The sequence below is a fragment of the Haliotis asinina genome, chromosome 3 (assembly GCF_037392515.1).
Source record: "Haliotis asinina isolate JCU_RB_2024 chromosome 3, JCU_Hal_asi_v2, whole genome shotgun sequence".
NCBI classification, from domain to species: domain Eukaryota; kingdom Metazoa; phylum Mollusca; class Gastropoda; order Lepetellida; family Haliotidae; genus Haliotis; species Haliotis asinina.
The window spans coordinates 3985685-4057773 of record NC_090282.1 but is presented as its reverse complement, the minus strand read 5'-3'; positions in this window follow the sequence as shown (position 1 = coordinate 4057773).

Here is a 72089-nt window from a genome sequence, read left to right as displayed (position 1 = left end):
ATAGATGGTGAACTACTGCGTGGCTGGAAACTGTCGTTCGTCTAGGTAAAGGCAGGACTTGAAACGGACAATCTGAGTTTGTGCCGTTTTCCACTTGATCCAGTCATCCGAGAAAGATGGATGCAGTTCGTTTGCAAACAACAAACATCATAAGCTATCACGTGTACAAGTATCTCACCTGCCTGTCTGTGTAATTGCATAATGTGACAGGGACATAAAGCAGTGTGTTTTGTTTATGGTGAATAGCTTGATGGGTGTTAAGTTCAAATTGCGTGGGGTCAGTGAGTGAAGTTCTGGACTGCATATTGTCATTAGCAGACAGACAAGCAAACACATAGGCGTCAATAAAAAGATATTGAGTTTTGTCTGTGATAGAGGCTTACTATCACTGTCAACATACTTTTCTATCTTACGCACTGAAACATTTTAGTATTCACATATGTCATATTTGGGATTACACTTTCTTACTAAAGTACAAATTCTAGTTTGTTGAGTCCCATCCGAATCCGAATTCGAATCCGCACCCTTAGAGTCAGGCACCTAATCGCCAGCACACAAAGTCAGCCGCTTAACCCCAAATACAGCACATGTTACATTTGACCACTGTCTAAAACGGCATTGTGTAATGTATATTTCTAGATTTCAATATTGATTTGGAAATCTAGAAAAATAAGACAAGGAAAAATAATAAGTAGCAAAAGACAAAATCAAAATCGTAAAAAGATCTTAACCAAAGTGTTACGAGTATATATTTTCTGTATATTTTGTAATTAATTAAGTGTTTTTGCTCTAGTGTATCGAAGACTTTTCATTGCCTGGTTCATTTGCTGATGCACTGACAGTTCATTGCGTGTGTATATAGAGACGATCTGTTTGATTGGCACTTTAGAAGTATGGTGTGTTATAAGATAGTATGATTCTTTACTGCTGACAAATTCATTTATTGTATACGATGCGGCGTTTCGATGTGGAATCTTGTACCGTTGTCACGCAAGAGTTATGTTAGGATTTAAAATGCATGCTCTCTGCATTTGCGTTCAAACCAGTTAACAAATACATAGATGGTGAACTACTGCGTGGCTGGAAACTGTCGTTCGTCTAGGTAAAGGCAGGACTTGAAACGGACAATCTGAGTTTGTGCCGTTTTCCACTTGATCCAGTCATCCGAGAAAGATGGATGCAGTTCGTTTGCAAACAACAAACATCATAAGCTATCACGTGTACAAGTATCTCACCTGCCTGTCTGTGTAATTGCATAATGTGACAGGGACATAAAGCAGTGTGTTTTGTTTATGGTGAATAGCTTGATGGGTGTTAAGTTCAAATTGCGTGGGGTCAGTGAGTGAAGTTCTGGACTGCATATTGTCATTAGCAGACAGACAAGCAAACACATAGGCGTCAATAAAAAGATATTGAGTTTTGTCTGTGATAGAGGCTTACAATCACTGTCAACATACTTTTCTATCTTACGCACTGAAACATTTTAGTATATGTCATATTTGGGATTACACTTTCTTACTAAAGTACAAATTCTAGTTTGTTGAGTCCCATCCGAATCCGAATTCGAATCCGCACCCTTAGAGTCAGGCACCTAATCGCCAGCACACAAAGTCAGCCGCTTAACCCCAAATACAGCACATGTTACATTTGACCACTGTCTAAAACGGCATTGTGTAATGTATATTTCTAGATTTCAATATTGATTTGGAAATCTAGAAAAATAAGACAAGGAAAAATAATAAGTAGCAAAAGACAAAATCAAAATCGTAAAAAGATCTTAACCAAAGTGTTACGAGTATATATTTTCTGTATATTTTGTAATTAATTAAGTGTTTTTGCTCTAGTGTATCGAAGTCTTTTCATTGCCTGGTTCATTTGCTGATGCACTGACAGTTCATTGCGTGTGTATATAGAGACGATCTGTTTGATTGGCACTTTAGAAGTATGGTGTGTTATAAGATAGTATGATTCTTTACTGCTGACAAATTCATTTATTGTATACGATGCGGCGTTTCGATGTGGAATCTTGTACCGTTGTCACGCAAGAGTTATGTTAGGATTTAAAATGCATGCTCTCTGCATTTGCGTTCAAACCAGTTAACAAATACATAGATGGTGAACTACTGCGTGGCTGGAAACTGTCGTTCGTCTAGGTAAAGGCAGGACTTGAAACGGACAATCTGAGTTTGTGCCGTTTTCCACTTGATCCAGTCATCCGAGAAAGATGGATGCAGTTCGTTTGCAAACAACAAACATCATAAGCTATCACGTGTACAAGTATCTCACCTGCCTGTCTGTGTAATTGCATAATGTGACAGGGACATAAAGCAGTGTGTTTTGTTTATGGTGAATAGCTTGATGGGTGTTAAGTTCAAATTGCGTGGGGTCAGTGAGTGAAGTTCTGGACTGCATATTGTCATTAGCAGACAGACAAGCAAACACATAGGCGTCAATAAAAAGATATTGAGTTTTGTCTGTGATAGAGGCTTACTATCACTGTCAACATACTTTTCTATCTTACGCACTGAAACATTTTAGTATTCACATATGTCATATTTGGGATTACACTTTCTTACTAAAGTACAAATTCTAGTTTGTTGAGTCCCATCCGAATCCGAATTCGAATCCGCACCCTTAGAGTCAGGCACCTAATCGCCAGCACACAAAGTCAGCCGCTTAACCCCAAATACAGCACATGTTACATTTGACCACTGTCTAAAACGGCATTGTGTAATGTATATTTCTAGATTTCAATATTGATTTGGAAATCTAGAAAAATAAGACAAGGAAAAATAATAAGTAGCAAAAGACAAAATCAAAATCGTAAAAAGATCTTAACCAAAGTGTTACGAGTATATATTTTCTGTATATTTTGTAATTAATTAAGTGTTTTTGCTCTAGTGTATCGAAGACTTTTCATTGCCTGGTTCATTTGCTGATGCACTGACAGTTCATTGCGTGTGTATATAGAGACGATCTGTTTGATTGGCACTTTAGAAGTATGGTGTGTTATAAGATAGTATGATTCTTTACTGCTGACAAATTCATTTATTGTATACGATGCGGCGTTTCGATGTGGAATCTTGTACCGTTGTCACGCAAGAGTTATGTTAGGATTTAAAATGCATGCTCTCTGCATTTGCGTTCAAACCAGTTAACAAATACATAGATGGTGAACTACTGCGTGGCTGGAAACTGTCGTTCGTCTAGGTAAAGGCAGGACTTGAAACGGACAATCTGAGTTTGTGCCGTTTTCCACTTGATCCAGTCATCCGAGAAAGATGGATGCAGTTCGTTTGCAAACAACAAACATCATAAGCTATCACGTGTACAAGTATCTCACCTGCCTGTCTGTGTAATTGCATAATGTGACAGGGACATAAAGCAGTGTGTTTTGTTTATGGTGAATAGCTTGATGGGTGTTAAGTTCAAATTGCGTGGGGTCAGTGAGTGAAGTTCTGGACTGCATATTGTCATTAGCAGACAGACAAGCAAACACATAGGCGTCAATAAAAAGATATTGAGTTTTGTCTGTGATAGAGGCTTACTATCACTGTCAACATACTTTTCTATCTTACGCACTGAAACATTTTAGTATATGTCATATTTGGGATTACACTTTCTTACTAAAGTACAAATTCTAGTTTGTTGAGTCCCATCCGAATCCGAATTCGAATCCGCACCCTTAGAGTCAGGCACCTAATCGCCAGCACACAAAGTCAGCCGCTTAACCCCAAATACAGCACATGTTACATTTGACCACTGTCTAAAACGGCATTGTGTAATGTATATTTCTAGATTTCAATATTGATTTGGAAATCTAGAAAAATAAGACAAGGAAAAATAATAAGTAGCAAAAGACAAAATCAAAATCGTAAAAAGATCTTAACCAAAGTGTTACGAGTATATATTTTCTGTATATTTTGTAATTAATTAAGTGTTTTTGCTCTAGTGTATCGAAGTCTTTTCATTGCCTGGTTCATTTGCTGATGCACTGACAGTTCATTGCGTGTGTATATAGAGACGATCTGTTTGATTGGCACTTTAGAAGTATGGTGTGTTATAAGATAGTATGATTCTTTACTGCTGACAAATTCATTTATTGTATACGATGCGGCGTTTCGATGTGGAATCTTGTACCGTTGTCACGCAAGAGTTATGTTAGGATTTAAAATGCATGCTCTCTGCATTTGCGTTCAAACCAGTTAACAAATACATAGATGGTGAACTACTGCGTGGCTGGAAACTGTCGTTCGTCTAGGTAAAGGCAGGACTTGAAACGGACAATCTGAGTTTGTGCCGTTTTCCACTTGATCCAGTCATCCGAGAAAGATGGATGCAGTTCGTTTGCAAACAACAAACATCATAAGCTATCACGTGTACAAGTATCTCACCTGCCTGTCTGTGTAATTGCATAATGTGACAGGGACATAAAGCAGTGTGTTTTGTTTATGGTGAATAGCTTGATGGGTGTTAAGTTCAAATTGCGTGGGGTCAGTGAGTGAAGTTCTGGACTGCATATTGTCATTAGCAGACAGACAAGCAAACACATAGGCGTCAATAAAAAGATATTGAGTTTTGTCTGTGATAGAGGCTTACTATCACTGTCAACATACTTTTCTATCTTACGCACTGAAACATTTTAGTATATGTCATATTTGGGATTACACTTTCTTACTAAAGTACAAATTCTAGTTTGTTGAGTCCCATCCGAATCCGAATTCGAATCCGCACCCTTAGAGTCAGGCACCTAATCGCCAGCACACAAAGTCAGCCGCTTAACCCCAAATACAGCACATGTTACATTTGACCACTGTCTAAAACGGCATTGTGTAATGTATATTTCTAGATTTCAATATTGATTTGGAAATCTAGAAAAATAAGACAAGGAAAAATAATAAGTAGCAAAAGACAAAATCAAAATCGTAAAAAGATCTTAACCAAAGTGTTACGAGTATATATTTTCTGTATATTTTGTAATTAATTAAGTGTTTTTGCTCTAGTGTATCGAAGTCTTTTCATTGCCTGGTTCATTTGCTGATGCACTGACAGTTCATTGCGTGTGTATATAGAGACGATCTGTTTGATTGGCACTTTAGAAGTATGGTGTGTTATAAGATAGTATGATTCTTTACTGCTGACAAATTCATTTATTGTATACGATGCGGCGTTTCGATGTGGAATCTTGTACCGTTGTCACGCAAGAGTTATGTTAGGATTTAAAATGCATGCTCTCTGCATTTGCGTTCAAACCAGTTAACAAATACATAGATGGTGAACTACTGCGTGGCTGGAAACTGTCGTTCGTCTAGGTAAAGGCAGGACTTGAAACGGACAATCTGAGTTTGTGCCGTTTTCCACTTGATCCAGTCATCCGAGAAAGATGGATGCAGTTCGTTTGCAAACAACAAACATCATAAGCTATCACGTGTACAAGTATCTCACCTGCCTGTCTGTGTAATTGCATAATGTGACAGGGACATAAAGCAGTGTGTTTTGTTTATGGTGAATAGCTTGATGGGTGTTAAGTTCAAATTGCGTGGGGTCAGTGAGTGAAGTTCTGGACTGCATATTGTCATTAGCAGACAGACAAGCAAACACATAGGCGTCAATAAAAAGATATTGAGTTTTGTCTGTGATAGAGGCTTACTATCACTGTCAACATACTTTTCTATCTTACGCACTGAAACATTTTAGTATTCACATATGTCATATTTGGGATTACACTTTCTTACTAAAGTACAAATTCTAGTTTGTTGAGTCCCATCCGAATCCGAATTCGAATCCGCACCCTTAGAGTCAGGCACCTAATCGCCAGCACACAAAGTCAGCCGCTTAACCCCAAATACAGCACATGTTACATTTGACCACTGTCTAAAACGGCATTGTGTAATGTATATTTCTAGATTTCAATATTGATTTGGAAATCTAGAAAAATAAGACAAGGAAAAATAATAAGTAGCAAAAGACAAAATCAAAATCGTAAAAAGATCTTAACCAAAGTGTTACGAGTATATATTTTCTGTATATTTTGTAATTAATTAAGTGTTTTTGCTCTAGTGTATCGAAGTCTTTTCATTGCCTGGTTCATTTGCTGATGCACTGACAGTTCATTGCGTGTGTATATAGAGACGATCTGTTTGATTGGCACTTTAGAAGTATGGTGTGTTATAAGATAGTATGATTCTTTACTGCTGACAAATTCATTTATTGTATACGATGCGGCGTTTCGATGTGGAATCTTGTACCGTTGTCACGCAAGAGTTATGTTAGGATTTAAAATGCATGCTCTCTGCATTTGCGTTCAAACCAGTTAACAAATACATAGATGGTGAACTACTGCGTGGCTGGAAACTGTCGTTCGTCTAGGTAAAGGCAGGACTTGAAACGGACAATCTGAGTTTGTGCCGTTTTCCACTTGATCCAGTCATCCGAGAAAGATGGATGCAGTTCGTTTGCAAACAACAAACATCATAAGCTATCACGTGTACAAGTATCTCACCTGCCTGTCTGTGTAATTGCATAATGTGACAGGGACATAAAGCAGTGTGTTTTGTTTATGGTGAATAGCTTGATGGGTGTTAAGTTCAAATTGCGTGGGGTCAGTGAGTGAAGTTCTGGACTGCATATTGTCATTAGCAGACAGACAAGCAAACACATAGGCGTCAATAAAAAGATATTGAGTTTTGTCTGTGATAGAGGCTTACTATCACTGTCAACATACTTTTCTATCTTACGCACTGAAACATTTTAGTATATGTCATATTTGGGATTACACTTTCTTACTAAAGTACAAATTCTAGTTTGTTGAGTCCCATCCGAATCCGAATTCGAATCCGCACCCTTAGAGTCAGGCACCTAATCGCCAGCACACAAAGTCAGCCGCTTAACCCCAAATACAGCACATGTTACATTTGACCACTGTCTAAAACGGCATTGTGTAATGTATATTTCTAGATTTCAATATTGATTTGGAAATCTAGAAAAATAAGACAAGGAAAAATAATAAGTAGCAAAAGACAAAATCAAAATCGTAAAAAGATCTTAACCAAAGTGTTACGAGTATATATTTTCTGTATATTTTGTAATTAATTAAGTGTTTTTGCTCTAGTGTATCGAAGTCTTTTCATTGCCTGGTTCATTTGCTGATGCACTGACAGTTCATTGCGTGTGTATATAGAGACGATCTGTTTGATTGGCACTTTAGAAGTATGGTGTGTTATAAGATAGTATGATTCTTTACTGCTGACAAATTCATTTATTGTATACGATGCGGCGTTTCGATGTGGAATCTTGTACCGTTGTCACGCAAGAGTTATGTTAGGATTTAAAATGCATGCTCTCTGCATTTGCGTTCAAACCAGTTAACAAATACATAGATGGTGAACTACTGCGTGGCTGGAAACTGTCGTTCGTCTAGGTAAAGGCAGGACTTGAAACGGACAATCTGAGTTTGTGCCGTTTTCCACTTGATCCAGTCATCCGAGAAAGATGGATGCAGTTCGTTTGCAAACAACAAACATCATAAGCTATCACGTGTACAAGTATCTCACCTGCCTGTCTGTGTAATTGCATAATGTGACAGGGACATAAAGCAGTGTGTTTTGTTTATGGTGAATAGCTTGATGGGTGTTAAGTTCAAATTGCGTGGGGTCAGTGAGTGAAGTTCTGGACTGCATATTGTCATTAGCAGACAGACAAGCAAACACATAGGCGTCAATAAAAAGATATTGAGTTTTGTCTGTGATAGAGGCTTACTATCACTGTCAACATACTTTTCTATCTTACGCACTGAAACATTTTAGTATATGTCATATTTGGGATTACACTTTCTTACTAAAGTACAAATTCTAGTTTGTTGAGTCCCATCCGAATCCGAATTCGAATCCGCACCCTTAGAGTCAGGCACCTAATCGCCAGCACACAAAGTCAGCCGCTTAACCCCAAATACAGCACATGTTACATTTGACCACTGTCTAAAACGGCATTGTGTAATGTATATTTCTAGATTTCAATATTGATTTGGAAATCTAGAAAAATAAGACAAGGAAAAATAATAAGTAGCAAAAGACAAAATCAAAATCGCAAAAAGATCTTAACCAAAGTGTTACGAGTATATATTTTCTGTATATTTTGTAATTAATTAAGTGTTTTTGCTCTAGTGTATCGAAGTCTTTTCATTGCCTGGTTCATTTGCTGATGCACTGACAGTTCATTGCGTGTGTATATAGAGACGATCTGTTTGATTGGCACTTTAGAAGTATGGTGTGTTATAAGATAGTATGATTCTTTACTGCTGACAAATTCATTTATTGTATACGATGCGGCGTTTCGATGTGGAATCTTGTACCGTTGTCACGCAAGAGTTATGTTAGGATTTAAAATGCATGCTCTCTGCATTTGCGTTCAAACCAGTTAACAAATTCATAGATGGTGAACTACTGCGTGGCTGGAAACTGTCGTTCGTCTAGGTAAAGGCAGGACTTGAAACGGACAATCTGAGTTTGTGCCGTTTTCCACTTGATCCAGTCATCCGAGAAAGATGGATGCAGTTCGTTTGCAAACAACAAACATCATAAGCTATCACGTGTACAAGTATCTCACCTGCCTGTCTGTGTAATTGCATAATGTGACAGGGACATAAAGCAGTGTGTTTTGTTTATGGTGAATAGCTTGATGGGTGTTAAGTTCAAATTGCGTGGGGTCAGTGAGTGAAGTTCTGGACTGCATATTGTCATTAGCAGACAGACAAGCAAACACATAGGCGTCAATAAAAAGATATTGAGTTTCGTCTGTGATAGAGGCTTACTATCACTGTCAACATACTTTTCTATCTTACGCACTGAAACATTTTAGTATATGTCATATTTGGGATTACACTTTCTTACTAAAGTACAAATTCTAGTTTGTTGAGTCCCATCCGAATCCGAATTCGAATCCGCACCCTTAGAGTCAGGCACCTAATCGCCAGCACACAAAGTCAGCCGCTTAACCCCAAATACAGCACATGTTACATTTGACCACTGTCTAAAACGGCATTGTGTAATGTATATTTCTAGATTTCAATATTGATTTGGAAATCTAGAAAAATAAGACAAGGAAAAATAATAAGTAGCAAAAGACAAAATCAAAATCGTAAAAAGATCTCAACCAAAGTGTTACGAGTATATATTTTCTGTATATTTTGTAATTAATTAAGTGTTTTTGCTCTAGTGTATCGAAGTCTTTTCATTGCCTGGTTCATTTGCTGATGCACTGACAGTTCATTGCGTGTGTATATAGAGACGATCTGTTTGATTGGCACTTTAGAAGTATGGTGTGTTATAAGATAGTATGATTCTTTACTGCTGACAAATTCATTTATTGTATACGATGCGGCGTTTCGATGTGGAATCTTGTACCGTTGTCACGCAAGAGTTATGTTAGGATTTAAAATGCATGCTCTCTGCATTTGCGTTCAAACCAGTTAACAAATACATAGATGGTGAACTACTGCGTGGCTGGAAACTGTCGTTCGTCTAGGTAAAGGCAGGACTTGAAACGGACAATCTGAGTTTGTGCCGTTTTCCACTTGATCCAGTCATCCGAGAAAGATGGATGCAGTTCGTTTGCAAACAACAAACATCATAAGCTATCACGTGTACAAGTATCTCACCTGCCTGTCTGTGTAATTGCATAATGTGACAGGGACATAAAGCAGTGTGTTTTGTTTATGGTGAATAGCTTGATGGGTGTTAAGTTCAAATTGCGTGGGGTCAGTGAGTGAAGTTCTGGACTGCATATTGTCATTAGCAGACAGACAAGCAAACACATAGGCGTCAATAAAAAGATATTGAGTTTTGTCTGTGATAGAGGCTTACTATCACTGTCAACATACTTTTCTATCTTACGCACTGAAACATTTTAGTATTCACATATGTCATATTTGGGATTACACTTTCTTACTAAAGTACAAATTCTAGTTTGTTGAGTCCCATCCGAATCCGAATTCGAATCCGCACCCTTAGAGTCAGGCACCTAATCGCCAGCACACAAAGTCAGCCGCTTAACCCCAAATACAGCACATGTTACATTTGACCACTGTCTAAAACGGCATTGTGTAATGTATATTTCTAGATTTCAATATTGATTTGGAAATCTAGAAAAATAAGACAAGGAAAAATAATAAGTAGCAAAAGACAAAATCAAAATCGTAAAAAGATCTTAACCAAAGTGTTACGAGTATATATTTTCTGTATATTTTGTAATTAATTAAGTGTTTTTGCTCTAGTGTATCGAAGTCTTTTCATTGCCTGGTTCATTTGCTGATGCACTGACAGTTCATTGCGTGTGTATATAGAGACGATCTGTTTGATTGGCACTTTAGAAGTATGGTGTGTTATAAGATAGTATGATTCTTTACTGCTGACAAATTCATTTATTGTATACGATGCGGCGTTTCGATGTGGAATCTTGTACCGTTGTCACGCAAGAGTTATGTTAGGATTTAAAATGCATGCTCTCTGCATTTGCGTTCAAACCAGTTAACAAATACATAGATGGTGAACTACTGCGTGGCTGGAAACTGTCGTTCGTCTAGGTAAAGGCAGGACTTGAAACGGACAATCTGAGTTTGTGCCGTTTTCCACTTGATCCAGTCATCCGAGAAAGATGGATGCAGTTCGTTTGCAAACAACAAACATCATAAGCTATCACGTGTACAAGTATCTCACCTGCCTGTCTGTGTAATTGCATAATGTGACAGGGACATAAAGCAGTGTGTTTTGTTTATGGTGAATAGCTTGATGGGTGTTAAGTTCAAATTGCGTGGGGTCAGTGAGTGAAGTTCTGGACTGCATATTGTCATTAGCAGACAGACAAGCAAACACATAGGCGTCAATAAAAAGATATTGAGTTTTGTCTGTGATAGAGGCTTACTATCACTGTCAACATACTTTTCTATCTTACGCACTGAAACATTTTAGTATATGTCATATTTGGGATTACACTTTCTTACTAAAGTACAAATTCTAGTTTGTTGAGTCCCATCCGAATCCGAATTCGAATCCGCACCCTTAGAGTCAGGCACCTAATCGCCAGCACACAAAGTCAGCCGCTTAACCCCAAATACAGCACATGTTACATTTGACCACTGTCTAAAACGGCATTGTGTAATGTATATTTCTAGATTTCAATATTGATTTGGAAATCTAGAAAAATAAGACAAGGAAAAATAATAAGTAGCAAAAGACAAAATCAAAATCGTAAAAAGATCTTAACCAAAGTGTTACGAGTATATATTTTCTGTATATTTTGTAATTAATTAAGTGTTTTTGCTCTAGTGTATCGAAGTCTTTTCATTGCCTGGTTCATTTGCTGATGCACTGACAGTTCATTGCGTGTGTATATAGAGACGATCTGTTTGATTGGCACTTTAGAAGTATGGTGTGTTATAAGATAGTATGATTCTTTACTGCTGACAAATTCATTTATTGTATACGATGCGGCGTTTCGATGTGGAATCTTGTACCGTTGTCACGCAAGAGTTATGTTAGGATTTAAAATGCATGCTCTCTGCATTTGCGTTCAAACCAGTTAACAAATACATAGATGGTGAACTACTGCGTGGCTGGAAACTGTCGTTCGTCTAGGTAAAGGCAGGACTTGAAACGGACAATCTGAGTTTGTGCCGTTTTCCACTTGATCCAGTCATCCGAGAAAGATGGATGCAGTTCGTTTGCAAACAACAAACATCATAAGCTATCACGTGTACAAGTATCTCACCTGCCTGTCTGTGTAATTGCATAATGTGACAGGGACATAAAGCAGTGTGTTTTGTTTATGGTGAATAGCTTGATGGGTGTTAAGTTCAAATTGCGTGGGGTCAGTGAGTGAAGTTCTGGACTGCATATTGTCATTAGCAGACAGACAAGCAAACACATAGGCGTCAATAAAAAGATATTGAGTTTTGTCTGTGATAGAGGCTTACTATCACTGTCAACATACTTTTCTATCTTACGCACTGAAACATTTTAGTACATGTCATATTTGGGATTACACTTTCTTACTAAAGTACAAATTCTAGTTTGTTGAGTCCCATCCGAATCCGAATTCGAATCCGCACCCTTAGAGTCAGGCACCTAATCGCCAGCACACAAAGTCAGCCGCTTAACCCCAAATACAGCACATGTTACATTTGACCACTGTCTAAAACGGCATTGTGTAATGTATATTTCTAGATTTCAATATTGATTTGGAAATCTAGAAAAATAAGACAAGGAAAAATAATAAGTAGCAAAAGACAAAATCAAAATCGCAAAAAGATCTTAACCAAAGTGTTACGAGTATATATTTTCTGTATATTTTGTAATTAATTAAGTGTTTTTGCTCTAGTGTATCGAAGTCTTTTCATTGCCTGGTTCATTTGCTGATGCACTGACAGTTCATTGCGTGTGTATATAGAGACGATCTGTTTGATTGGCACTTTAGAAGTATGGTGTGTTATAAGATAGTATGATTCTTTACTGCTGACAAATTCATTTATTGTATACGATGCGGCGTTTCGATGTGGAATCTTGTACCGTTGTCACGCAAGAGTTATGTTAGGATTTAAAATGCATGCTCTCTGCATTTGCGTTCAAACCAGTTAACAAATTCATAGATGGTGAACTACTGCGTGGCTGGAAACTGTCGTTCGTCTAGGTAAAGGCAGGACTTGAAACGGACAATCTGAGTTTGTGCCGTTTTCCACTTGATCCAGTCATCCGAGAAAGATGGATGCAGTTCGTTTGCAAACAACAAACATCATAAGCTATCACGTGTACAAGTATCTCACCTGCCTGTCTGTGTAATTGCATAATGTGACAGGGACATAAAGCAGTGTGTTTTGTTTATGGTGAATAGCTTGATGGGTGTTAAGTTCAAATTGCGTGGGGTCAGTGAGTGAAGTTCTGGACTGCATATTGTCATTAGCAGACAGACAAGCAAACACATAGGCGTCAATAAAAAGATATTGAGTTTTGTCTGTGATAGAGGCTTACTATCACTGTCAACATACTTTTCTATCTTACGCACTGAAACATTTTAGTATATGTCATATTTGGGATTACACTTTCTTACTAAAGTACAAATTCTAGTTTGTTGAGTCCCATCCGAATCCGAATTCGAATCCGCACCCTTAGAGTCAGGCACCTAATCGCCAGCACACAAAGTCAGCCGCTTAACCCCAAATACAGCACATGTTACATTTGACCACTGTCTAAAACGGCATTGTGTAATGTATATTTCTAGATTTCAATATTGATTTGGAAATCTAGAAAAATAAGACAAGGAAAAATAATAAGTAGCAAAAGACAAAATCAAAATCGCAAAAAGATCTTAACTAAAGTGTTACGAGTATATATTTTCTGTATATTTTGTAATTAATTAAGTGTTTTTGCTCTAGTGTATCGAAGTCTTTTCATTGCCTGGTTCATTTGCTGATGCACTGACAGTTCATTGCGTGTGTATATAGAGACGATCTGTTTGATTGGCACTTTAGAAGTATGGTGTGTTATAAGATAGTATGATTCTTTACTGCTGACAAATTCATTTATTGTATACGATGCGGCGTTTCGATGTGGAATCTTGTACCGTTGTCACGCAAGAGTTATGTTAGGATTTAAAATGCATGCTCTCTGCATTTGCGTTCAAACCAGTTAACAAATTCATAGATGGTGAACTACTGCGTGGCTGGAAACTGTCGTTCGTCTAGGTAAAGGCAGGACTTGAAACGGACAATCTGAGTTTGTGCCGTTTTCCACTTGATCCAGTCATCCGAGAAAGATGGATGCAGTTCGTTTGCAAACAACAAACATCATAAGCTATCACGTGTACAAGTATCTCACCTGCCTGTCTGTGTAATTGCATAATGTGACAGGGACATAAAGCAGTGTGTTTTGTTTATGGTGAATAGCTTGATGGGTGTTAAGTTCAAATTGCGTGGGGTCAGTGAGTGAAGTTCTGGACTGCATATTGTCATTAGCAGACAGACAAGCAAACACATAGGCGTCAATAAAAAGATATTGAGTTTTGTCTGTGATAGAGGCTTACTATCACTGTCAACATACTTTTCTATCTTACGCACTGAAACATTTTAGTATTCACATATGTCATATTTGGGATTACACTTTCTTACTAAAGTACAAATTCTAGTTTGTTGAGTCCCATCCGAATCCGAATTCGAATCCGCATCCTTAGAGTCAGGCACCTAATCGCCAGCACACAAAGTCAGCCGCTTAACCCCAAATACAGCACATGTTACATTTGACCACTGTCTAAAACGGCATTGTGTAATGTATATTTCTAGATTTCAATATTGATTTGGAAATCTAGAAAAATAAGACAAGGAAAAATAATAAGTAGCAAAAGACAAAATCAAAATCGCAAAAAGATCTTAACCAAAGTGTTACGAGTATATATTTTCTGTATATTTTGTAATTAATTAAGTGTTTTTGCTCTAGTGTATCGAAGTCTTTTCATTGCCTGGTTCATTTGCTGATGCACTGACAGTTCATTGCGTGTGTATATAGAGACGATCTGTTTGATTGGCACTTTAGAAGTATGGTGTGTTATAAGATAGTATGATTCTTTACTGCTGACAAATTCATTTATTGTATACGATGCGGCGTTTCGATGTGGAATCTTGTACCGTTGTCACGCAAGAGTTATGTTAGGATTTAAAATGCATGCTCTCTGCATTTGCGTTCAAACCAGTTAACAAATTCATAGATGGTGAACTACTGCGTGGCTGGAAACTGTCGTTCGTCTAGGTAAAGGCAGGACTTGAAACGGACAATCTGAGTTTGTGCCGTTTTCCACTTGATCCAGTCATCCGAGAAAGATGGATGCAGTTCGTTTGCAAACAACAAACATCATAAGCTATCACGTGTACAAGTATCTCACCTGCCTGTCTGTGTAATTGCATAATGTGACAGGGACATAAAGCAGTGTGTTTTGTTTATGGTGAATAGCTTGATGGGTGTTAAGTTCAAATTGCGTGGGGTCAGTGAGTGAAGTTCTGGACTGCATATTGTCATTAGCAGACAGACAAGCAAACACATAGGCGTCAATAAAAAGATATTGAGTTTTGTCTGTGATAGAGGCTTACTATCACTGTCAACATACTTTTCTATCTTACGCACTGAAACATTTTAGTATTCACATATGTCATATTTGGGATTACACTTTCTTACTAAAGTACAAATTCTAGTTTGTTGAGTCCCATCCGAATCCGAATTCGAATCCGCACCCTTAGAGTCAGGCACCTAATCGCCAGCACACAAAGTCAGCCGCTTAACCCCAAATACAGCACATGTTACATTTGACCACTGTCTAAAACGGCATTGTGTAATGTATATTTCTAGATTTCAATATTGATTTGGAAATCTAGAAAAATAAGACAAGGAAAAATAATAAGTAGCAAAAGACAAAATCAAAATCGCAAAAAGATCTTAACCAAAGTGTTACGAGTATATATTTTCTGTATATTTTGTAATTAATTAAGTGTTTTTGCTCTAGTGTATCGAAGTCTTTTCATTGCCTGGTTCATTTGCTGATGCACTGACAGTTCATTGCGTGTGTATATAGAGACGATCTGTTTGATTGGCACTTTAGAAGTATGGTGTGTTATAAGATAGTATGATTCTTTACTGCTGACAAATTCATTTATTGTATACGATGCGGCGTTTCGATGTGGAATCTTGTACCGTTGTCACGCAAGAGTTATGTTAGGATTTAAAATGCATGCTCTCTGCATTTGCGTTCAAACCAGTTAACAAATTCATAGATGGTGAACTACTGCGTGGCTGGAAACTGTCGTTCGTCTAGGTAAAGGCAGGACTTGAAACGGACAATCTGAGTTTGTGCCGTTTTCCACTTGATCCAGTCATCCGAGAAAGATGGATGCAGTTCGTTTGCAAACAACAAACATCATAAGCTATCACGTGTACAAGTATCTCACCTGCCTGTCTGTGTAATTGCATAATGTGACAGGGACATAAAGCAGTGTGTTTTGTTTATGGTGAATAGCTTGATGGGTGTTAAGTTCAAATTGCGTGGGGTCAGTGAGTGAAGTTCTGGACTGCATATTGTCATTAGCAGACAGACAAGCAAACACATAGGCGTCAATAAAAAGATATTGAGTTTTGTCTGTGATAGAGGCTTACTATCACTGTCAACATACTTTTCTATCTTACGCACTGAAACATTTTAGTATTCACATATGTCATATTTGGGATTACACTTTCTTACTAAAGTACAAATTCTAGTTTGTTGAGTCCCATCCGAATCCGAATTCGAATCCGCACCCTTAGAGTCAGGCACCTAATCGCCAGCACACAAAGTCAGCCGCTTAACCCCAAATACAGCACATGTTACATTTGACCACTGTCTAAAACGGCATTGTGTAATGTATATTTCTAGATTTCAATATTGATTTGGAAATCTAGAAAAATAAGACAAGGAAAAATAATAAGTAGCAAAAGACAAAATCAAAATCGTAAAAAGATCTTAACCAAAGTGTTACGAGTATATATTTTCTGTATATTTTGTAATTAATTAAGTGTTTTTGCTCTAGTGTATCGAAGTCTTTTCATTGCCTGGTTCATTTGCTGATGCACTGACAGTTCATTGCGTGTGTATATAGAGACGATCTGTTTGATTGGCACTTTAGAAGTATGGTGTGTTATAAGATAGTATGATTCTTTACTGCTGACAAATTCATTTATTGTATACGATGCGGCGTTTCGATGTGGAATCTTGTACCGTTGTCACGCAAGAGTTATGTTAGGATTTAAAATGCATCCTCTCTGCATTTGCGTTCAAACCAGTTAACAAATACATAGATGGTGAACTACTGCGTGGCTGGAAACTGTCGTTCGTCTAGGTAAAGGAAGGACTTGAAACGGACAATCTGAGTTTGTGCCGTTTTCCACTTGATCCAGTCATCCGAGAAAGATGGATGCAGTTCGTTTGCAAACAACAAACATCATAAGCTATCACGTGTACAAGTATCTCACCTGCCTGTCTGTGTAATTGCATAATGTGACAGGGACATAAAGCAGTGTGTTTTGTTTATGGTGAATAGCTTGATGGGTGTTAAGTTCAAATTGCGTGGGGTCAGTGAGTCAAGTTCTGGACTGCATATTGTCATTAGCAGACAGACAAGCAAACACATAGGCGTCAATAAAAAGATATTGAGTTTTGTCTGTGATAGAGGCTTACTATCACTGTCAACATACTTTTCTATCTTACGCACTGAAACATTTTAGTATTCACATATGTCATATTTGGGATTACACTTTCTTACTAAAGTACAAATTCTAGTTTGTTGAGTCCCATCCGAATCCGAATTCGAATCCGCACCCTTAGAGTCAGGCACCTAATCGCCAGCACACAAAGTCAGCCGCTTAACCCCAAATACAGCACATGTTACATTTGACCACTGTCTAAAACGGCATTGTGTAATGTATATTTCTAGATTTCAATATTGATTTGGAAATCTAGAAAAATAAGACAAGGAAAAATAATAAGTAGCAAAAGACAAAATCAAAATCGTAAAAAGATCTTAACCAAAGTGTTACGAGTATATATTTTCTGTATATTTTGTAATTAATTAAGTGTTTTTGCTCTAGTGTATCGAAGTCTTTTCATTGCCTGGTTCATTTGCTGATGCACTGACAGTTCATTGCGTGTGTATATAGAGACGATCTGTTTGATTGGCACTTTAGAAGTATGGTGTGTTATAAGATAGTATGATTCTTTACTGCTGACAAATTCATTTATTGTATACGATGCGGCGTTTCGATGTGGAATCTTGTACCGTTGTCACGCAAGAGTTATGTTAGGATTTAAAATGCATGCTCTCTGCATTTGCGTTCAAACCAGTTAACAAATACATAGATGGTGAACTACTGCGTGGCTGGAAACTGTCGTTCGTCTAGGTAAAGGCAGGACTTGAAACGGACAATCTGAGTTTGTGCCGTTTTCCACTTGATCCAGTCATCCGAGAAAGATGGATGCAGTTCGTTTGCAAACAACAAACATCATAAGCTATCACGTGTACAAGTATCTCACCTGCCTGTCTGTGTAATTGCATAATGTGACAGGGACATAAAGCAGTGTGTTTTGTTTATGGTGAATAGCTTGATGGGTGTTAAGTTCAAATTGCGTGGGGTCAGTGAGTGAAGTTCTGGACTGCATATTGTCATTAGCAGACAGACAAGCAAACACATAGGCGTCAATAAAAAGATATTGAGTTTTGTCTGTGATAGAGGCTTACTATCACTGTCAACATACTTTTCTATCTTACGCACTGAAACATTTTAGTATTCACATATGTCATATTTGGGATTACACTTTCTTACTAAAGTACAAATTCTAGTTTGTTGAGTCCCATCCGAATCCGAATTCGAATCCGCACCCTTAGAGTCAGGCACCTAATCGCCAGCACACAAAGTCAGCCGCTTAACCCCAAATACAGCACATGTTACATTTGACCACTGTCTAAAACGGCATTGTGTAATGTATATTTCTAGATTTCAATATTGATTTGGAAATCTAGAAAAATAAGACAAGGAAAAATAATAAGTAGCAAAAGACAAAATCAAAATCGCAAAAAGATCTTAACTAAAGTGTTACGAGTATATATTTTCTGTATATTTTGTAATTAATTAAGTGTTTTTGCTCTAGTGTATCGAAGTCTTTTCATTGCCTGGTTCATTTGCTGATGCACTGACAGTTCATTGCGTGTGTATATAGAGACGATCTGTTTGATTGGCACTTTAGAAGTATGGTGTGTTATAAGATAGTATGATTCTTTACTGCTGACAAATTCATTTATTGTATACGATGCGGCGTTTCGATGTGGAATCTTGTACCGTTGTCACGCAAGAGTTATGTTAGGATTTAAAATGCATGCTCTCTGCATTTGCGTTCAAACCAGTTAACAAATTCATAGATGGTGAACTACTGCGTGGCTGGAAACTGTCGTTCGTCTAGGTAAAGGCAGGACTTGAAACGGACAATCTGAGTTTGTGCCGTTTTCCACTTGATCCAGTCATCCGAGAAAGATGGATGCAGTTCGTTTGCAAACAACAAACATCATAAGCTATCACGTGTACAAGTATCTCACCTGCCTGTCTGTGTAATTGCATAATGTGACAGGGACATAAAGCAGTGTGTTTTGTTTATGGTGAATAGCTTGATGGGTGTTAAGTTCAAATTGCGTGGGGTCAGTGAGTCAAGTTCTGGACTGCATATTGTCATTAGCAGACAGACAAGCAAACACATAGGCGTCAATAAAAAGATATTGAGTTTTGTCTGTGATAGAGGCTTACTATCACTGTCAACATACTTTTCTATCTTACGCACTGAAACATTTTAGTATTCACATATGTCATATTTGGGATTACACTTTCTTACTAAAGTACAAATTCTAGTTTGTTGAGTCCCATCCGAATCCGAATTCGAATCCGCACCCTTAGAGTCAGGCACCTAATCGCCAGCACACAAAGTCAGCCGCTTAACCCCAAATACAGCACATGTTACATTTGACCACTGTCTAAAACGGCATTGTGTAATGTATATTTCTAGATTTCAATATTGATTTGGAAATCTAGAAAAATAAGACAAGGAAAAATAATAAGTAGCAAAAGACAAAATCAAAATCGTAAAAAGATCTTAACCAAAGTGTTACGAGTATATATTTTCTGTATATTTTGTAATTAATTAAGTGTTTTTGCTCTAGTGTATCGAAGTCTTTTCATTGCCTGGTTCATTTGCTGATGCACTGACAGTTCATTGCGTGTGTATATAGAGACGATCTGTTTGATTGGCACTTTAGAAGTATGGTGTGTTATAAGATAGTATGATTCTTTACTGCTGACAAATTCATTTATTGTATACGATGCGGCGTTTCGATGTGGAATCTTGTACCGTTGTCACGCAAGAGTTATGTTAGGATTTAAAATGCATGCTCTCTGCATTTGCGTTCAAACCAGTTAACAAATACATAGATGGTGAACTACTGCGTGGCTGGAAACTGTCGTTCGTCTAGGTAAAGGCAGGACTTGAAACGGACAATCTGAGTTTGTGCCGTTTTCCACTTGATCCAGTCATCCGAGAAAGATGGATGCAGTTCGTTTGCAAACAACAAACATCATAAGCTATCACGTGTACAAGTATCTCACCTGCCTGTCTGTGTAATTGCATAATGTGACAGGGACATAAAGCAGTGTGTTTTGTTTATGGTGAATAGCTTGATGGGTGTTAAGTTCAAATTGCGTGGGGTCAGTGAGTGAAGTTCTGGACTGCATATTGTCATTAGCAGACAGACAAGCAAACACATAGGCGTCAATAAAAAGATATTGAGTTTTGTCTGTGATAGAGGCTTACTATCACTGTCAACATACTTTTCTATCTTACGCACTGAAACATTTTAGTATTCACATATGTCATATTTGGGATTACACTTTCTTACTAAAGTACAAATTCTAGTTTGTTGAGTCCCATCCGAATCCGAATTCGAATCCGCACCCTTAGAGTCAGGCACCTAATCGCCAGCACACAAAGTCAGCCGCTTAACCCCAAATACAGCACATGTTACATTTGACCACTGTCTAAAACGGCATTGTGTAATGTATATTTCTAGATTTCAATATTGATTTGGAAATCTAGAAAAATAAGACAAGGAAAAATAATAAGTAGCAAAAGACAAAATCAAAATCGCAAAAAGATCTTAACCAAAGTGTTACGAGTATATATTTTCTGTATATTTTGTAATTAATTAAGTGTTTTTGCTCTAGTGTATCGAAGTCTTTTCATTGCCTGGTTCATTTGCTGATGCACTGACAGTTCATTGCGTGTGTATATAGAGACGATCTGTTTGATTGGCACTTTAGAAGTATGGTGTGTTATAAGATAGTATGATTCTTTACTGCTGACAAATTCATTTATTGTATACGATGCGGCGTTTCGATGTGGAATCTTGTACCGTTGTCACGCAAGAGTTATGTTAGGATTTAAAATGCATGCTCTCTGCATTTGCGTTCAAACCAGTTAACAAATTCATAGATGGTGAACTACTGCGTGGCTGGAAACTGTCGTTCGTCTAGGTAAAGGCAGGACTTGAAACGGACAATCTGAGTTTGTGCCGTTTTCCACTTGATCCAGTCATCCGAGAAAGATGGATGCAGTTCGTTTGCAAACAACAAACATCATAAGCTATCACGTGTACAAGTATCTCACCTGCCTGTCTGTGTAATTGCATAATGTGACAGGGACATAAAGCAGTGTGTTTTGTTTATGGTGAATAGCTTGATGGGTGTTAAGTTCAAATTGCGTGGGGTCAGTGAGTCAAGTTCTGGACTGCATATTGTCATTAGCAGACAGACAAGCAAACACATAGGCGTCAATAAAAAGATATTGAGTTTTGTCTGTGATAGAGGCTTACTATCACTGTCAACATACTTTTCTATCTTACGCACTGAAACATTTTAGTATATGTCATATTTGGGATTACACTTTCTTACTAAAGTACAAATTCTAGTTTGTTGAGTCCCATCCGAATCCGAATTCGAATCCGCACCCTTAGAGTCAGGCACCTAATCGCCAGCACACAAAGTCAGCCGCTTAACCCCAAATACAGCACATGTTACATTTGACCACTGTCTAAAACGGCATTGTGTAATGTATATTTCTAGATTTCAATATTGATTTGGAAATCTAGAAAAATAAGACAAGGAAAAATAATAAGTAGCAAAAGACAAAATCAAAATCGCAAAAAGATCTTAACCAAAGTGTTACGAGTATATATTTTCTGTATATTTTGTAATTAATTAAGTGTTTTTGCTCTAGTGTATCGAAGTCTTTTCATTGCCTGGTTCATTTGCTGATGCACTGACAGTTCATTGCGTGTGTATATAGAGACGATCTGTTTGATTGGCACTTTAGAAGTATGGTGTGTTATAAGATAGTATGATTCTTTACTGCTGACAAATTCATTTATTGTATACGATGCGGCGTTTCGATGTGGAATCTTGTACCGTTGTCACGCAAGAGTTATGTTAGGATTTAAAATGCATGCTCTCTGCATTTGCGTTCAAACCAGTTAACAAATTCATAGATGGTGAACTACTGCGTGGCTGGAAACTGTCGTTCGTCTAGGTAAAGGCAGGACTTGAAACGGACAATCTGAGTTTGTGCCGTTTTCCACTTGATCCAGTCATCCGAGAAAGATGGATGCAGTTCGTTTGCAAACAACAAACATCATAAGCTATCACGTGTACAAGTATCTCACCTGCCTGTCTGTGTAATTGCATAATGTGACAGGGACATAAAGCAGTGTGTTTTGTTTATGGTGAATAGCTTGATGGGTGTTAAGTTCAAATTGCGTGGGGTCAGTGAGTGAAGTTCTGGACTGCATATTGTCATTAGCAGACAGACAAGCAAACACATAGGCGTCAATAAAAAGATATTGAGTTTTGTCTGTGATAGAGGCTTACTATCACTGTCAACATACTTTTCTATCTTACGCACTGAAACATTTTAGTATTCACATATGTCATATTTGGGATTACACTTTCTTACTAAAGTACAAATTCTAGTTTGTTGAGTCCCATCCGAATCCGAATTCGAATCCGCACCCTTAGAGTCAGGCACCTAATCGCCAGCACACAAAGTCAGCCGCTTAACCCCAAATACAGCACATGTTACATTTGACCACTGTCTAAAACGGCATTGTGTAATGTATATTTCTAGATTTCAATATTGATTTGGAAATCTAGAAAAATAAGACAAGGAAAAATAATAAGTAGCAAAAGACAAAATCAAAATCGTAAAAAGATCTTAATCAAAGTGTTACGAGTATATATTTTCTGTATATTTTGTAATTAATTAAGTGTTTTTGCTCTAGTGTATCGAAGTCTTTTCATTGCCTGGTTCATTTGCTGATGCACTGACAGTTCATTGCGTGTGTATATAGAGACGATCTGTTTGATTGGCACTTTAGAAGTATGGTGTGTTATAAGATAGTATGATTCTTTACTGCTGACAAATTCATTTATTGTATACGATGCGGCGTTTCGATGTGGAATCTTGTACCGTTGTCACGCAAGAGTTATGTTAGGATTTAAAATGCATGCTCTCTGCATTTGCGTTCAAACCAGTTAACAAATACATAGATGGTGAACTACTGCGTGGCTGGAAACTGTCGTTCGTCTAGGTAAAGGCAGGACTTGAAACGGACAATCTGAGTTTGTGCCGTTTTCCACTTGATCCAGTCATCCGAGAAAGATGGATGCAGTTCGTTTGCAAACAACAAACATCATAAGCTATCACGTGTACAAGTATCTCACCTGCCTGTCTGTGTAATTGCATAATGTGACAGGGACATAAAGCAGTGTGTTTTGTTTATGGTGAATAGCTTGATGGGTGTTAAGTTCAAATTGCGTGGGGTCAGTGAGTCAAGTTCTGGACTGCATATTGTCATTAGCAGACAGACAAGCAAACACATAGGCGTCAATAAAAAGATATTGAGTTTTGTCTGTGATAGAGGCTTACTATCACTGTCAACATACTTTTCTATCTTACGCACTGAAACATTTTAGTATTCACATATGTCATATTTGGGATTACACTTTCTTACTAAAGTACAAATTCTAGTTTGTTGAGTCCCATCCGAATCCGAATTCGAATCCGCACCCTTAGAGTCAGGCACCTAATCGCCAGCACACAAAGTCAGCCGCTTAACCCCAAATACAGCACATGTTACATTTGACCACTGTCTAAAACGGCATTGTGTAATGTATATTTCTAGATTTCAATATTGATTTGGAAATCTAGAAAAATAAGACAAGGAAAAATAATAAGTAGCAAAAGACAAAATCAAAATCGTAAAAAGATCTTAACCAAAGTGTTACGAGTATATATTTTCTGTATATTTTGTAATTAATTAAGTGTTTTTGCTCTAGTGTATCGAAGTCTTTTCATTGCCTGGTTCATTTGCTGATGCACTGACAGTTCATTGCGTGTGTATATAGAGACGATCTGTTTGATTGGCACTTTAGAAGTATGGTGTGTTATAAGATAGTATGATTCTTTACTGCTGACAAATTCATTTATTGTATACGATGCGGCGTTTCGATGTGGAATCTTGTACCGTTGTCACGCAAGAGTTATGTTAGGATTTAAAATGCATGCTCTCTGCATTTGCGTTCAAACCAGTTAACAAATACATAGATGGTGAACTACTGCGTGGCTGGAAACTGTCGTTCGTCTAGGTAAAGGCAGGACTTGAAACGGACAATCTGAGTTTGTGCCGTTTTCCACTTGATCCAGTCATCCGAGAAAGATGGATGCAGTTCGTTTGCAAACAACAAACATCATAAGCTATCACGTGTACAAGTATCTCACCTGCCTGTCTGTGTAATTGCATAATGTGACAGGGACATAAAGCAGTGTGTTTTGTTTATGGTGAATAGCTTGATGGGTGTTAAGTTCAAATTGCGTGGGGTCAGTGAGTGAAGTTCTGGACTGCATATTGTCATTAGCAGACAGACAAGCAAACACATAGGCGTCAATAAAAAGATATTGAGTTTTGTCTGTGATAGAGGCTTACTATCACTGTCAACATACTTTTCTATCTTACGCACTGAAACATTTTAGTATTCACATATGTCATATTTGGGATTACACTTTCTTACTAAAGTACAAATTCTAGTTTGTTGAGTCCCATCCGAATCCGAATTCGAATCCGCACCCTTAGAGTCAGGCACCTAATCGCCAGCACACAAAGTCAGCCGCTTAACCCCAAATACAGCACATGTTACATTTGACCACTGTCTAAAACGGCATTGTGTAATGTATATTTCTAGATTTCAATATTGATTTGGAAATCTAGAAAAATAAGACAAGGAAAAATAATATGTAGCAAAAGACAAAATCAAAATCGTAAAAAGATCTTAACCAAAGTGTTACGAGTATATATTTTCTGTATATTTTGTAATTAATTAAGTGTTTTTGCTCTAGTGTATCGAAGTCTTTTCATTGCCTGGTTCATTTGCTGATGCACTGACAGTTCATTGCGTGTGTATATAGAGACGATCTGTTTGATTGGCACTTTAGAAGTATGGTGTGTTATAAGATAGTATGATTCTTTACTGCTGACAAATTCATTTATTGTATACGATGCGGCGTTTCGATGTGGAATCTTGTACCGTTGTCACGCAAGAGTTATGTTAGGATTTAAAATGCATGCTCTCTGCATTTGCGTTCAAACCAGTTAACAAATACATAGATGGTGAACTACTGCGTGGCTGGAAACTGTCGTTCGTCTAGGTAAAGGCAGGACTTGAAACGGACAATCTGAGTTTGTGCCGTTTTCCACTTGATCCAGTCATCCGAGAAAGATGGATGCAGTTCGTTTGCAAACAACAAACATCATAAGCTATCACGTGTACAAGTATCTCACCTGCCTGTCTGTGTAATTGCATAATGTGACAGGGACATAAAGCAGTGTGTTTTGTTTATGGTGAATAGCTTGATGGGTGTTAAGTTCAAATTGCGTGGGGTCAGTGAGTGAAGTTCTGGACTGCATATTGTCATTAGCAGACAGACAAGCAAACACATAGGCGTCAATAAAAAGATATTGAGTTTTGTCTGTGATAGAGGCTTACTATCACTGTCAACATACTTTTCTATCTTACGCACTGAAACATTTTAGTATTCACATATGTCATATTTGGGATTACACTTTCTTACTAAAGTACAAATTCTAGTTTGTTGAGTCCCATCCGAATCCGAATTCGAATCCGCACCCTTAGAGTCAGGCACCTAATCGCCAGCACACAAAGTCAGCCGCTTAACCCCAAATACAGCACATGTTACATTTGACCACTGTCTAAAACGGCATTGTGTAATGTATATTTCTAGATTTCAATATTGATTTGGAAATCTAGAAAAATAAGACAAGGAAAAATAATAAGTAGCAAAAGACAAAATCAAAATCGTAAAAAGATCTTAACCAAAGTGTTACGAGTATATATTTTCTGTATATTTTGTAATTAATTAAGTGTTTTTGCTCTAGTGTATCGAAGTCTTTTCATTGCCTGGTTCATTTGCTGATGCACTGACAGTTCATTGCGTGTGTATATAGAGACGATCTGTTTGATTGGCACTTTAGAAGTATGGTGTGTTATAAGATAGTATGATTCTTTACTGCTGACAAATTCATTTATTGTATACGATGCGGCGTTTCGATGTGGAATCTTGTACCGTTGTCACGCAAGAGTTATGTTAGGATTTAAAATGCATGCTCTCTGCATTTGCGTTCAAACCAGTTAACAAATACATAGATGGTGAACTACTGCGTGGCTGGAAACTGTCGTTCGTCTAGGTAAAGGCAGGACTTGAAACGGACAATCTGAGTTTGTGCCGTTTTCCACTTGATCCAGTCATCCGAGAAAGATGGATGCAGTTCGTTTGCAAACAACAAACATCATAAGCTATCACGTGTACAAGTATCTCACCTGCCTGTCTGTGTAATTGCATAATGTGACAGGGACATAAAGCAGTGTGTTTTGTTTATGGTGAATAGCTTGATGGGTGTTAAGTTCAAATTGCGTGGGGTCAGTGAGTGAAGTTCTGGACTGCATATTGTCATTAGCAGACAGACAAGCAAACACATAGGCGTCAATAAAAAGATATTGAGTTTTGTCTGTGATAGAGGCTTACTATCACTGTCAACATACTTTTCTATCTTACGCACTGAAACATTTTAGTATTCACATATGTCATATTTGGGATTACACTTTCTTACTAAAGTACAAATTCTAGTTTGTTGAGTCCCATCCGAATCCGAATTCGAATCCGCATCCTTAGAGTCAGGCACCTAATCGCCAGCACACAAAGTCAGCCGCTTAACCCCAAATACAGCACATGTTACATTTGACCACTGTCTAAAACGGCATTGTGTAATGTATATTTCTAGATTTCAATATTGATTTGGAAATCTAGAAAAATAAGACAAGGAAAAATAATAAGTAGCAAAAGACAAAATCAAAATCGCAAAAAGATCTTAACCAAAGTGTTACGAGTATATATTTTCTGTATATTTTGTAATTAATTAAGTGTTTTTGCTCTAGTGTATCGAAGTCTTTTCATTGCCTGGTTCATTTGCTGATGCACTGACAGTTCATTGCGTGTGTATATAGAGACGATCTGTTTGATTGGCACTTTAGAAGTATGGTGTGTTATAAGATAGTATGATTCTTTACTGCTGACAAATTCATTTATTGTATACGATGCGGCGTTTCGATGTGGAATCTTGTACCGTTGTCACGCAAGAGTTATGTTAGGATTTAAAATGCATCCTCTCTGCATTTGCGTTCAAACCAGTTAACAAATACATAGATGGTGAACTACTGCGTGGCTGGAAACTGTCGTTCGTCTAGGTAAAGGCAGGACTTGAAACGGACAATCTGAGTTTGTGCCGTTTTCCACTTGATCCAGTCATCCGAGAAAGATGGATGCAGTTCGTTTGCAAACAACAAACATCATAAGCTATCACGTGTACAAGTATCTCACCTGCCTGTCTGTGTAATTGCATAATGTGACAGGGACATAAAGCAGTGTGTTTTGTTTATGGTGAATAGCTTGATGGGTGTTAAGTTCAAATTGCGTGGGGTCAGTGAGTGAAGTTCTGGACTGCATATTGTCATTAGCAGACAGACAAGCAAACACATAGGCGTCAATAAAAAGATATTGAGTTTTGTCTGTGATAGAGGCTTACTATCACTGTCAACATACTTTTCTATCTTACGCACTGAAACATTTTAGTATTCACATATGTCATATTTGGGATTACACTTTCTTACTAAAGTACAAATTCTAGTTTGTTGAGTCCCATCCGAATCCGAATTCGAATCCGCACCCTTAGAGTCAGGCACCTAATCGCCAGCACACAAAGTCAGCCGCTTAACCCCAAATACAGCACATGTTACATTTGACCACTGTCTAAAACGGCATTGTGTAATGTATATTTCTAGATTTCAATATTGATTTGGAAATCTAGAAAAATAAGACAAGGAAAAATAATAAGTAGCAAAAGACAAAATCAAAATCGTAAAAAGATCTTAACCAAAGTGTTACGAGTATATATTTTCTGTATATTTTGTAATTAATTAAGTGTTTTTGCTCTAGTGTATCGAAGTCTTTTCATTGCCTGGTTCATTTGCTGATGCACTGACAGTTCATTGCGTGTGTATATAGAGACGATCTGTTTGATTGGCACTTTAGAAGTATGGTGTGTTATAAGATAGTATGATTCTTTACTGCTGACAAATTCATTTATTGTATACGATGCGGCGTTTCGATGTGGAATCTTGTACCGTTGTCACGCAAGAGTTATGTTAGGATTTAAAATGCATCCTCTCTGCATTTGCGTTCAAACCAGTTAACAAATACATAGATGGTGAACTACTGCGTGGCTGGAAACTGTCGTTCGTCTAGGTAAAGGCAGGACTTGAAACGGACAATCTGAGTTTGTGCCGTTTTCCACTTGATCCAGTCATCCGAGAAAGATGGATGCAGTTCGTTTGCAAACAACAAACATCATAAGCTATCACGTGTACAAGTATCTCACCTGCCTGTCTGTGTAATTGCATAATGTGACAGGGACATAAAGCAGTGTGTTTTGTTTATGGTGAATAGCTTGATGGGTGTTAAGTTCAAATTGCGTGGGGTCAGTGAGTGAAGTTCTGGACTGCATATTGTCATTAGCAGACAGACAAGCAAACACATAGGCGTCAATAAAAAGATATTGAGTTTTGTCTGTGATAGAGGCTTACTATCACTGTCAACATACTTTTCTATCTTACGCACTGAAACATTTTAGTATTCACATATGTCATATTTGGGATTACACTTTCTTACTAAAGTACAAATTCTAGTTTGTTGAGTCCCATCCGAATCCGAATTCGAATCCGCATCCTTAGAGTCAGGCACCTAATCGCCAGCACACAAAGTCAGCCGCTTAACCCCAAATACAGCACATGTTACATTTGACCACTGTCTAAAACGGCATTGTGTAATGTATATTTCTAGATTTCAATATTGATTTGGAAATCTAGAAAAATAAGACAAGGAAAAATAATAAGTAGCAAAAGACAAAATCAAAATCGCAAAAAGATCTTAACCAAAGTGTTACGAGTATATATTTTCTGTATATTTTGTAATTAATTAAGTGTTTTTGCTCTAGTGTATCGAAGTCTTTTCATTGCCTGGTTCATTTGCTGATGCACTGACAGTTCATTGCGTGTGTATATAGAGACGATCTGTTTGATTGGCACTTTAGAAGTATGGTGTGTTATAAGATAGTATGATTCTTTACTGCTGACAAATTCATTTATTGTATACGATGCGGCGTTTCGATGTGGAATCTTGTACCGTTGTCACGCAAGAGTTATGTTAGGATTTAAAATGCATCCTCTCTGCATTTGCGTTCAAACCAGTTAACAAATACATAGATGGTGAACTACTGCGTGGCTGGAAACTGTCGTTCGTCTAGGTAAAGGCAGGACTTGAAACGGACAATCTGAGTTTGTGCCGTTTTCCACTTGATCCAGTCATCCGAGAAAGATGGATGCAGTTCGTTTGCAAACAACAAACATCATAAGCTATCACGTGTACAAGTATCTCACCTGCCTGTCTGTGTAATTGCATAATGTGACAGGGACATAAAGCAGTGTGTTTTGTTTATGGTGAATAGCTTGATGGGTGTTAAGTTCAAATTGCGTGGGGTCAGTGAGTGAAGTTCTGGACTGCATATTGTCATTAGCAGACAGACAAGCAAACACATAGGCGTCAATAAAAAGATATTGAGTTTTGTCTGTGATAGAGGCTTACTATCACTGTCAACATACTTTTCTATCTTACGCACTGAAACATTTTAGTATTCACATATGTCATATTTGGGATTACACTTTCTTACTAAAGTACAAATTCTAGTTTGTTGAGTCCCATCCGAATCCGAATTCGAATCCGCACCCTTAGAGTCAGGCACCTAATCGCCAGCACACAAAGTCAGCCGCTTAACCCCAAATACAGCACATGTTACATTTGACCACTGTCTAAAACGGCATTGTGTAATGTATATTTCTAGATTTCAATATTGATTTGGAAATCTAGAAAAATAAGACAAGGAAAAATAATAAGTAGCAAAAGACAAAATCAAAATCGTAAAAAGATCTTAACCAAAGTGTTACGAGTATATATTTTCTGTATATTTTGTAATTAATTAAGTGTTTTTGCTCTAGTGTATCGAAGTCTTTTCATTGCCTGGTTCATTTGCTGATGCACTGACAGTTCATTGCGTGTGTATATAGAGACGATCTGTTTGATTGGCACTTTAGAAGTATGGTGTGTTATAAGATAGTATGATTCTTTACTGCTGACAAATTCATTTATTGTATACGATGCGGCGTTTCGATGTGGAATCTTGTACCGTTGTCACGCAAGAGTTATGTTAGGATTTAAAATGCATCCTCTCTGCATTTGCGTTCAAACCAGTTAACAAATACATAGATGGTGAACTACTGCGTGGCTGGAAACTGTCGTTCGTCTAGGTAAAGGCAGGACTTGAAACGGACAATCTGAGTTTGTGCCGTTTTCCACTTGATCCAGTCATCCGAGAAAGATGGATGCAGTTCGTTTGCAAACAACAAACATCATAAGCTATCACGTGTACAAGTATCTCACCTGCCTGTCTGTGTAATTGCATAATGTGACAGGGACATAAAGCAGTGTGTTTTGTTTATGGTGAATAGCTTGATGGGTGTTAAGTTCAAATTGCGTGGGGTCAGTGAGTGAAGTTCTGGACTGCATATTGTCATTAGCAGACAGACAAGCAAACACATAGGCGTCAATAAAAAGATATTGAGTTTTGTCTGTGATAGAGGCTTACTATCACTGTCAACATACTTTTCTATCTTACGCACTGAAACATTTTAGTATTCACATATGTCATATTTGGGATTACACTTTCTTACTAAAGTACAAATTCTAGTTTGTTGAGTCCCATCCGAATCCGAATTCGAATCCGCACCCTTAGAGTCAGGCACCTAATCGCCAGCACACAAAGTCAGCCGCTTAACCCCAAATACAGCACATGTTACATTTGACCACTGTCTAAAACGGCATTGTGTAATGTATATTTCTAGATTTCAATATTGATTTGGAAATCTAGAAAAATAAGACAAGGAAAAATAATAAGTAGCAAAAGACAAAATCAAAATCGTAAAAAGATCTTAACCAAAGTGTTACGAGTATATATTTTCTGTATATTTTGTAATTAATTAAGTGTTTTTGCTCTAGTGTATCGAAGTCTTTTCATTGCCTGGTTCATTTGCTGATGCACTGACAGTTCATTGCGTGTGTATATAGAGACGATCTGTTTGATTGGCACTTTAGAAGTATGGTGTGTTATAAGATAGTATGATTCTTTACTGCTGACAAATTCATTTATTGTATACGATGCGGCGTTTCGATGTGGAATCTTGTACCGTTGTCACGCAAGAGTTATGTTAGGATTTAAAATGCATCCTCTCTGCATTTGCGTTCAAACCAGTTAACAAATACATAGATGGTGAACTACTGCGTGGCTGGAAACTGTCGTTCGTCTAGGTAAAGGCAGGACTTGAAACGGACAATCTGAGTTTGTGCCGTTTTCCACTTGATCCAGTCATCCGAGAAAGATGGATGCAGTTCGTTTGCAAACAACAAACATCATAAGCTATCACGTGTACAAGTATCTCACCTGCCTGTCTGTGTAATTGCATAATGTGACAGGGACATAAAGCAGTGTGTTTTGTTTATGGTGAATAGCTTGATGGGTGTTAAGTTCAAATTGCGTGGGGTCAGTGAGTGAAGTTCTGGACTGCATATTGTCATTAGCAGACAGACAAGCAAACACATAGGCGTCAATAAAAAGATATTGAGTTTTGTCTGTGATAGAGGCTTACTATCACTGTCAACATACTTTTCTATCTTACGCACTGAAACATTTTAGTATTCACATATGTCATATTTGGGATTACACTTTCTTACTAAAGTACAAATTCTAGTTTGTTGAGTCCCATCCGAATCCGAATTCGAATCCGCACCCTTAGAGTCAGGCACCTAATCGCCAGCACACAAAGTCAGCCGCTTAACCCCAAATACAGCACATGTTACATTTGACCACTGTCTAAAACGGCATTGTGTAATGTATATTTCTAGATTTCAATATTGATTTGGAAATCTAGAAAAATAAGACAAGGAAAAATAATAAGTAGCAAAAGACAAAATCAAAATCGTAAAAAGATCTTAACCAAAGTGTTACGAGTATATATTTTCTGTATATTTTGTAATTAATTAAGTGTTTTTGCTCTAGTGTATCGAAGTCTTTTCATTGCCTGGTTCATTTGCTGATGCACTGACAGTTCATTGCGTGTGTATATAGAGACGATCTGTTTGATTGGCACTTTAGAAGTATGGTGTGTTATAAGATAGTATGATTCTTTACTGCTGACAAATTCATTTATTGTATACGATGCGGCGTTTCGATGTGGAATCTTGTACCGTTGTCACGCAAGAGTTATGTTAGGATTTAAAATGCATCCTCTCTGCATTTGCGTTCAAACCAGTTAACAAATACATAGATGGTGAACTACTGCGTGGCTGGAAACTGTCGTTCGTCTAGGTAAAGGCAGGACTTGAAACGGACAATCTGAGTTTGTGCCGTTTTCCACTTGATCCAGTCATCCGAGAAAGATGGATGCAGTTCGTTTGCAAACAACAAACATCATAAGCTATCACGTGTACAAGTATCTCACCTGCCTGCCTGTGTAATTGCATAATGTGACAGGGACATAAAGCAGTGTGTTTTGTTTATGGTGAATAGCTTGATGGGTGTTAAGTTCAAATTGCGTGGGGTCAGTGAGTGAAGTTCTGGACTGCATATTGTCATTAGCAGACAGACAAGCAAACACATAGGCGTCAATAAAAAGATATTGAGTTTTGTCTGTGATAGAGGCTTACTATCACTGTCAACATACTTTTCTATCTTACGCACTGAAACATTTTAGTATTCACATATGTCATATTTGGGATTACACTTTCTTACTAAAGTACAAATTCTAGTTTGTTGAGTCCCATCCGAATCCGAATTCGAATCCGCACCCTTAGAGTCAGGCACCTAATCGCCAGCACACAAAGTCAGCCGCTTAACCCCAAATACAGCACATGTTACATTTGACCACTGTCTAAAACGGCATTGTGTAATGTATATTTCTAGATTTCAATATTGATTTGGAAATCTAGAAAAATAAGACAAGGAAAAATAATAAGTAGCAAAAGACAAAATCAAAATCGTAAAAAGATCTTAACCAAAGTGTTACGAGTATATATTTTCTGTATATTTTGTAATTAATTAAGTGTTTTTGCTCTAGTGTATCGAAGTCTTTTCATTGCCTGGTTCATTTGCTGATGCACTGACAGTTCATTGCGTGTGTATATAGAGACGATCTGTTTGATTGGCACTTTAGAAGTATGGTGTGTTATAAGATAGTATGATTCTTTACTGCTGACAAATTCATTTATTGTATACGATGCGGCGTTTCGATGTGGAATCTTGTACCGTTGTCACGCAAGAGTTATGTTAGGATTTAAAATGCATCCTCTCTGCATTTGCGTTCAAACCAGTTAACAAATACATAGATGGTGAACTACTGCGTGGCTGGAAACTGTCGTTCGTCTAGGTAAAGGCAGGACTTGAAACGGACAATCTGAGTTTGTGCCGTTTTCCACTTGATCCAGTCATCCGAGAAAGATGGATGCAGTTCGTTTGCAAACAACAAACATCATAAGCTATCACGTGTACAAGTATCTCACCTGCCTGTCTGTGTAATTGCATAATGTGACAGGGACATAAAGCAGTGTGTTTTGTTTATGGTGAATAGCTTGATGGGTGTTAAGTTCAAATTGCGTGGGGTCAGTGAGTGAAGTTCTGGACTGCATATTGTCATTAGCAGACAGACAAGCAAACACATAGGCGTCAATAAAAAGATATTGAGTTTTGTCTGTGATAGAGGCTTACTATCACTGTCAACATACTTTTCTATCTTACGCACTGAAACATTTTAGTATTCACATATGTCATATTTGGGATTACACTTTCTTACTAAAGTACAAATTCTAGTTTGTTGAGTCCCATCCGAATCCGAATTCGAATCCGCACCCTTAGAGTCAGGCACCTAATCGCCAGCACACAAAGTCAGCCGCTTAACCCCAAATACAGCACATGTTACATTTGACCACTGTCTAAAACGGCATTGTGTAATGTATATTTCTAGATTTCAATATTGATTTGGAAATCTAGAAAAATAAGACAAGGAAAAATAATAAGTAGCAAAAGACAAAATCAAAATCGTAAAAAGATCTTAACCAAAGTGTTACGAGTATATATTTTCTGTATATTTTGTAATTAATTAAGTGTTTTTGCTCTAGTGTATCGAAGTCTTTTCATTGCCTGGTTCATTTGCTGATGCACTGACAGTTCATTGCGTGTGTATATAGAGACGATCTGTTTGATTGGCACTTTAGAAGTATGGTGTGTTATAAGATAGTATGATTCTTTACTGCTGACAAATTCATTTATTGTATACGATGCGGCGTTTCGATGTGGAATCTTGTACCGTTGTCACGCAAGAGTTATGTTAGGATTTAAAATGCATCCTCTCTGCATTTGCGTTCAAACCAGTTAACAAATACATAGATGGTGAACTACTGCGTGGCTGGAAACTGTCGTTCGTCTAGGTAAAGGCAGGACTTGAAACGGACAATCTGAGTTTGTGCCGTTTTCCACTTGATCCAGTCATCCGAGAAAGATGGATGCAGTTCGTTTGCAAACAACAAACATCATAAGCTATCACGTGTACAAGTATCTCACCTGCCTGTCTGTGTAATTGCATAATGTGACAGGGACATAAAGCAGTGTGTTTTGTTTATGGTGAATAGCTTGATGGGTGTTAAGTTCAAATTGCGTGGGGTCAGTGAGTGAAGTTCTGGACTGCATATTGTCATTAGCAGACAGACAAGCAAACACATAGGCGTCAATAAAAAGATATTGAGTTTTGTCTGTGATAGAGGCTTACTATCACTGTCAACATACTTTTCTATCTTACGCACTGAAACATTTTAGTATTCACATATGTCATATTTGGGATTACACTTTCTTACTAAAGTACAAATTCTAGTTTGTTGAGTCCCATCCGAATCCGAATTCGAATCCGCACCCTTAGAGTCAGGCACCTAATCGCCAGCACACAAAGTCAGCCGCTTAACCCCAAATACAGCACATGTTACATTTGACCACTGTCTAAAACGGCATTGTGTAATGTATATTTCTAGATTTCAATATTGATTTGGAAATCTAGAAAAATAAGACAAGGAAAAATAATAAGTAGCAAAAGACAAAATCAAAATCGTAAAAAGATCTTAACCAAAGTGTTACGAGTATATATTTTCTGTATATTTTGTAATTAATTAAGTGTTTTTGCTCTAGTGTATCGAAGTCTTTTCATTGCCTGGTTCATTTGCTGATGCACTGACAGTTCATTGCGTGTGTATATAGAGACGATCTGTTTGATTGGCACTTTAGAAGTATGGTGTGTTATAAGATAGTATGATTCTTTACTGCTGACAAATTCATTTATTGTATACGATGCGGCGTTTCGATGTGGAATCTTGTACCGTTGTCACGCAAGAGTTATGTTAGGATTTAAAATGCATGCTCTCTGCATTTGCGTTCAAACCAGTTAACAAATACATAGATGGTGAACTACTGCGTGGCTGGAAACTGTCGTTCGTCTAGGTAAAGGCAGGACTTGAAACGGACAATCTGAGTTTGTGCCGTTTTCCACTTGATCCAGTCATCCGAGAAAGATGGATGCAGTTCGTTTGCAAACAACAAACATCATAAGCTATCACGTGTACAAGTATCTCACCTGCCTGTCTGTGTAATTGCATAATGTGACAGGGACATAAAGCAGTGTGTTTTGTTTATGGTGAATAGCTTGATGGGTGTTAAGTTCAAATTGCGTGGGGTCAGTGAGTGAAGTTCTGGACTGCATATTGTCATTAGCAGACAGACAAGCAAACGCATAGGCGTCAATAAAAAGATATTGAGTTTTGTCTGTGATAGAGGCTTACTATCACTGTCAACATACTTTTCTATCTTACGCACTGAAACATTTTAGTATTCACATATGTCATATTTGGGATTACACTTTCTTACTAAAGTACAAATTCTAGTTTGTTGAGTCCCATCCGAATCCGAATTCGAATCCGCACCCTTAGAGTCAGGCACCTAATCGCCAGCACACAAAGTCAGCCGCTTAACCCCAAATACAGCACATGTTACATTTGACCACTGTCTAAAACGGCATTGTGTAATGTATATTTCTAGATTTCAATATTGATTTGGAAATCTAGAAAAATAAGACAAGGAAAAATAATAAGTAGCAAAAGACAAAATCAAAATCGTAAAAAGATCTTAACCAAAGTGTTACGAGTATATATTTTCTGTATATTTTGTAATTAATTAAGTGTTTTTGCTCTAGTGTATCGAAGTCTTTTCATTGCCTGGTTCATTTGCTGATGCACTGACAGTTCATTGCGTGTGTATATAGAGACGATCTGTTTGATTGGCACTTTAGAAGTATGGTGTGTTATAAGATAGTATGATTCTTTACTGCTGACAAATTCATTTATTGTATACGATGCGGCGTTTCGATGTGGAATCTTGTACCGTTGTCACGCAAGAGTTATGTTAGGATTTAAAATGCATGCTCTCTGCATTTGCGTTCAAACCAGTTAACAAATACATAGATGGTGAACTACTGCGTGGCTGGAAACTGTCGTTCGTCTAGGTAAAGGCAGGACTTGAAACGGACAATCTGAGTTTGTGCCGTTTTCCACTTGATCCAGTCATCCGAGAAAGATGGATGCAGTTCGTTTGCAAACAACAAACATCATAAGCTATCACGTGTACAAGTATCTCACCTGCCTGTCTGTGTAATTGCATAATGTGACAGGGACATAAAGCAGTGTGTTTTGTTTATGGTGAATAGCTTGATGGGTGTTAAGTTCAAATTGCGTGGGGTCAGTGAGTGAAGTTCTGGACTGCATATTGTCATTAGCAGACAGACAAGCAAACACATAGGCGTCAATAAAAAGATATTGAGTTTTGTCTGTGATAGAGGCTTACTATCACTGTCAACATACTTTTCTATCTTACGCACTGAAACATTTTAGTATTCACATATGTCATATTTGGGATTACACTTTCTTACTAAAGTACAAATTCTAGTTTGTTGAGTCCCATCCGAATCCGAATTCGAATCCGCACCCTTAGAGTCAGGCACCTAATCGCCAGCACACAAAGTCAGCCGCTTAACCCCAAATACAGCACATGTTACATTTGACCACTGTCTAAAACGGCATTGTGTAATGTATATTTCTAGATTTCAATATTGATTTGGAAATCTAGAAAAATAAGACAAGGAAAAATAATAAGTAGCAAAAGACAAAATCAAAATCGTAAAAAGATCTTAACCAAAGTGTTACGAGTATATATTTTCTGTATATTTTGTAATTAATTAAGTGTTTTTGCTCTAGTGTATCGAAGTCTTTTCATTGCCTGGTTCATTTGCTGATGCACTGACAGTTCATTGCGTGTGTATATAGAGACGATCTGTTTGATTGGCACTTTAGAAGTATGGTGTGTTATAAGATAGTATGATTCTTTACTGCTGACAAATTCATTTATTGTATACGATGCGGCGTTTCGATGTGGAATCTTGTACCGTTGTCACGCAAGAGTTATGTTAGGATTTAAAATGCATGCTCTCTGCATTTGCGTTCAAACCAGTTAACAAATACATAGATGGTGAACTACTGCGTGGCTGGAAACTGTCGTTCGTCTAGGTAAAGGCAGGACTTGAAACGGACAATCTGAGTTTGTGCCGTTTTCCACTTGATCCAGTCATCCGAGAAAGATGGATGCAGTTCGTTTGCAAACAACAAACATCATAAGCTATCACGTGTACAAGTATCTCACCTGCCTGCCTGTGTAATTGCATAATGTGACAGGGACATAAAGCAGTGTGTTTTGTTTATGGTGAATAGCTTGATGGGTGTTAAGTTCAAATTGCGTGGGGTCAGTGAGTGAAGTTCTGGACTGCATATTGTCATTAGCAGACAGACAAGCAAACACATAGGCGTCAATAAAAAGATATTGAGTTTTGTCTGTGATAGAGGCTTACTATCACTGTCAACATACTTTTCTATCTTACGCACTGAAACATTTTAGTATTCACATATGTCATATTTGGGATTACACTTTCTTACTAAAGTACAAATTCTAGTTTGTTGAGTCCCATCCGAATCCGAATTCGAATCCGCACCCTTAGAGTCAGGCACCTAATCGCCAGCACACAAAGTCAGCCGCTTAACCCCAAATACAGCACATGTTACATTTGACCACTGTCTAAAACGGCATTGTGTAATGTATATTTCTAGATTTCAATATTGATTTGGAAATCTAGAAAAATAAGACAAGGAAAAATAATAAGTAGCAAAAGACAAAATCAAAATCGTAAAAAGATCTTAACCAAAGTGTTACGAGTATATATTTTCTGTATATTTTGAAATTAATTAAGTGTTTTTGCTCTAGTGTATCGAAGTCTTTTCATTGCCTGGTTCATTTGCTGATGCACTGACAGTTCATTGCGTGTGTATATAGAGACGATCTGTTTGATTGGCACTTTAGAAGTATGGTGTGTTATAAGATAGTATGATTCTTTACTGCTGACAAATTCATTTATTGTATACGATGCGGCGTTTCGATGTGGAATCTTGTACCGTTGTCACGCAAGAGTTATGTTAGGATTTAAAATGCATGCTCTCTGCATTTGCGTTCAAACCAGTTAACAAATACATAGATGGTGAACTACTGCGTGGCTGGAAACTGTCGTTCGTCTAGGTAAAGGCAGGACTTGAAACGGACAATCTGAGTTTGTGCCGTTTTCCACTTGATCCAGTCATCCGAGAAAGATGGATGCAGTTCGTTTGCAAACAACAAACATCATAAGCTATCACGTGTACAAGTATCTCACCTGCCTGCCTGTGTAATTGCATAATGTGACAGGGACATAAAGCAGTGTGTTTTGTTTATGGTGAATAGCTTGATGGGTGTTAAGTTCAAATTGCGTGGGGTCAGTGAGTGAAGTTCTGGACTGCATATTGTCATTAGCAGACAGACAAGCAAACACATAGGCGTCAATAAAAAGATATTGAGTTTTGTCTGTGATAGAGGCTTACTATCACTGTCAACATACTTTTCTATCTTACGCACTGAAACATTTTAGTATTCACATATGTCATATTTGGGATTACACTTTCTTACTAAAGTACAAATTCTAGTTTGTTGAGTCCCATCCGAATCCGAATTCGAATCCGCACCCTTAGAGTCAGGCACCTAATCGCCAGCACACAAAGTCAGCCGCTTAACCCCAAATACAGCACATGTTACATTTGACCACTGTCTAAAACGGCATTGTGTAATGTATATTTCTAGATTTCAATATTGATTTGGAAATCTAGAAAAATAAGACAAGGAAAAATAATAAGTAGCAAAAGACAAAATCAAAATCGTAAAAAGATCTTAACCAAAGTGTTACGAGTATATATTTTCTGTATATTTTGTAATTAATTAAGTGTTTTTGCTCTAGTGTATCGAAGTCTTTTCATTGCCTGGTTCATTTGCTGATGCACTGACAGTTCATTGCGTGTGTATATAGAGACGATCTGTTTGATTGGCACTTTAGAAGTATGGTGTGTTATAAGATAGTATGATTCTTTACTGCTGACAAATTCATTTATTGTATACGATGCGGCGTTTCGATGTGGAATCTTGTACCGTTGTCACGCAAGAGTTATGTTAGGATTTAAAATGCATGCTCTCTGCATTTGCGTTCAAACCAGTTAACAAATACATAGATGGTGAACTACTGCGTGGCTGGAAACTGTCGTTCGTCTAGGTAAAGGCAGGACTTGAAACGGACAATCTGAGTTTGTGCCGTTTTCCACTTGATCCAGTCATCCGAGAAAGATGGATGCAGTTCGTTTGCAAACAACAAACATCATAAGCTATCACGTGTACAAGTATCTCACCTGCCTGCCTGTGTAATTGCATAATGTGACAGGGACATAAAGCAGTGTGTTTTGTTTATGGTGAATAGCTTGATGGGTGTTAAGTTCAAATTGCGTGGGGTCAGTGAGTGAAGTTCTGGACTGCATATTGTCATTAGCAGACAGACAAGCAAACACATAGGCGTCAATAAAAAGATATTGAGTTTTGTCTGTGATAGAGGCTTACTATCACTGTCAACATACTTTTCTATCTTACGCACTGAAACATTTTAGTATTCACATATGTCATATTTGGGATTACACTTTCTTACTAAAGTACAAATTCTAGTTTGTTGAGTCCCATCCGAATCCGAATTCGAATCCGCACCCTTAGAGTCAGGCACCTAATCGCCAGCACACAAAGTCAGCCGCTTAACCCCAAATACAGCACATGTTACATTTGACCACTGTCTAAAACGGCATTGTGTAATGTATATTTCTAGATTTCAATATTGATTTGGAAATCTAGAAAAATAAGACAAGGAAAAATAATAAGTAGCAAAAGACAAAATCAAAATCGTAAAAAGATCTTAACCAAAGTGTTACGAGTATATATTTTCTGTATATTTTGTAATTAATTAAGTGTTTTTGCTCTAGTGTATCGAAGTCTTTTCATTGCCTGGTTCATTTGCTGATGCACTGACAGTTCATTGCGTGTGTATATAGAGACGATCTGTTTGATTGGCACTTTAGAAGTATGGTGTGTTATAAGATAGTATGATTCTTTACTGCTGACAAATTCATTTATTGTATACGATGCGGCGTTTCGATGTGGAATCTTGTACCGTTGTCACGCAAGAGTTATGTTAGGATTTAAAATGCATGCTCTCTGCATTTGCGTTCAAACCAGTTAACAAATACATAGATGGTGAACTACTGCGTGGCTGGAAACTGTCGTTCGTCTAGGTAAAGGCAGGACTTGAAACGGACAATCTGAGTTTGTGCCGTTTTCCACTTGATCCAGTCATCCGAGAAAGATGGATGCAGTTCGTTTGCAAACAACAAACATCATAAGCTATCACGTGTACAAGTATCTCACCTGCCTGTCTGTGTAATTGCATAATGTGACAGGGACATAAAGCAGTGTGTTTTGTTTATGGTGAATAGCTTGATGGGTGTTAAGTTCAAATTGCGTGGGGTCAGTGAGTGAAGTTCTGGACTGCATATTGTCATTAGCAGACAGACAAGCAAACACATAGGCGTCAATAAAAAGATATTGAGTTTTGTCTGTGATGGAGGCTTACTATCACTGTCAACATACTTTTCTATCTTACGCACTGAAACATTTTAGTATTCACATATGTCATATTTGGGATTACACTTTCTTACTAAAGTACAAATTCTAGTTTGTTGAGTCCCATCCGAATCCGAATTCGAATCCGCACCCTTAGAGTCAGGCACCTAATCGCCAGCACACAAAGTCAGCCGCTTAACCCCAAATACAGCACATGTTACATTTGACCACTGTCTAAAACGGCATTGTGTAATGTATATTTCTAGATTTCAATATTGATTTGGAAATCTAGAAAAATAAGACAAGGAAAAATAATAAGTAGCAAAAGACAAAACCAAAATCGTAAAAAGATCTTAACCAAAGTGTTACGAGTATATATTTTCTGTATATTTTGTAATTAATTAAGTGTTTTTGCTCTAGTGTATCGAAGTCTTTTCATTGCCTGGTTCATTTGCTGATGCACTGACAGTTCATTGCGTGTGTATATAGAGACGATCTGTTTGATTGGCACTTTAGAAGTATGGTGTGTTATAAGATAGTATGATTCTTTACTGCTGACAAATTCATTTATTGTATACGATGCGGCGTTTCGATGTGGAATCTTGTACCGTTGTCACGCAAGAGTTATGTTAGGATTTAAAATGCATGCTCTCTGCATTTGCGTTCAAACCAGTTAACAAATACATAGATGGTGAACTACTGCGTGGCTGGAAACTGTCGTTCGTCTAGGTAAAGGCAGGACTTGAAACGGACAATCTGAGTTTGTGCCGTTTTCCACTTGATCCAGTCATCCGAGAAAGATGGATGCAGTTCGTTTGCAAACAACAAACATCATAAGCTATCACGTGTACAAGTATCTCACCTGCCTGCCTGTGTAATTGCATAATGTGACAGGGACATAAAGCAGTGTGTTTTGTTTATGGTGAATAGCTTGATGGGTGTTAAGTTCAAATTGCGTGGGGTCAGTGAGTGAAGTTCTGGACTGCATATTGTCATTAGCAGACAGACAAGCAAACACATAGGCGTCAATAAAAAGATATTGAGTTTTGTCTGTGATAGAGGCTTACTATCACTGTCAACATACTTTTCTATCTTACGCACTGAAACATTTTAGTATTCACATATGTCATATTTGGGATTACACTTTCTTACTAAAGTACAAATTCTAGTTTGTTGAGTCCCATCCGAATCCGAATTCGAATCCGCACCCTTAGAGTCAGGCACCTAATCGCCAGCACACAAAGTCAGCCGCTTAACCCCAAATACAGCACATGTTACATTTGACCACTGTCTAAAACGGCATTGTGTAATGTATATTTCTAGATTTCAATATTGATTTGGAAATCTAGAAAAATAAGACAAGGAAAAATAATAAGTAGCAAAAGACAAAATCAAAATCGTAAAAAGATCTTAACCAAAGTGTTACGAGTATATATTTTCTGTATATTTTGTAATTAATTAAGTGTTTTTGCTCTAGTGTATCGAAGTCTTTTCATTGCCTGGTTCATTTGCTGATGCACTGACAGTTCATTGCGTGTGTATATAGAGACGATCTGTTTGATTGGCACTTTAGAAGTATGGTGTGTTATAAGATAGTATGATTCTTTACTGCTGACAAATTCATTTATTGTATACGATGCGGCGTTTCGATGTGGAATCTTGTACCGTTGTCACGCAAGAGTTATGTTAGGATTTAAAATGCATGCTCTCTGCATTTGCGTTCAAACCAGTTAACAAATACATAGATGGTGAACTACTGCGTGGCTGGAAACTGTCGTTCGTCTAGGTAAAGGCAGGACTTGAAACGGACAATCTGAGTTTGTGCCGTTTTCCACTTGATCCAGTCATCCGAGAAAGATGGATGCAGTTCGTTTGCAAACAACAAACATCATAAGCTATCACGTGTACAAGTATCTCACCTGCCTGTCTGTGTAATTGCATAATGTGACAGGGACATAAAGCAGTGTGTTTTGTTTATGGTGAATAGCTTGATGGGTGTTAAGTTCAAATTGCGTGGGGTCAGTGAGTGAAGTTCTGGACTGCATATTGTCATTAGCAGACAGACAAGCAAACACATAGGCGTCAATAAAAAGATATTGAGTTTTGTCTGTGATAGAGGCTTACTATCACTGTCAACATACTTTTCTATCTTACGCACTGAAACATTTTAGTATTCACATATGTCATATTTGGGATTACACTTTCTTACTAAAGTACAAATTCTAGTTTGTTGAGTCCCATCCGAATCCGAATTCGAATCCGCACCCTTAGAGTCAGGCACCTAATCGCCAGCACACAAAGTCAGCCGCTTAACCCCAAATACAGCACATGTTACATTTGACCACTGTCTAAAACGGCATTGTGTAATGTATATTTCTAGATTTCAATATTGATTTGGAAATCTAGAAAAATAAGACAAGGAAAAATAATAAGTAGCAAAAGACAAAATCAAAATCGTAAAAAGATCTTAACCAAAGTGTTACGAGTATATATTTTCTGTATATTTTGAAATTAATTAAGTGTTTTTGCTCTAGTGTATCGAAGTCTTTTCATTGCCTGGTTCATTTGCTGATGCACTGACAGTTCATTGCGTGTGTATATAGAGACGATCTGTTTGATTGGCACTTTAGAAGTATGGTGTGTTATAAGATAGTATGATTCTTTACTGCTGACAAATTCATTTATTGTATACGATGCGGCGTTTCGATGTGGAATCTTGTACCGTTGTCACGCAAGAGTTATGTTAGGATTTAAAATGCATGCTCTCTGCATTTGCGTTCAAACCAGTTAACAAATACATAGATGGTGAACTACTGCGTGGCTGGAAACTGTCGTTCGTCTAGGTAAAGGCAGGACTTGAAACGGACAATCTGAGTTTGTGCCGTTTTCCACTTGATCCAGTCATCCGAGAAAGATGGATGCAGTTCGTTTGCAAACAACAAACATCATAAGCTATCACGTGTACAAGTATCTCACCTGCCTGTCTGTGTAATTGCATAATGTGACAGGGACATAAAGCAGTGTGTTTTGTTTATGGTGAATAGCTTGATGGGTGTTAAGTTCAAATTGCGTGGGGTCAGTGAGTGAAGTTCTGGACTGCATATTGTCATTAGCAGACAGACAAGCAAACACATAGGCGTCAATAAAAAGATATTGAGTTTTGTCTGTGATAGAGGCTTACTATCACTGTCAACATACTTTTCTATCTTACGCACTGAAACATTTTAGTATTCACATATGTCATATTTGGGATTACACTTTCTTACTAAAGTACAAATTCTAGTTTGTTGAGTCCCATCCGAATCCGAATTCGAATCCGCACCCTTAGAGTCAGGCACCTAATCGCCAGCACACAAAGTCAGCCGCTTAACCCCAAATACAGCACATGTTACATTTGACCACTGTCTAAAACGGCATTGTGTAATGTATATTTCTAGATTTCAATATTGATTTGGAAATCTAGAAAAATAAGACAAGGAAAAATAATAAGTAGCAAAAGACAAAATCAAAATCGTAAAAAGATCTTAACCAAAGTGTTACGAGTATATATTTTCTGTATATTTTGTAATTAATTAAGTGTTTTTGCTCTAGTGTATCGAAGTCTTTTCATTGCCTGGTTCATTTGCTGATGCACTGACAGTTCATTGCGTGTGTATATAGAGACGATCTGTTTGATTGGCACTTTAGAAGTATGGTGTGTTATAAGATAGTATGATTCTTTACTGCTGACAAATTCATTTATTGTATACGATGCGGCGTTTCGATGTGGAATCTTGTACCGTTGTCACGCAAGAGTTATGTTAGGATTTAAAATGCATGCTCTCTGCATTTGCGTTCAAACCAGTTAACAAATACATAGATGGTGAACTACTGCGTGGCTGGAAACTGTCGTTCGTCTAGGTAAAGGCAGGACTTGAAACGGACAATCTGAGTTTGTGCCGTTTTCCACTTGATCCAGTCATCCGAGAAAGATGGATGCAGTTCGTTTGCAAACAACAAACATCATAAGCTATCACGTGTACAAGTATCTCACCTGCCTGCCTGTGTAATTGCATAATGTGACAGGGACATAAAGCAGTGTGTTTTGTTTATGGTGAATAGCTTGATGGGTGTTAAGTTCAAATTGCGTGGGGTCAGTGAGTGAAGTTCTGGACTGCATATTGTCATTAGCAGACAGACAAGCAAACACATAGGCGTCAATAAAAAGATATTGAGTTTTGTCTGTGATAGAGGCTTACTATCACTGTCAACATACTTTTCTATCTTACGCACTGAAACATTTTAGTATTCACATATGTCATATTTGGGATTACACTTTCTTACTAAAGTACAAATTCTAGTTTGTTGAGTCCCATCCGAATCCGAATTCGAATCCGCACCCTTAGAGTCAGGCACCTAATCGCCAGCACACAAAGTCAGCCGCTTAACCCCAAATACAGCACATGTTACATTTGACCACTGTCTAAAACGGCATTGTGTAATGTATATTTCTAGATTTCAATATTGATTTGGAAATCTAGAAAAATAAGACAAGGAAAAATAATAAGTAGCAAAAGACAAAATCAAAATCGTAAAAAGATCTTAACCAAAGTGTTACGAGTATATATTTTCTGTATATTTTGTAATTAATTAAGTGTTTTTGCTCTAGTGTATCGAAGTCTTTTCATTGCCTGGTTCATTTGCTGATGCACTGACAGTTCATTGCGTGTGTATATAGAGACGATCTGTTTGATTGGCACTTTAGAAGTATGGTGTGTTATAAGATAGTATGATTCTTTACTGCTGACAAATTCATTTATTGTATACGATGCGGCGTTTCGATGTGGAATCTTGTACCGTTGTCACGCAAGAGTTATGTTAGGATTTAAAATGCATGCTCTCTGCATTTGCGTTCAAACCAGTTAACAAATACATAGATGGTGAACTACTGCGTGGCTGGAAACTGTCGTTCGTCTAGGTAAAGGCAGGACTTGAAACGGACAATCTGAGTTTGTGCCGTTTTCCACTTGATCCAGTCATCCGAGAAAGATGGATGCAGTTCGTTTGCAAACAACAAACATCATAAGCTATCACGTGTACAAGTATCTCACCTGCCTGTCTGTGTAATTGCATAATGTGACAGGGACATAAAGCAGTGTGTTTTGTTTATGGTGAATAGCTTGATGGGTGTTAAGTTCAAATTGCGTGGGGTCAGTGAGTGAAGTTCTGGACTGCATATTGTCATTAGCAGACAGACAAGCAAACACATAGGCGTCAATAAAAAGATATTGAGTTTTGTCTGTGATAGAGGCTTACTATCACTGTCAACATACTTTTCTATCTTACGCACTGAAACATTTTAGTATTCACATATGTCATATTTGGGATTACACTTTCTTACTAAAGTACAAATTCTAGTTTGTTGAGTCCCATCCGAATCCGAATTCGAATCCGCACCCTTAGAGTCAGGCACCTAATCGCCAGCACACAAAGTCAGCCGCTTAACCCCAAATACAGCACATGTTACATTTGACCACTGTCTAAAACGGCATTGTGTAATGTATATTTCTAGATTTCAATATTGATTTGGAAATCTAGAAAAATAAGACAAGGAAAAATAATAAGTAGCAAAAGACAAAATCAAAATCGTAAAAAGATCTTAACCAAAGTGTTACGAGTATATATTTTCTGTATATTTTGTAATTAATTAAGTGTTTTGCAAAATATTTATGATGGGTCACATTTCGTTTTGATGGATGATCAACACTTGTACATGTAGGATCTGGTTTTCCGGAATTTATCTGCTCCTAGTTTTCTAAGTGTTTACTTCCTGGAGACTTATTCGATGGCATTCAACAGTGAATGTTCGTATATGCCCGAACTATTGGGAAATGACTATATATATATAAAAAGGCTAGTTGCTGCGTTGCGTGCTACATATTCATTCATGTTTGCTGAAGTTACATCGCCAAGAATCATCAACGCCGTATCTACATCATCCGCTGTCAGACCTATCGCTGTGTTACATTCTGCATAGTTGATTCTCTCTCACACCAAGACTTTGGTGAGTTACTACTAAATATATTTTGTGACCCATTGCCTTAGATTTTGTCACACATATATTGTATTTGAAATTTGTATTGTGAAATTGACTTGTGACTTTGTATACCTTGCTCTCGTTGCATAATAATAGAATTTGAACGTTTATGACTTGTCTTTGTTCTGTTTTGCTGGTTCACAACCATTTCTATGTAAAACAGAGCTCTGACTGTTCTTCCTTAAATACAATATACTCTTCCTCCTCCTTCCTCTTCACTGCTACTTGACATTGCTTGCAATTTTCATTATGCGTTTCTTTTTTGGAGAGTATATATGTCGTAGCATGCACAGGCTGTAATGAATAGTATATTGCTCAATCAGAAGATTTTAGAGCTCAGGCTCGTGCCAATAAAAATCAAGTAAAGTGACCTGAAACCAGCTGTATCCCACCGAGTGAGCATCTAGATGTCTGTGCCAAAGGAAGCTCATAACATTTCCTTTTTTATCAAGTTCAAAATTCAGACAAATTTATATTTTAAAATAACACTACTGTATAGATAAGTTCAAACAAACCATTGTAAGCTGTGAACTTTGTCCCTACTGTGACGTCATAATGTATGTGTATTAACGTCATAGTGTAACTGCTACAATCTCCCTGGAGATACATGTTGGAAATACAAGCATTCTGTTTGCATTTATGACTTAACACCTGTAATGACTTGTTTACGTTTTGTACTACCTACCTATCTACCTACCTATCTACCTACCTACCTACCTACCTACCTGCTTGGACATGCACAGTGTGAATCCGTTGTTTATTTCAGACATCAAAAGGGAAGACAAATACTCTGTAAACATTGTATGAATATGATCAAAGGGTATATATTATCACAGATTCATCTTTACACCATCATTGAGAAAACGGGATAAAACTGAATATATGTAAATCATGGTCACATGAATATGCGCTGTACAATGATAACGAAGTAAACGCATTGATAACTAACCTGTGACTTCTCAAACTCTAGCTCACACCATCAGCTCTATGAATGCAGTGAAAACCCACGAGACACGTGGTATGATGTTATTATAGCAGATCACCCAATCAACCAATCAAAATCTTCAGCTTGGGCAAAGATTCTCAAACATGAAATGCACGTGAAATGCAGATTAACCTGGCCTACCCAGAAGCAAATACTGTTGGCCACCAAACTGTATAACACCACGAAATGTTTTTGTATGTTTCTTTATTGACATAATAAATAAAACAAAATATAAGATACAACATGAAATATCACTGCTACACATTCCCGTCTCTTCAAGAATGACGTCCTCGTCATGTACGGTAGCTGCTTAGATGAGTAGCAACAACCTGTACTTACGACTTTGTTATGACTGTAAGAAGAGCATCAGAAAGCGTATCTGGAAGATTCGCGAAACACCTCGTGAAACCATTGATTCCAAAAACTGAGCTCTTTCCATCCACTCAGGAACACCTGTACTCTGTGACATTACGTACTGTCCACTTGTCTCCTAGTTAGGTTTCCTTCTGTCCCTGGTGGATCGACGGGGTAAAACTGTCTCCTTTCCTTCCAATTCTGTTGTCTCTTCAGTTTGATTGCTAACCACCGCTTCTACTAGAGGTGTCTGTGACTCTGTTACCGCAGTCTCCGTTGCTGTTTGAGCAATCGTTTCTGGGACAGACATCTGAGATCCTGTCTCCCTTATCCCCCCTCCCCCTCCTTATCAGGTTCCTGCTCTTGTCCAACAGTCAGATGATCGTCACCATCTCGTTGAACTTTATCCATAACTGTAAACTCAGGCGCAACTTCACTGGACACTGTACGTAATCCATCAACAGCTGAGTCTGTACTCAAGACAAGAACTGTACCAATAAGGACAGGGTCATCCTCCAGACAGGTGGATTCAGCTTCAGTCAAATCACTCTCAGACATCGTCGTGTCATCATTTACACTAGGCATACGATGGGGCTGATTATTCTGTCGACGTTGTAAATGTCCTATCGGCAACAAATGATTGCGATGCAGAGTTCTCGTTCTACCCTCACCTAACTCGGGTGAAACCACATACACAGGGATTTCAACGTGTGGTTGATCAGTGACAGTATAAACTTCCTGCTCCCATTTGTCCTGTAACTTGTGTTTACCCTCATGTGCCAAAAATTTCACCAGCACCCTATCACCTATCTGAATTCCAGATCCTCTAGCTCTTTTATCATAGTTTTTCTTTTGTCTGTCTTGTGACTTAAAATACGATTCAGAAGCCAGTTTATATGCTTCTTGCAGACGCAAACGCAATGTTTTCGTGTATGATAACAGATTTTCATAGCCTGGATTCCTGTAAACACCGAAAGCAATGTCTACTGGCAATCTTGGATGGTGACCAAACATCAACAGATGTTTCATGCTTCATACAGTTATAGGCACGAACAAGTGGTCCCACGTGATTTTTCCAATCTGCCTTCTGGTTTGAGTCCAACGTTCCAAGCATATTTAAGAAAGTTCTATTAAAACGCTCACACTGTCCATTTCCCATTGGATGAGATGCAGTGATACGCGATTTTTTCCATTCCAATGAATGTGCAGTGTTCTTTGATCAACTTACTTTTAAAGTTTGCGCCTTGATCAGAATGAATTCTGGTAGGTATTCCGCAAGGTACTATGAACCTGTTGAACAATGCATCAGCTGTAGTCCGGGCTGTCATGTTTTTGATTGGAATGGTTTGTGCATACTTCGTGAAATGGTCTGTGATAACTAACATATGCTGAAAATTCCTCTTTGATGGTTCCTAGGTAAAAAACTCCATAGAGACAAGTTCCAATGGATATGTCGTAGTGACATTTACAAATGGCACCCTGGTATTGATCTCTGTCTTGCGCCGAATACATCTGTCACAAATTCGAACCTATGATTCAACATCTCTAACCATTCCAGGCCAATAGAAGCAATCACGAAGTAAGGATAAAGTCTAGTCTCATCGGAGATGTCCTACATCATCATGTAAACCTCTAAGAGCCTTCTCTCTGAATGCGGGTGGAAGAATCAGCTGAGTTCTGGTCACTTCATCTTTATTGGTTATTCTGTAAAGTACTCCTCGCTTGAACCAGAGTCTATCAAACTGCCGTTGCAAGCCTGCAAATTCTGTAGAAGGGAAGTAATTTTTCTCTTCAGTAACAAATTTAGAACTGCAAGTATTGGATCAGCAGCTTGTGCCTTCTTCCAGTCTCTGTTAGTCATCACATCCATTTCAATTCCGTCCTCTGTCACAGAATCACCTGACATACTGAGACATTCTACATAGTTCTGACACAGCATTGAATTGCAAATGACTCTGATGGAATCCTGCTTGATCTCCTCTCTTCCATCAACATGAACTGCATCGCTAGGCAGTCGAGATAAAACATCTGCATCGATTTTTTCTTTCCCTGGCCCATACACGGTACTGAAATTTTATGCAGCAAGAGATGTTAACCATCTGTGTGCAGTGGGGTCTAATGTTGCGGATGTCAAAACATATGTCAAGGGATTATTGTCCGTGCATACTGTAAATAAATGTCCATACAGATAATCATGAAATTTGTCAGTGAATTCCCATTAGCACGCCAGAAATTCCCGTTTCTGAGCTGGATAATTCTGTTCAGATTTACTCAATCCCTGATCTTTCCTTTGTATTCGGACTTGGCATTAGGTTTGTTAGAGGCTTGGAAATCACTGAATAATTTGGAACAAAACGCTGATAGTAACCAGCAAATCCTAAGAACTGCCGAACTTCAGTCGGAGAAGTTGGTGTCTTCCAGTTCTTGATGACTTCAATCTTGCTTGAGTCAGGTTCTATTCCTTCATCCGATATGACATTCTGTACTTTCTTCTTGAAAAATGAGCACTTATCGGGAACTAACTTCAGATTGCATTTTCTGAGTCGTTGGAAAACCCTAGTAAGTCTTTCAATATGTTCTTCCAGACTACGAGAACAAATAAGCAGAACATCAATGTAAATGCAACAAATTTGAAGATGCAAGTCCCCAAGACATGCTTCCATTAAACGTTGAGACGTTGCTGGACTTTTGCATAATCCAAATGGAAGCCTGTTGTACTCATAAAACCCTAAAGGACCCACTGTAAACGCTGTACTTTCCTTATTTTCCTCCAAAATCTCTACTTGATAATAACCTGATTTCATGTCCAGCTTTGTAAAATACTTATTCACTGCTAAATTGTCCAAAATGTCCTAAATTCTTGGCGATGCAAAACGGTCCGCTGATTTAACTGTCTCACGTCACAACATATCCTCAATTTTCCTTTCTTTCTGCGCCAAAGTACAACATTTGATGACTATGGACTATGCGAATTCCTGATTACTCCACACGCCATCAACCGCTTCAGATGATCTTTGACCTCAGCAAACATGGAGGGAGGTACTCGGCAATGCCGTGGCTTGAAAGGCGTCTCATCAATCAGGTCAATTCGATGCTTGACAGCTGTTGAATGACCTAACTCCAAATCATCATGGGAGAAAACATCGGGAAATCGAGATATCAATTGAATTCCAAGCTGGCGTTCTTCTTCAGTCAAAGACTCATCAAATTCAACCTTCTCCAGTATAAATTTCACATTACAGGATGGACACAATGACCTCAACACTGTCTTGTCGCCCGTGGTGATAGAGCATCAGGGAAGGAGTAATATCAATATCATTAGGCAACACCGATTCCTTACATGGTTGGACGGTAACGGTTGTGACAGGATAATGTCGATATATCCCCGGATGACTAGACTACTATTTGCTAGTATAAGTATGTTTTGAGTCTCTGCACTCTTAACAAGTCCTAAGCGCCAGTTTGTCTTCGCAAGTTCTCTCTATGACAACACCATGTTGTGAAAAGGTACCATGGAGTGTGTATACTTGACTTCTGCAAGAAAGCAGTACCATAACGTTCCTTACATCTGTCCATAAGAGGTGTCAACACATTAGTTCCTAGGAGAACAGGTTCTCTGGCATTAAAGTTACTTGTAGGTACCGCTAAAAGCAACCTTGGCTGACTATCATCCTCATGTACTCCTGAAATCCTGACAGATAGTAGAGACAGTTGAACCGCTGTCTAATAAACTTGTACATTGAAGTCCAGAGACTGTTACGCTAGCTTCACAGGTCGATTCTCGTTTAAAGAACGTTGGTCTGAAACGTCTCACCTGTTTCTTTAAAGAGCTAAGGTCAGCAGACAACCTTTTCACCATTCCAGTTAGTTCCTTTAGATCGGAAGATTCACTTGATGCCATAGCTGTCTTACACGCTACTTGCAAGTTGATTCGACTTTCCGTTGGTTTTGATCACTCTCGATGCGCCTGATAGCTTTGGTTAACTCCCCAAAATCCTGTGTGGTTTCATGCTGACAACATCGGCAACATCCTTGTATTGAGGTAATAATCCCTGCCAAAATACACTTCTAAGATCCTTATCCACCTGGCTTACGCTAGGTTTAGTTCCACGCATAGCTTTTCCATAAAGTTCTTCAATGCGACATGACCTAGATATGACTGATTCATCCGCTTTCTTTTTAGGACTATAGAAGCTGCCTCTTAAGGATTCTGGTTCCTCACAAATTCCATAAACGCTATCTAATTTTGCAAGTAATACATCAATGCTAGCGTCAGCACTGGAAAAGGAAGCAACCTTGACTGCATCACCTTTAAGTGATCTACGAATGGCCTGTACCATGTGGAGGTACTTTGATTTATTCCGAAGACAATCTACTTCATATCTCCAGATCTCATATGTAGCTTCTACCTTTCCATGTTCACCTAGAAATAATAACCGCGGCGGCTGAGTGATATTCGCGAGAGCATCTGCCAACTGAGAAGACTCTGGTTTTGCACTTGGTAAAGACTGATTCGATCATAATCATGTTCAGCCTTCACTAGAACTGATTCCGGTATTATTCCCACAGAAACAAGGTAAGACATCATCCATTGCCTCAGATCCTCGGGGGTATCTGCCTTAGGAGATATTCCCACACCTTATTTTGTTTAAACACAACTGCAATTGTCTTTCAATAGTATGCATATTTTTACCACAACAAGAAATATTAAAATCATCCACAAAAAGTGATCCAGCAATGGAATCGTTTAAAACTTTGGATAAACTGTTTATCCTAATACTAAATAATGTGACAGACAAAATACTGCCTTGTGGAACACCCTGATCCTAATTTTAATGATCAGACAGGGTTGAACCCACTCGGACTTGAAACTGTCTGTCTTTTAGAAACTGTGATATAATATGAGGTAAACGACCTCTCAACCCCAAATCATGTAAATCCTTTAAAATGCCATGCTTACAGGTGGTCTCGTACGCTTTCTCGAGATCAAAGAATATCGATATAGCATGTTGTTTATTCACTATAGCATTTTTGAGAAAGGATTCTAAACGTACCAAAAGATCAGTGGTAATTCTATTCTTCCGAAAACCACATTGAATATTTGTAATGAGGTTATTGGTTTCCAGATACCAAATCAATCTGTTATTTACCATTCGCTCCATGGTTTTACAGACACAGCTGGTTAAAGATATTGGTCTGTAATTGGAAGGATACCAAATTAATCTCTTATTTACCATTCGCATTACGCCAAGAAGCAGGAAAGTTTCCATATGTCCATATTTTGTCAAATATATCTAAAAGTGTGACCAGACATGGTTCAGGCAAATGTTTCAGCAGCTGATATCTCTGAAACTCAGGGACATAATTTGCTGATGAAGAGTTTCGCCAATTGTATTTGCAATTTGACATTTGTCAGTAATTAAATTATCACCATGGTGTGCAGCAGATTTGGAACGTTTGCCTTTAATTCTTTGAAACATGTATGGAACTTTGGACACTGGTGTGCGTGAATTAAGTTTGGAGACATAATTTCTCCACGATTGTCGTTTGTTTTGTTTAAAGGTACGACGCGCCTTGGCATTCAGTATTTTGAATTTATCTAGGTTATGGACAGTTGGATGATGTCGAAAATAATGTTCTGCCTTTTTCCTCGCTTTTCTGGCCTGTCTACAATTTGCACTTAACCACGGTTTTCGTACATGTGGAGTCGTAGAGGACTTTGGTATACACTCATCAGCTATTTTATTTAAAGTGTCAGCAAAAGTATGAATTGGATCAATTATATCACTGAAATATTCAGGTCCCAGTTTTGATTCACACATAGTTTGATATATAGACCAGTTAGCCTTTGAAAAGTTCTATCTTGTAAACGATGGAGAATCAGTTGGAGTAATTTCTGAGAGGATAGTTGGGAAGTGGTCACTTCCACAAAGCTCATTATGAACAGACCAGTCAAATTCATTGAAGAGGTTAGAGTCAGCAAGAGAAAAATCCAGAGAACAAGTGTCCATTGCAGGATGCAGATAGGTGCTTGAATCATCATTAAATATGCACAGGTCATTATTTGAAATGAAATCTTCAATTATTTTGCTTTCGGTATTAGTGTTACTACTGCCCAAGAGTGGGTTGTGACCGTCTAGGTCACCCATAATAACATATGGTTTTGGGAGTTGGTCATAGAGTGATTGAAGGTCAGTATGTTGAAGTGTTGAAGAAGGTGGAATATACAGAGAACATAGTGTAAATGCTACACCCAGAGTCAGTCGCACTGCAACAGCTTGGAGATTAGTGTTTAGTATAACAGGGCTATGAATAACATCTTACTGTATAAGAATAGTAGACCCTCCAGTTGCCTTATCACCCGGAGGGGAAAGAGAATGATAGGCGTTAAACTGGCGCAAGTTATAATTATCTGTCTGTTTCAGATGTGTTTCATTCAAACAGAATGCGGATGGTGTGAGATCCTGGACTAAAAGCTGTAATTCATTGAAATTAGTTCCTAGACCTCTACAATTCACAATTCTACTATCTATACGATATTAGTTAAATGACCTATCTTTTATGGATAGGGGATATACCCCTTGCTTTTTTTAGGGCGACAAGCTATGTGACCTGGGATGGATGTTTTCTGACACATCCATGTCCTCCAACGAACCGTATTTGTTAAATAATTGAAGATGGTTCTCCGAACCCTTAGAAGCTCTGACACCTTTTTACACTGTTTCTGCCCTAGTATTGACTGTATTGTTCACTGCTTTCTTTGAACTTATTTCTGGACGAGTCTTCTGAGTGGACTGATGCAATAACTGTGCTTCATCCTGAACTTGGATCTGACTGTTTATACATGACTCTGAGTCTGAGTAGACTGTTCTTCAGGTGTGAGAAGGTGAGAGGTGTCGGCTGTTACCCAAGTCAAATCTGTTTGACACTCTATGGAAAAACTAGTGACTGCCGAATTTACTCTTGACAAACGTTCAGACGGTGTCTTAATGACCGATGCATATGAAACATTGGGTATTGTGGATTCAACAATCTTTTTAGCATCAGCGAACCTAATGTTTTGAGTAAATTTAACTTTGTTGATTTCCATTTGTTTTTTCCATACTGTACAGTCTTTGTGAAAGGATGGATGATTACCGGAACAGTTTGTGCATTTTTTAAACGTACTTGCACAGTCTTCAGTTACGTGTGAAGTCTCGCTACAGTGAGAACATGTTATTGGCTTTGTGCACGTGTTGACACCATGGCCATATTTTTGGCATCTGAAACATCGCAAAAGATTTGGAATGCAAACATCAACTGACATAGTGTAGTAACCAACCTTAACACACGTAGGAGGATTTGGTGAAGAGAAGGAAAATACGTACGCGTTCGTTAGAATGACATCATTATTTTTGCGGGTGGTGAATCGCTTGACATATGTGACTCCCTGATCCTTCATTTCAGAAACGATGTCCAGTTCTGACATTTCAGCCAGCAAACGATCTCTGTCTCTTATGATACCTTTGCTGGTGTTCAGTGGTCTGTGTTCAGTAACTGAAACCTGGATTCCAGCAAACGTTTCTGTATTCATCAAATTAGTGGCTTGTTATTTCCTACTGTATTCAATCAGAAAAGATCCTGAACGCGATGCCATATATGCCCTTAGAAATTTCAAAATGTTTAGTTTCAGTGGTGTCTTGTCTACAGTATTGAGAACCATGAAACGTGGCCAATTGTCTGTTGAGTTGTATGATCTCTGTTCATTATCATTGTCGAGCTTACGTTTGTTTGGGTTTTTTTGTGGGGATTTGGTAGTCCATGGTAAGATTATTTTGATTCATCATCCGGGCTCCCCACCCACCACGGAGTATCACTCGGGCAATGCTAATTGCAAGTGGGTTTCCTACTTGCAGCACCAAGGATACCCGGATGATATACTCCAGCAGAAAAATTAATAATGAATAATTCTACCAGATTGGCTCATGAGCCACCTTCTGACACTGGCATCTAGGCACATTTTCTCAATTTAAAAAAACCCACATGTATTATAGCATATACATATGTATATATGTACAGTTAATTGTTGTGTAAGCCAAACAATGATCGAGCAATGAAATTTAGTGCTCAGGGCTTGGCATGACCAGCCGATTGGTTGAACTGGGCCCATTCAATCTCCCGTCTAGGCGAAGTCAGGGCCAAAGTGGTGTATTGAGCAACAGGAACACTGGTCCTGCTCCTATTGCCCTCAACCACCAGGATCCCCTCCTCCGCCGACACAGGGCTGCAACCCACGGCAAATGGGTTGGTGGACCAAATATCCCCCGGGTCCACAACGGGGGTGTCGGCGAGCTCTTGGCGTTACTCAGCACCCACCACGAGGAGGTGACTCGCCACGGGTGCCTGAAATGATCAGACAGGGTTGAACCCATGCAGACTTGAAATTGTCTTTCATTTAAAAAGTCGGCTATAAATTGAGGCAAACCGACCTCTCAAACCGAAGTGATGTAAATCTCTTAAAATGCCATATTTCCAAGAAGTATCATATGCCTTTTCAAGATCAAAAACGATAGACACAGCGTGCACTTTATTAATTAGCGCGCTTTTAACAAATAATCGACAGTACTTCTGTCTTTTTAAGGAAACCACACTGTATGTCTGCTATAAGGTGATCTCTTTGCAAGTACCAACAAGTCGATTATTTGTCATGCATTCCATGGTTTTGCAAACACATCTAGTTATTGAAATTCATAAATAATTTGACGGATTCCAGGGTACCACTTAGAAATAGTTCTGGTTCTTTATGAGGTTTATATTTACGGCAGGCGTGTATGCAACTGGTTTTTGATTTAGAAAATTTAAAGCCACTTTCAAGACACCATTTATCTATTTTCATTAAACACAGCTGTAGTTGCCGTTCAATAGTATGCATATTTTTACCACGACAAGAAACATTAAAATCATCCACGAATAATGATCCATCGATTGAATCGGTTAAAACCTGTGATAAACTGTTAATCTTGGTACTAAATAAAGTCACAGACAAGATACTACCTTGTGGGACACCCTGATCCTGAGTGTAATGGTCAGACAGGGTAGAGTGAGTGAGTTAATATTTAACGTCACATCGGCAATACCTCAGCCATATCGTAAATGAAGAACATTAAATAGTGAAATGAAATATATGGGTACTATAAAAACCTGTCAACGAGGGACAGGAAAACAACTAGAATATCCCAATTGGGATTAAAACTAGTGTGCAAAGATAAAACTAATATCACTATTCGGACAATACAACATAAAATCAGGCTATAGATTGCCATCAACTGAAGGTAGATCACCATACTAGGGGCCATGGGGACTTACAGTACTTTTGCTACCTGCATGGACCCAAGTTGGATTTACATCATCCCCTCAGCTGTTAGCAATTTAGTCACATCTAGCCAAAAAATAGAAATACACATATACTACGAGTAAGAACAGTCGAAAGTTTACATTTACTGTGAATGCTTTTGGACTTACGCACCCTCTCAGGAGGACAGCAGTTTTACGGTACTTCAATCCCCTTTGAGAGCACAGCCACCAACAATTCAAGTTACTAATCCAAACTTCCAATAATTAAAATACATCTATTTACACAAGTTTTCAAAATTCAACCAAAAAATCAACGTCTTTTAGAAAACCAATAATTACATGAGACCCAATGCTGGTAAAAAGTTCTGTAATTGTTTTAACTGTATAATACTTATCCCTTGTGATGGAATATTCAACACAGTCAAGCAGGATATGCTTGACCGTGACTCTCTCGTCACAAGGGATACAAAACGGAGGATCCTCACCTTTCAATAGGAATGCATGTGTATATCGTGTATGGCCAATACGACATCGTCTTAAAATAACCTCTTCAAATCTGGACTGACAGCCCAAGTAGGTGTACCCAATATACGGTTTTATTTCGTGTAATTTATTTATACCTACTTGTGTGTCCCACTTTTTCTGCATCAGATCACGGATGTAGGTTGTATTGTTAGCTTTGTAATCAGAGCATGGGATAAGAAGTGGTGTCACAGATTTTTTTAGTGCTGCTTTGGCAGCAAGATCGGCCATTGTGTTACCAGAAATGCCTACGTGGCTGGGTAACCAACAGATTAGCCATTAGTAAGATTATTATACAATTCAATAATATCAATTAAAAGTGGATGTTTACATGATAATTTTTTAATCGCCTGAAGACAAGAAAGAGAGTCTGAATAGATTATATATTGTTTATGTTTAGGGTGTCTTTGAATATATTTAAGAGCTGTTAATATATGCCGTTAGCCTCAGCTGTAAAAATAGGACTATTATCTGGTAATCTAGAAGATATTGTTCTGGATCCAATGACAGTGGCACAAGCCACTATGCCACCATCCTTGGACCCATCTGTAAATAAGGATTTATAATTGCTATATTTATGTTTTAATTTATTATATTCTTGCTTATATTGTAATCCATTAGTTTCTGATTTTTTAAATGTGGCCAAGGTTAGGTCTACTAGGGGCCTGACCAACTCCTAAGGAGGAGAAGAAATATGACGGGAGGGAGCTATGTTTTTCAGCTGAATGCCGGCAGCAGAAAGAAAGGGTTTAATTCTGTGTCCTAGAGGCGGGACAAGAGAAGACTTTTTGTTGTATAAATCCTCATGAAGGGGATTGAAAACACAGTTATATGCAGGTTAAATTGATTAGAGTATAATTTAGTAATGTACTGTAAAGCTAACTTTATACGGCGCTGCTCAAGATATGGTTCATCAGCCTCAACATAGAGACTGTCAATAGGTGAAGTTCTAAAAGATCCAAGACATAGTCTTAGACCTTGATGATGGACAGAATCAAGAAGTTTAAGATTGCCTTTGCAGGCTCCACCATAGACGATTGAGCCATAATCGAGTTTGGAACGAACGAGTGATCGATAGAGATGGAGAAGGGTAGCTTGATCCCCTCCCCACTTTGAATTTGAAACCACTTTCAACAAGTCAAGTGCTTTCAGGTATTTAGTTTTAAGTGATTTAATGTATATGTGGTAAAAACGTTAAATGTGAATCAAAGATAAGACCCAAGAACTTGGCTTCCCTCACAACTTTAACTCTAGAGACAGTTCAGGGTTTTTATCCTACGTCCTGCATCCCTTGTGATGAGAAAATCGTGCCTGACTGTGTTAGATACTCCATCACAAGGGATAAGTGTTTTATATAACGAACTCTGAAGGATCTTTTAGTAACATCAGTTTTCATTAAACTATTGCATTTTTTTAAAACTGCATTTGTTAAATGCTTTGTAATTAGGTACTCTTTTATTATAGGTAGTTTAGATTAGTCACTTAGATTGTTAGTGGCTGTATCCTCAAAGGGGGTTGAAATATTGTAAAATTATTGTCCTCTTGCGAGGGTACGTAAGTCCCAATACCTTTAAACTTGCCAATTTTTTCATCGTAGAATATGCACGCTTTTAATTTCTGGCTAGTTGTGTCTGCTATAACCTCTGGCTGAAGGGATGGTGTAAATCCAGCTAGGCTTCATGCAGGTTGCCACATGGTCCCTGATATAGTGATCTACCTTCAGTTGTTGGCGATCTATAGCCCGTGTTTTATATTGTATCGTCCGCTTTAACAAGAATGTTCTAGTCTCCTATGCTAGTTATATATCCTAATTGCGATTCCCTAGTATTCTAACTGCCCATCATTGACAGGTTTTATTCTTCAACATGTTTCTATTTTTATTGTGTAAACTGTTTTCGTCAAGTATGGCTGAGATATTACCGAGGTGACGTTAAATATTGTCTCACTCACGAACACGTTCGTCTGTCGCCTACAGACACCTAATTAGTCTCCGACGTTGTTGCCCTAATCTGGCTGTGTAATTATGTGAAAGGTTATGTCTATCTAAATACCAAATGAGTTCTATTTCTATCTATGGTTCTAATGAAAATGTAAGAGAGCAATACGCTCTGCTACCATTGTCGAGCAGTGGGATTGAAATCTAAACTTAATCAATTTATAAAGAATCGCTGTGTGCTATTTAGGTAACTAAACGTGAGTCTCTTGGTTAAATTGGTGAAATAACTGAACAAAACAACATGTGGAACTAAACGTGAATCTCTAACGACAATGCTAATGGGGTAGGAAACCTAATGTGCACGTGATACCTTAAATTCTATTATCTACACAAACTGGCTCTATTGCAGCTTAAGTATCTTATTCACAATATCTAACTCTATTTCAACTTGACTTATGCACTGTTTAATTCTATGTAACAATGTATAAACGTCCTTCTTTGACGAATAAATAACTGTATGACGATGACACAACCAAAGATGAAAGGTTTGAACACTGTTCTTTCATTACGACTGTATATAACTATAACAGTCAGTAATGACAATCAGGATACGGCGGAGCTTGTGAGAGAGGACATGCACCTCCCACGCGCTGACCAGGTATATCCAGAGTTGTTCCTCCAGTACTTCTCTTCCCAGCTCATTTGCTATCCTCAACTGGTAGTGTTGTTCGTTTGTTTGTGTGTTCAGTGCCCTTCTGTGTCTCAAGTTGCCTCTCTTTAGACTTCGTTGACGGTGCTGATTACATGGGGACTTCTCCCCAGGAACACGCAGCTACCTGTCAGCAATATATGGCGACCAGTCAGCATTTCCTTGGACAGTTGGTATATCTTCCTCCTAAAGCTATTCAGCATATCAAGGTGATGTCCCTTTATATAGATTTAATATAATGATGCATACGGGAATATGTGCATATGAAACTTGAAAACTGAGCATACCACAAAACAATATTTTGTTGATATCTTCATCCTCAAAATTACACTTTCAAAACCCCTGGCAGTGTAAACACACAAGCTGCCAAATGTAGGAGATCGGGTAATTTATAGAGTAGAAATGGGATGTCGGGTGGAATAAAATGGTGTTATGGTGTTGTTTGTGTTTATATATCGGTGGGTTGGGTGGCTTTTTATACACGTGGTTTTGTTAATGTAAACAAATACGTTAGGTGGCTTATAATTACATCTTTGCTATTGTGCAAGCACCGTATTGACGTCGTTATCTTGTAGTCATTTATTCTACTTATTACTCACGTTTGGCAGTAAAATTCCATTGGAATTTCCTTCGTCGGTCATGTAGTGTAGCTGGGTATCTCTCGTATCCTTTCGCTGTCCGCCATGTTGGGTGGAGAAGCGGAAGGTGCGGGGTGCCACAGTGAAGTTGTTTACTGTTGCGTAACCAATCGTTGTGACTTTTCGGAGGTTAGCTCACGGAGTACATAAGAGCCTGATGCGACTGATATCGTTGTCTTGCGTATCGGTATTCCGAACAAGTAAGTCCACTGCCTATACGGGGGATGTTCCCTATGGCTCGTTAGGGTTGGTTTGTTTTGTTAGGACTCGTACGCGCATTGATGAGTAGTTTTAGACTGTAGCCGGGTGGGAAGAGAAATACATGATGATATAGTACATTTTACGGGATTAATATGTAGGTAGCGAGGGTTGGGGGAGAAATTACATTTTAGAATGAAGTAGTTGTAGGAAATAGGTTTTGTTTTTGTTAAAGGAGTGAGAGAGAGTTATTTTTGTTCAGTTTTTGTTATAATTTGTTTTGCTTATTTTTCTTATGTTTATTTAACAGAATAAATTATTATTATTGTTTACACTCCTGTCTTGTGTCGTATTTTGTTGAAAAGAGTGACAAATGCCATTGAACCGAAGAAGAGCGTTCACTCTTCCACTGGTTTATAGTTTTCCACCACATATTAAAATTACACAACGCAAAGTCTATAATAAACCATGAACAGAGAAACACCGAGGTACACTCTGCATTGAACTCCTGTCATTGGGCTGCTTCCCAAAGGGGCGCCTGTTACACAATTAAGACTGTACAATGGCCGACACTTTCGACACTGAGAACAATGAAACTACAACAATGGGTGATCAAACTGGACCTGGAGTTGACGATGAACACAATGACGAGGTTATAACACCCAGCCATGTGCTGATATAGATGAGTTCATCTATTTAGAAATCAAAAGAAAGATTGGGTCGAAAGACAAAGTCGCCTTCATTGATAGTATGCGAGACATCTATCATTACAACATCAAAGAGATAAACAACATAAGAGAAAGCCTATATGACTATGGAAAGCACACGCGTGTCGACTTACCAAAAGGCTCGCTTGTTAGAACAGACAGGCAGCAACACCTTCAGTGATCTACAAGTGCGCACAGGATCTGTACTATCTCTTTCATTTTATTGAAGGCACTATTACTGAAAATGTACTCCAGAACAAAGTACTCAGCAGAGTTAGTGTTCGACATCTATCGATCTCAACTCCATCGCCTGAGTCTACGCCATCACCACCATCGACAGCCAACACCAACAAGCATGCCACCACGTCCAACACCACGTCGTCATCTACCACCACACCAACTACGTAAGGTGAGCAAAATGACTCTATATCATTGATGCTCAGCCATATCGTTCAATAATAGTAAATTGTAAATGATAGACAAAAGCTATTAGATGAAAGATTTGATAAACCCGAAAGGAAACTTAAAGAAGAGATAAGATGCTTGCACGAAACTATTCAAGAAAAAGATAAGGAACTAACTGAATCAGAATAGAGGACGGAATTGAGTGAGTGAGTGAGTGAGTTAATATTTAACGTCACATCGGCAATATTTCAGCCTTATCGTGACGGTAACATAACATTAAAATAGAATCTATGAGTATTATGAAAACCTGCTGACGAAGGACAGTAAAACAACTAGAACATCACAGAAAAGAATGTAAAACTAGTAGCTATGCCTAAAACAATTTATCTATAGAGGACAATACAATATAAAACTCGGCTATAGATTGCTAACAACTAAAGGTAGATCACCATACTAGGGACCATGGGGACTTACAGTACTTTTGCTACCTGCATGGACCCTAGCTGGATTTACATCATCCCCTCAGCAACTTGGGAAATCTAGCCATACAATAAAAAAGACACTTATTCTACGATTACCTAAAATTTTAGAATTTACTTTGAATGTTTGTGGACTTAAGTACCCTCTCAGGACGACAATAATTTTACAATACTTCAACCCCCTTTGAGGGTACAGCCACCAACAATCCAAGTTACTAATTCAAACTACCAATCATTAAAATGCATCTATTTACACAACATAATTTTCATAATTCCACCAAAAAATCAATTTCTTTTAAAAAGCAATGATTAAATGACAACTAACATAAAAGGTCCTTGATAGTTTTGGCATTGAAAAATTTATCCCTTGTGATGGAGAATTCAACACAGTCAAGCAGAATATGCTTGACCGTGACTCTCTCATCACAAGGGATACAAAATGGAGGATCCTCACCTTTTAACAGGTAGTTATGGGTATACCTTGTATGGAAAAATACGACATCGTCGTAGTATGACCTCTTCAAATCTGGACTGACAACCCAAGTAAGTAAAACCAATGTAAGGTTTTATCTCATGTAATTTATTGATACCTACTTGGGTGTCCCACTTCTTCTGCATCAGATCACGGATATCAGATCTAATGGTGGCTTTGTAATCACTGTAAATAATAAGAAGTGGTGTCACAGATTTGTTGAGTGCTGGTTTTGCAGCAACATCGGCCATCACATTCCGAGAAATACCTACGTGACTGGGTAACCAACAAAAGGCGATGTCGTATTGGTCAGTAGCAAGATTATTATACAGTTCAATAATTTCAGTTAAAAGTGGATGTCTACAAGAAATATTTTTAATAGCCTGAAGGCAAGAAACAGAGTCGGAATATATTATATACTGTTTACGTTTATCTAAAAGATATTGTTCTGGATCCAATGACAGTGGCACAAGCCACTGCTCCACCGTCCTTGGACCCATCTGTAAATAAGGGTTTATAATTGCTATATTTATGTTTCAATTGATTATATTCTTGTTTATATTGTAATTCATTCGTTTCTGATTTTCTAAATGTACTTAATGTTAGGTCAACTTGTGGCCTAACCATCTGCCAAGGAGGAGAAGAAAGAAGACGGGAGGGAGCTATATTATCCAGCTCAATGCCGGCTGAAGAAAGAAAGGGTTTAATTCTGAGCCCATGAGGTGGAACAAGAGAAGACTTCTTGTCGTACAAATCCTCATACAGTGGATTGAACACACAGTTATATGCAGGGTTAGATTGATTAGAGTAAATTTAGTAATGTATTGTACGGATAATTTAATACGGCGTTGTGTAAGAGAAGGTTCGTCAGCCACAACGTAGAGATTGTCAACAGGTGAGGTTCTGAAGGACCCAAGACAAAGTCTTAGACCTTGGTGGTGGATAGAATCAAAAAGTTTCAGGTTGCTTTTACAGGCTCCACCATATACGATGGAGCCATAATCAAGTTTAGACCGTACTAATGATCTGTATAAGTGAAGGAGGGTAGCTTGATCCCCTCCCCACTTTGAATTTGAAACAACTTTTAACAAATCTAGTGCCTTCAGGCATTTAGCTTTAAGGGATTTAATATGCGGTAAGAATGTTAAATGAGAGTCGAAAATTAAATCCAGGAACTTGGCCTCCTTTACAACTTTGATAGGGGTGCCATTTAAAGATAATTCTGGGTCCGTATGCGGCTTATATTTTCTACAAAAATGTATACAATTAGTTTTTGATTTAGAAAATTTAAAGCCGTTTTCAAGACACCATTTATTTATTTTATTTAAACACAACTGTAGTTGCCGTTCAATGGTATGCATATTTTTACCACGACAAGAAATATTAAAATCATCCACAAAAAGTGATCCGTCAATCGAATCGTTTAAAACCTTGGATAAACTGTTGATCCTAATACTAAATAGAGTGACAGACAAAATACTGCCTTGTGGAACACCCTGATCCTGATTATAATGGTCAGACAGGGTAGAACCCACTCGGACTTGAAATTGTCTGTCTTTTAAAAACTGTGATATAAATAGAGGCAAACGGCCTCTCAACCCAAAGTCATGTAAATCCTTCAAAATACCATGCTTCCATGTCGTGTCATAAGCTTTCTCTAGATCAAAGAAAATCGACACAGCATGTCGTTTATTGACTATAGCATTTTAACGAAGGATTCTAAACGTACCAGATGATCAATAGTACTTCTATTCTTCCGAAAACCACATTGAATATTTGTAATGAGGTTATTGGTTTCCAGATACCAAATCAATCTGTTATTTACCATTCGCTCCATGGTTTTACAGACGCAGCTGGTTAAAGATATCGGTCTGTAATTGGAAGGACCAGTAGGGTCCTTACCAGGTTTGGGTATCGGGACCACAATGGCATTACGCCATGAAGGAGGAAAGTTTCCAGATGTCCATATTTTGTCACATATACCCAAAAAAGTGTAACCAGACATGGTTCAGGCAAGTTTTTCAGCAGCTGATAATGAATATTGTCATCACCCGCTGCTGTGTCATGAGCTTGCTCAAGAGCAGTATATAACTCATGTAATGAAAACACTTCATTATAGTCTTCACCGTTATCTGATTCAAATTTAAGTTTTATCTTCTCCTGTTGTTTCTGGTATCTCTGAAACTCAGGGACGTAATTTGCTGATGAAGAATTTTGGGCAAGAGTTTCGCCAATTTTATTTGCAATTTGACATTTGTCAGTAATTAGATTATCACCATCTTTGAGATGGTGAACGGCAGATTTTGAACCTTTGCCTTTAATTCTTTGAACCATGTTCCATACTTTGGACATTGGCGTGCGTGAATTAATTTTGGAGATATAGTTCCTCCAAGATTGTCGCTTACTTTGTTTAAAGGTACGACGCGCCTTTGCATTCAGTATTTTAAATCTGTTTAAGTTATGGACAGTTGGGTGATGGCGGAAATATTTCTCTGCCTTTTTCCTTGCTTTTCTAGCACTTTTACAGTCTGTCGTAAACCATGGCTTTCGTACATGTGGAGTTGTAGAGGATCTTGGTATGCACTCATCAGCAATTACATTTAAAACGTCAGAAAATACCTGAATAGGATCAGCAATATCACTGAAACATTCGGGTCTTAGTTGAGATGTGCATTGAGTTTGAAATGAGGACCAATCGGCCTTGGAAAAATTCCATCTTGTATAAGATGAAGAATCAGTCGGAGAAGATGCAGATAATATCGTTGGAAAATGATCACTTCCACAGAGATCGTTATGAACGGACCAATCAAATTCATTGAGTAGATTAGAGTCTGCTAGAGACAAATCTAGAGAAGAGTAGGCCCCTGTTGCAGGATGTAGATAAGTGCTTGAATCATCATTAAAAATGCACAGGTCATTATTTGAGATAAAATCTTCCAGTATTTTGCCTTTAGTGTTAGTATTTGTACCACCCCAGAGTGGCTTGTGACCATTGAGATCACCCATTATAATGAATGGTTTCGGAAGTTGATCATAGAGAGCTTGGGGATCAGTTACGTGAAGTGTTGAAGAAGGCGGAATATACAGTGAGCATAATGTAAGTACAACATGAAGTGTAAGTCTCACTGCAACTGCTTGGAGATTAGTTGTAAGTGGTACATGGCTGTGGATAACATTCTGCTTAACAAGGATTGATGACCCACCAGAGGCCCTGTCACCCGAATGTGAGAAATAATGATATGCATCGTACTGACGTAAATTAAATGTATCTGTCTGTTTCAGATGAGTTTGCTGCAGACAGAACGATGATGGTGCCAGATCTTGGACTAACAGATGTAACTCATTATAATTAGTCTTCAATCCTCTACAGTTCCATTGTACTATATGTTTGGAAGACATTATCTTTTAGGTGGGTTGATTGGGGATCTACCCCTCACTTTCCTGGAGGGCGACAAGCTATGTGCCCTGTGGTGGATGTTTTCTGACACATCCATGTCTTCGAGTGAACCATATTTATTGAATAATTGTATACGATTTTCTGAACCCTTGGCTGGTCTGTCAGTCTTTTTCCCATTACCTGTTCTCGTTTTGACAGTATTTTTAGACTTTGAGTTTGTTTCAGATCGAGTATGTTCTGTAGATTGTGACAATCTCTGTTCTTCACCCTGAACTGTAGATGGCACACGGGCGTTCACATTGGTTTCTGAAGTCTGAGTAGTTTGTTCAGGCTTGAAAAGTTTCGGATTATCAGTTTTAATCCAAGTCAGGTCTGTTTGAGTCACAACTTGATGAAGTGGATACTTTTTTAGTCATGGTGTCAGAAGGTAATCTGATGACCGATGCATAAGTCGTATTAGATAGTGTTGATTCCACAATCTTTTTAGCATCTGCAAAGCTAACATTTTGAGTGAATTTCACTTTGTTTATTTCCATTTGCTTTTGCCATATTTTACATTCTTTGGAAAAAGATGAATGAGTGCCTGAACAATTTGTGCATTTTTTGACAGTGCTAGTGCAGTCTTCCGTTACATGAGACGTTTCACTACAATGAGCACATGTCACTGGCTGTGTACATGTATTAACTCCATGACCATATTTTTGGCATCGAAAACACCTCAGTGGATTTGGGATGTATACTGCAACTGCGATGTTACAATAACCCACTTTAACAGACTGAGGGAGACTTGGAGATGAGAATGAAAAAGGATATGTGTTTGTGGATATCAGTTCATTGTTTTTCCGGGTAGTAAATCGTTTACCATATGTCACACCTTGATCTTTCATTTCAGACGCAATGTCCAGTTCTGACATGTCAGCTAACAAAAGGTCTCTATCTCTTATGATGCCTTTGCAGGTGTTCAAGGTTCTATGGGCTGTGACTGAGACAGGAATGCCAGCTAATGTTTGCATTGACAATAGGTTGGCGGCCTGCTGTTTTCGATTGCATTCTATCAGTAGAGATCCCGAACGCAAGCATTTGATGTTCTTAACGTCGCCTGCAATGCCATATATACCCTTAGAAATAATAAAAGGGTTCAACATCAGTGGAGTCTTGTCAACAGTGTCAAGAACAACGAAACGTGGCCAACTTTCTGTTACAGTGGATTCATTCTCTTCATTGTCATTATCAAGTTGACGTTTGGTCTTTTTCGAGGGAGTCTGGTAAGCCATAGTGAGTTTATAATTGTTTCATCATCCGAGCTGCCCACCCACCACGGAGTATCACAAGGACAATGCTATAAACAAGCGGATCTCCAGCTTGCAGCACCAAGGATACCCGGATGATATACTCCAGCAGAAAAATTAAAAGTATAATCATTCCACCAGATTGGCCCATGAGCCACCGCCTTCTGGGCATAAGACTCTAGGCAAAGGTTATGAAAAACGTACCACAAAGTGAAATTTTTCCTATGAATAAGGGTGCCAAGACCATATTTTCAAAAAGTCCAAGTAAAAAGGTTGTGCAATCATATAAAATCTATGCACAGGGCTTGGCATGACCAGCCGATTGGTTGAATCGGGCCAGTTCAACCACCCGTCTAGGTGACGTAAGGGCCGAAGTGGTGTGTTGGGCAAATGGAACGTAGTTAATAGCCCAATTGCCCTCAACCACCAGAATCCCGTCCTCCACCGACACGGGACGCAACCCACGGCAAACAGGTTGCCCAATTTGGTCGCCTTTTACGACCAGCAATGGGGTGCTGTGGACACATTCTGCCCCGGGTCCACACGGGAGAAGAGCACTTGGCGTTACCCAGCACCCACCACGAGGAGGTGGCTCTTCACGGGTGCCGGAACTGCAGAGGACTTTGGTATACACTCATCAGCTATGGAATTCAGTTAAACTGACATTAGAAAAGCATTTAACAGCATCAGGAACGTCAATAAACCGTTCAGGTTTAAGTTTTTCAGCATACAATGTTTCATGTAAAGCCCAGTTAGCCTTTTAAAAATTGCGCCTTGATGATGGAGGAACATCAGATGGAAGTACAGATTTTAGTAAAGTAGGAAAATGGTCGCTTCCACACAGGTCATCGTGGACTGACGATTCAAATTCATTTAGTTGTTCTAAATTTGTCAGTGACAAGTCGAGAGCAGAATAGGTCCCTGTACCAGGGTGTAAATATGTACTGGAACCATCATTATAAATACATAAATCAACAATTTACCTTTAGCGTTTGTAGTTACACTACCCAAGAGTGGGTTGTACCTATTTAAGTCTCCCATTATAATATAAGGCTTCGGGAGCTGATAATATAGAGCTTGAAGAAGACAGCGAAATATAATTTTGATTTAAACATATTTTATTCATGAAGAAAGGGATTGGGCACAAGTTATCCAACTTAAAAAAGCCCTCTCCTGATAGTTACACAATTATCTTACAGCAATGTGCACGAGTGACAGACAGAGGTAAGGATATTTACAACAGATTTTAACCGAGAAAGCGTTTTGTTTGAGAGATATAGATATGTACACATTTGAAGACATTGTGATTTTGGGTAACTGAGAGACCAGCATTGCCATGTAAGATAAGATGAATATCACTCGGTGTTCTATTGTTAACAATATTTGCTAGAGATTGTAACATATTATGTCTCTGAACAGTGTACAAAGGACATTTGAGGAAGTAATGGAAAACATCCTCACATCTGTGACCACATTCACACGAGGAGTCTTTTATTACATTTATTCGGAATAAATCATAGTTCAGTGTACTCGTCATATACCTTAATCGAGTGTGCAAAACATTTAGCTTCCTTATTCCATATGAGTAATATATAGGTGCGTATTTTCTTTTCACTTGGATAGAAGACTTAAACAATGGAATAGAGTTACAATTTCTAATAGGTAAAGGAATATTGTTCCATAGTTTAACTGTTGATGGAATAAAAGATGCTGCTGAGTACCTTTGTCTTGGACATGGTTGGCAAAAGTTATCAGAGTTTCTTAACTCATAGCATGTCTGGTTGCCTACTATAGGTGGGAGTAAGTCCCGAAGAAAATCTGGCGCCAGACCTTTTTGGATTTTATAAAGTAATATTAATTTTCGTTTTCTCCTTCTCTCTGAAAGTAAATCCCATCCCGTTTCAAAATATAACGAACGAGAAGATGCATATCTTGGAAGACCGGTAACTATTCGTGCTGCCTCAAGTTGAAGTTTTTCCAATCTAGTGGCTTGTTCGATCAAACAACCATCCCATACCTCGCATGCGTACTCAAGGTGTGGTCTTATAAATACAGTATATATTTTCGATAGTGTTGTTCTATTTAGTAGGAATTTTAATTTCCGAAATGCTCCAATCATTTTAGATGTCTTTTGGATAATGTTTTCAATATGATGATGCCAGCTTCCGTTGGACGTGAAGGTTAAACCCAAATGTTTGTGAAAATTGACTGATTTTATACTGCAGCTATCAAACTGCAAGTCAATGTCGTTTAGGCCATCTTTCAATGTAAATAATATAGCTTCGGTTTTTTCCGGATTGTAGGAAATTAACCAGGCCTTTGCCCAATCGCTCAATAGTTCAAGATTTTCATTCATGACCCTTTCAACCACTTGTTTGTCCTTTGAAAACGTTCCCAACGAAGTATCGTCAGCGAAAAGCCGAGTTATACAATGTAGCTTATCGGCTATTTCATTTACATACACTATGAAGAGAAAAGGGCCTAAAACTGATCCCTGAGGAACTCCTGCTTTCAATACCACAGGCTTGGATAGCGACCCATTTACAAAAACCGACTGATTACGATCGGTTACATAACTATTAAACCAGTCATGGAGCTTTCCACGAACTCCATACTTTTCTAATTTAAGCATAAGCCCTCTGTGCCAAACTCTATCAAAAGCTTTTGATACATCGCAAAAGACCATACAATAGTATTCTTTGTTGTCAAGAGATGTACAAATTTGATTATAAATTTCTACAAGTTGCTGTACAGTAGAATGGCCTCTCCGGAAGCCACACTGGTATTTATATAACAAATCATTTGACACAAAGAAATTATAGACATGCTTAAACACAACTCTTTCAAATAATTTTCCAACACAACTAATGAGTGAAATTGGGCGATAATTTGACACAACCGAGTGATCACCTTTCTTGAACAAGGACATAACCATTGCACGTTTCCATTGACTAGGATACTCACACAAACTTAGTGACATGTTAAACAATATACACAAGACTGGACTGATAGAATTAACCGTTTTTCTGAGTAGTTGATGACTGATCTGGTCT